This window comes from Silene latifolia, chromosome 10 (genome assembly GCF_048544455.1).
Source record: "Silene latifolia isolate original U9 population chromosome 10, ASM4854445v1, whole genome shotgun sequence".
NCBI lineage: Eukaryota > Viridiplantae > Streptophyta > Magnoliopsida > Caryophyllales > Caryophyllaceae > Silene > Silene latifolia.
In genome coordinates this window covers 157,952,565-158,022,189 of record NC_133535.1, presented here as the reverse complement: position 1 = coordinate 158,022,189, position 69,625 = coordinate 157,952,565, and the positions used below count along the sequence as shown (strand labels likewise).

General features: G+C 37.8%; 7 protein-coding genes across 13 annotated transcripts; all 7 read right to left on the bottom strand.

The window, feature by feature from the left end:
- Positions 1–12,419: 12,419 nt before the first annotated feature.
- On the bottom strand, positions 12,420–35,856 carry LOC141606577 (uncharacterized). 2 transcript variants are annotated; one of them, XM_074425760.1, is made up of 4 exons: positions 35,667–35,792; positions 35,257–35,443; positions 34,084–34,276; positions 12,420–12,603 (listed from the first exon to the last, which is right to left on the bottom strand). In XM_074425760.1, exons 1-4 carry the CDS (start codon positions 35,675–35,677, stop codon positions 12,533–12,535), a joined length of 462 nt encoding a protein of 153 aa, XP_074281861.1. In that variant the 5' UTR covers positions 35,678–35,792; the 3' UTR covers positions 12,420–12,532. The 2 variants fall into 2 exon arrangements, with proteins under 2 accessions (XP_074281861.1, XP_074281860.1); XM_074425759.1 differs by lacking the exon at positions 12,420–12,603 and adding an exon at positions 33,393–33,849 and having other exon boundaries at positions 35,667–35,856.
- A 207-nt stretch (positions 35,857–36,063) lies between these two features.
- On the bottom strand, positions 36,064–45,365 carry LOC141606576 (uncharacterized). Of its 2 annotated transcripts, none has more exons than XM_074425757.1 (5): positions 45,240–45,365; positions 44,834–45,020; positions 44,235–44,427; positions 43,687–44,000; positions 36,064–36,293 (listed from the first exon to the last, which is right to left on the bottom strand). In XM_074425757.1, exons 1-4 carry the CDS (start codon positions 45,248–45,250, stop codon positions 43,927–43,929), a joined length of 465 nt encoding a protein of 154 aa, XP_074281858.1. In that variant the 5' UTR covers positions 45,251–45,365; the 3' UTR covers positions 36,064–36,293; positions 43,687–43,926. The 2 variants fall into 2 exon arrangements, with proteins under 2 accessions (XP_074281858.1, XP_074281859.1); XM_074425758.1 differs by having other exon boundaries at positions 36,064–36,365; positions 43,758–44,000.
- Positions 36,345–38,733, bottom strand: LOC141606578 (uncharacterized). The gene is made up of 4 exons (XM_074425761.1): positions 38,641–38,733; positions 37,775–37,961; positions 37,498–37,684; positions 36,345–36,657 (listed from the first exon to the last, which is right to left on the bottom strand). The coding sequence occupies exons 1-4, from the start codon at positions 38,649–38,651 to the stop codon at positions 36,587–36,589; spliced, it is 456 nt and encodes a 151-aa protein (XP_074281862.1). The 5' UTR covers positions 38,652–38,733; the 3' UTR covers positions 36,345–36,586.
- Positions 45,366–45,942: 577 nt separating the features above from the next.
- LOC141608730 (uncharacterized) lies at positions 45,943–48,540 on the bottom strand. Its single transcript, XM_074428074.1, has 5 exons — positions 48,518–48,540; positions 47,914–48,025; positions 47,302–47,487; positions 47,016–47,202; positions 45,943–46,233 (listed from the first exon to the last, which is right to left on the bottom strand). Exons 1-5 carry the CDS (start codon positions 48,538–48,540, stop codon positions 46,163–46,165), a joined length of 579 nt encoding a protein of 192 aa, XP_074284175.1. The 3' UTR covers positions 45,943–46,162.
- An 801-nt stretch (positions 48,541–49,341) lies between these two features.
- LOC141609431 (uncharacterized) lies at positions 49,342–52,156 on the bottom strand. 3 transcript variants are annotated; one of them, XM_074428477.1, is made up of 8 exons: positions 52,072–52,156; positions 51,419–51,568; positions 51,045–51,234; positions 50,501–50,627; positions 50,355–50,399; positions 50,102–50,141; positions 49,974–50,018; positions 49,611–49,762 (listed from the first exon to the last, which is right to left on the bottom strand). In XM_074428477.1, the coding sequence occupies exons 2-8, from the start codon at positions 51,542–51,544 to the stop codon at positions 49,712–49,714; spliced, it is 624 nt and encodes a 207-aa protein (XP_074284578.1). In that variant the 5' UTR covers positions 51,545–51,568; positions 52,072–52,156; the 3' UTR covers positions 49,611–49,711. The 3 variants fall into 3 exon arrangements, with proteins under 3 accessions (XP_074284579.1, XP_074284578.1, XP_074284580.1); XM_074428479.1 differs by having other exon boundaries at positions 51,419–51,546; positions 52,072–52,155; XM_074428478.1 differs by lacking the exon at positions 52,072–52,156 and having other exon boundaries at positions 49,342–49,762; positions 51,419–51,598.
- Positions 52,157–52,695: 539 nt separating this feature from the next.
- On the bottom strand, positions 52,696–57,818 carry LOC141609432 (uncharacterized). 2 transcript variants are annotated; one of them, XM_074428480.1, is made up of 8 exons: positions 57,612–57,818; positions 57,184–57,333; positions 54,501–54,690; positions 53,925–54,051; positions 53,791–53,835; positions 53,574–53,613; positions 53,448–53,492; positions 52,696–53,205 (listed from the first exon to the last, which is right to left on the bottom strand). In XM_074428480.1, the coding sequence occupies exons 2-8, from the start codon at positions 57,307–57,309 to the stop codon at positions 53,155–53,157; spliced, it is 624 nt and encodes a 207-aa protein (XP_074284581.1). In that variant the 5' UTR covers positions 57,310–57,333; positions 57,612–57,818; the 3' UTR covers positions 52,696–53,154. The 2 variants fall into 2 exon arrangements, with proteins under 2 accessions (XP_074284581.1, XP_074284582.1); XM_074428481.1 differs by lacking the exon at positions 53,791–53,835 and having other exon boundaries at positions 52,873–53,205; positions 57,612–57,696.
- Positions 57,819–59,296: 1,478 nt separating this feature from the next.
- LOC141606575 (E3 ubiquitin protein ligase RIN2-like) lies at positions 59,297–67,255 on the bottom strand. Of its 2 annotated transcripts, none has more exons than XM_074425756.1 (13): positions 67,017–67,255; positions 66,053–66,510; positions 65,282–65,359; positions 64,377–64,463; positions 64,171–64,292; positions 63,701–63,797; positions 63,506–63,608; positions 62,647–62,804; positions 62,380–62,517; positions 62,154–62,221; positions 61,627–61,848; positions 60,544–60,919; positions 59,297–59,792 (listed from the first exon to the last, which is right to left on the bottom strand). In XM_074425756.1, exons 2-13 carry the CDS (start codon positions 66,290–66,292, stop codon positions 59,736–59,738), a joined length of 1,746 nt encoding a protein of 581 aa, XP_074281857.1. In that variant the 5' UTR covers positions 66,293–66,510; positions 67,017–67,255; the 3' UTR covers positions 59,297–59,735. The 2 variants fall into 2 exon arrangements, with proteins under 2 accessions (XP_074281857.1, XP_074281856.1); XM_074425755.1 differs by having other exon boundaries at positions 66,053–66,518; positions 67,017–67,254.
- Positions 67,256–69,625: the final 2,370 nt, after the last annotated feature.

Sequence of the window (69,625 nt, the reverse complement as noted above, 5' to 3'; positions counted from 1 at the left end):
AATTGTAATTTTTCATGATGAATTGGGGTGTTGTGAGTTAAAATGTAACTAAAACGTGGGTAAAAGTTAAGTTTAATGTTCTTGGGAAAATCGTTGTATAAACTATAGAGGACAATGAATTTTTTTTGGGACAAGTTTTTGGTATTTGTCAAGCGTCAGTGACCATGACCAGTGATCATGACCAATAAGAAGTCTATGCTCCGCAATGTACATCTCAGCATGATTAGGCTCGAGCTTTTCTGATGATTGGTTAAAAAGAAGTAAAATAATTTTATATCGTTCTGTAAAAATTTTCGGGTTTGATACTAGTATATCTAAAATAACCCGATAAAAGCTAAAAATTGACTCAACCAAACCTAATTAAAATTGTTAACCCGATAAGATCTGAAAATTGACTCGACCAATCCTAATTAAGATTGACAAACATTCATTTCCATCTACCGATCTTGAATCTATATCTTTCTGATCCAGGAATGGATTGGTACAAAGGATTAACTTTCAATCCCTCGTATACTTATGCTAATGAGGTAACCTACAATACTACAATCAATCGTGTTGAATAGGCATGAGGTGTACCTATAACTGTTCCGCCTGACGTCAAAGATCAAGGCGACAAGGGTACGTATTTTATTTTCTCGCCAATTATGTTTGTTGATTTTTATGGCCATTTTGATATAATTATGTAAAGATGCCGTTTTTTTATGTGAATATATTTATTTGGTAGTTTTTGTGAGAATGAGCAGAAATTTGTTGGGCTATGGCGCCTGACAAATTAGCAGAAACCGCGTTTCTCAAAGCCGGTAAAAAGCATAAGCGTGTTGCGCTGGAGTACCTCAAAATTTCAGGCGTTTATCTAGAATATGATTATGATTACAAAGGAGATGCGCCTGTTTATATATATGGCAGAACTCCAATTCCTCCCGAGGCGGTAAGTATAACCATTTCTCCATATGCTTAAGTTATTTCATAATGTCGATATAAGTGATTTGTAGCTTCCATTGATGGCTCCCTACTAAGCTTATTAATGTATGGCATTTGTACACGTTAGAAAAATCCTAGAAAATATAGCAATAGCAGAGGAAAAACAATAATAAACTTAACAATAATTGTTAGAAAATATAACAAATCGTGGCAAAATTTTAGTAAATTGTGACAAATATTAATATATTGTGACAATATATTGTTAATATACATACAAATATTGAAATTGGTTTCTTCATTATTTTAGAGTGTTTTACTTATAAGTTTATCAAAACAAACCGTCATTGAAAATGACACTCAACGTGTCAAATTAATATTTATCCATGATAAATATTGACAACTCTTCCATTCAATTTTTTTTCGTATGGATAATCACTTTCGAAACACGCCCATGACGTTTTATATACTGCAACTTTAATACTCCGTATTTTAGTTGGAGTACTCGGTCGAATAATTGGTTGGTACTCGGTCGAGTGTGTGTTACTCGGCCGAGTGCACTTGACCGAGTAAACCGGTTCAACAAGTTTGACGGTTTCTTTTATATTTTGACTAGGGGTTTTGTTTATAGGGCTTAGGTCATTTATAGCTCATTTTAACATCTCTAAAACCATATCTAAACCTAGAGAGGGAGAGGAAGAGGAATTGTCGAGCCTTTCATTTGATTGAAGATTTCTCATCGATTTCAACCTAATTCGATTTCCCTATTTGTAAGTCAATTTCATTCAATTTTTTATATTATTTTAAAGTCTTCGTCTTCGAAAAGTTTGAAAATAGAGTCTTGTTTATTTGAATTCTAATTTATGCATATCAAATTTCGTAGTCAGATTCTTTATGGTTTGTCCTAGATGATTTATTTATGAACATGTCGCTGAAAAGTCCGCGAATCTGATTTGGTTGTGGAAAATGATTTGAAACCCTAATTTATATGTCGATTCAGTTTTGGGCTTTTTCATAAATCATCTTTGTAGAGTCTACATGACAATAGGATTTGGAATTAACGAATAATGATGTTTTAAACTCGTTTTATGAATCAGTACTTTTTATGCGACGGATTTTGTTAGCTTTTGGAAATTAGTCTGAAAACCCTTGATAAGTTTGGAATTTGAGAAGCATACGTTAGATAATATTTTTAGCTAAGACTCATGGGGTGCCAATCCAATTGGACTTGCATCTATTCGATTTTTCTAGAATTAGTTATGCATTTTATACCGAGCCTGTCATGTGCTGGAAAATCAGGAAAAGTCATGTTTGTTCTTTAAGTTGATATTCCTATTAAGTTATGATGAGTCTAGGTTATGTGCATGATTAATCGATTGAGTATGTGGTAATTATACATAATTATATTATGTAGGTGATGGATATGTGAAGGATCATAATTGATTGCTTGTGTGTGCTTGGATTGCGAAAAGGTAGGGTTCCCTACTCGGTTTACTGTTTAATTGTTATAAGATTATTTGGTAATTGTTGTGCGATTGATTATCTGTTGATCGTTATTGGTGTGTTGGAGTTGGTGTGGTTGTTGTGATGGTTGTTGATGATGTTCACGAGGTGTATCCTCGGCTGAGTGGAGTCACTTGCGAGAGTGACTTCACGCCCTAGTTTCGCCCTTTGTGGAACCCGCCACATGAGGAGATGTGCACATTAATGAACAGGGTTATCACTCGTTGATGAGCGGGGGCTTAGGTGGGGATTGGTTGCGGTCCCCTACTAGCGTTCAGGATTATCTGTTGCGATGAGTAATCTGAAAGGGCTACACATTTTAGTGTGTAGTCAGTTACGATACGTGATTGGGAGTTGGAAGTGGATGATGATCAGCAGTTTGTCTTTCGTACTTGTCTTATTTTGATTATACACCAACTGATACGTTGTTGTTTTACAAAATCTGTGGTGATCCATTAGGGGATGGTGAGCAGATTGTGACAGGTGATGATGTTTACTAGCTATGAGGCCATCATGGGGAGTAATCACTCGAGTCTAGTTTTCGTTGTCCAGAGATTTGTCATTCAGTTTTAGTTGTTGAACATTAGTAACATTTACTTTGGATTTTGGAACATGTAACCTCGGGCAACTCGATCGTGAGAGACCGTCACCATCTCGGTTGCTCGAGGTTAGTATACCAAAGTCACCAATCCAAAACACAATTATTAAAGTATAAATCCAAAGTAAACATGTTCCAAAATCCACTCATTCAATCCACATACAAATTAAGAGGTGGTCGGTCGGGTCACGTCTGATTCGAGTCATATAAACGCATGGATCGTTATTGGATTGGGTTTAGATCGATAAATGGGTCAACTTTTAGGGCTGGTCGGATCATATTAGATAGAGGTGTCGGTTGGGTTTGCGCTGGGGTTTGGTGCGCCTTAGTCGTTGTTGGGTTGGTCATTATCACGCTTTATTTATGGATCACGTCATTATCATGCTTGATGAGTCATATTTATATACAGTTATATCACTTATATGCCTCCTCTTTCTTACTTTTGAGATGGTTTTCGTGCTAAATTACATTATTTGTATGTCATTTATATTAGAATGTCGTTACTTCCACTATTTGGTGTTTAATACAGGGATGCTGTATTTATGGAGCAAAAGAATGGAATGTAGCACCGCGGAAATTGCATGAAGGAATACACGAAGCCTGGCACGGAAATCTAGAAGGATAAAGGTAGAGAATTGAAGAAGACTAGACGAAGAAAAGAGTTAAAGTAAGGAGTACTCGATCGAGTTGCCAAGTACTCAATCGACTGGTGTGTACACGATCGAGTCCCCTTATACTCGATCGAGTATGCATCGTTCTGACGACTTTTCGCGCAAGTTTCCAAAGTCGGTTTATGTTTATTATAAATGCCAAACTCGTGCCCTATTATTGGGTTATGCTTTGTTACGCCACTTTTTACTCTAAAAACTCCTAGAAACTCTTAGGCTAGTTTTAGCTACTATTATCATTACAGATCTACGCTCTCTTATTTCGGTATTCTTCAATCTTTCTTTATTAATCGTTAATTCAAGTTCTAATTCAATAGATGCTTTTTATTCATCTTTACATGCCTTTAACTATGTTCTTCGTTCATCTTATTATTACTGATGTGTCCATTTTATATATGATTTTACCCCCTATTTTAGCTCTATTTTACATGTCGTTTGCACTAATATTAGTGTATTTGTGAGCTAATTTCGTGTTCTAGTGTGTTGCTTGTTTTCATTGTGTTTTGTAGGAAATTAACCTTTTAATGGTTTTTTTCCCGTCAAAGTAGCAAGCGCACGAGTTCACGAGGCTAACAAGACTAAGTATGACCGCGGAAAGGTGTTTTGGTAATTTCCAAGCCCGAGTAAGAAGCATGGGGGCTTTGATTGATGAATACGTGAAGAAATGGATGTCAAGCCCAAAAGATAGTCCAAAGACCAAGTCAATTTAGAGCAAGCATAGGATGCTCTTTGGATGCTAATATCACATTTAACCGAAGGATTAAAGAGGAGTTAAGATGCATACTTTGGATTCCTCATGCAATTAATCAGCGATTAAAGTGAATTAACCCGTAATTAAGCATCCCCGATCGGAGTGGCCTGTCACTGCCACCCTGATCGGGGTTGACCGTTTCGATGACTTTTACGTTTTATACTTCATTTCCTATATAAAGGGTGTGGTATTCGACGTTTAAAGGACATACTTCTTATACCTCTTTCCACACATTTTCATATATGTTTTAGTCTTACTTTTAGAATAAAATGTAGGTCATATTTCCTTTATGTTATTTACATTTCCTTTAACATTTCAATATTGTATTTCAATTTTCATTCAAGCATTTGTTCTTCAATTCCAAGTTTCATTTCCAATTATTACGGTAATTCTATTTCTTATATTGTTCTATTATCTACCTTGTCATTTCCATTATCAATTAGTTATTATGATCACTTTATCGTTTGTTACTAGTTTAGTTTACATTATGTGAGAGTAGTTTACTTTGTTAAGGGAATTAAGGGAAACCATGCATAAGTAGTTCTTGCAATTGTTGAACTAGGATGTTATAATATCGTTTTATTGTTTCTTTCATATGTTTGCATTGTATTGTTAGTCTTTGATAATTGATCACTATCTTTGATTATTTTGTTAATTCACTTTTATAAGTCGAGAGGCACGAAAATGAATTAGACTAACATGTGTTAGTAAAACGACCTAGTCGTAACGAGAGTTCCCTAGGACCCGATCTATGCATGGTTGACAATAAGGCCGAAAGGTGGTTGTCTTTAAGCCTAAACAGTTAGTGACATTGGCAACTCCTATGTTTAATTCGAGCATTTACATAATTTGCATGTGTGACCCGACCTCTCTAGACTATTCCTTTATTATTGTTTTATCACAAGTTTGCCAACCAAACCAAGCAGTCATACATTTACCGACCTTGATAGAATTCACGCCATAACAACTAATTAACAACTCCCGTCTCCTTGTGTTCGACCCCTATTACTACATTAATTTGTGTCCAGGGTATTTATCTTTGATTAGGTACACGACAATCCTATCAAATTTTGGCGGCGGCGTCGGGGAGCACGGTTTTGTTTGCTAATTAGTTGTTGAATTCTATCTTATTTTGTCTCGAGGAACACTTGTTCTTTGGGATCTTCTCACGGTTTCCTTGTAGTTTTAGTGCCTATTTTGTAGGTAATAAAGCTTGGCCTTTTATAATGAGTGACGGATTTGTCCCACAACTCAAAGATGAGCCTTTTCATGACTATCTTGCCCGGTTCTAGTATTTTTGCGATGGTCTTATCTCCCGTGGACATATCCTTGATGGGATTACATAGTTCATCTCGTGGTTGATGGCATGGATTATTTTGTCCCGAGGAACACTTGTTCCTTGGGATTTTCTCACGGTTTCCTTGTAGTTTTAGTGCCTATTTTGTAGGTAATTGGTAAGCATGTTATTCACCGTCGATCGATTTTGATTTGTGTGGATGGAAATTTTTTGGTTTTATCTTTTTGATTCGATGACGGCGACGGCGGAATGTTATGGAAGGGGTTTTTTTATTGTGTTTTTGGGATTTTTAGGTTAGGCTTTTTAAAAGAAAGTTGGATGGGCGGAGTATTATATTTTGGTGCTACATTATTATGGGCCGTATTACGTCTTTCTTGATATAGGTAGGAATAATATCACGATATATGTATTACATTTGATGTATAGTCCACATAATAGTGATTCGAGTAACATTAATAAATGAAAAATCAATCAAAAACTCCTAAAGAATATTCATATTCCGCGGGTAGCATCGGTAGCAGACAGTTTCTTGGAAGTGTTAGCTGGGAGAGGGGACTTTCGGGGTACGTAGTCTTTGTAAAAAAAAAAAAGGATCGTCGGTGACTTGTAACACGACATCATTGTCGTCCCAGGAAAATTTGACTAATTGACCCTCTTTCAGTTTTGTTTTGGTAGCATAGGCGGACCATCCGCCTTTAAGGCAACACTTTTCGTCTTAGTAGTGTAGAGAAAACACGCAAACACCATATTCATCCATATTAGTATCATGAGTACTGCCCTTAATTGAGAAACTTTCAGGATCTAGAGTCCTTGCGAGATTGTCAGGATACATTAGAGGGGAAAGGTCAAAGACATCCTTAAACATTTGAGGGGGCGGTAAAACTATCGCTAGGAAAGTGTCTAATTGGGTTAACTTAACTATATAAACTTTGGAATCTATTGGTTGAAACAACAATTTCAATTTGTAAGATTCAACCCAAGAAAACAATACCTTCCTTTCAACAACCACGTGAAAGTAAGCTCGGATGCGACTACAACCCGGAGCCTTGAAGCTATAGGATGTAGGCTCATCTCCATCGCGACTAACGACCAAACACAGATCACGCTCAACATGATCCGTCTCACCCACCTCCTCACATTCCACCTTAAATGAGATGCGACATCCCAAATCTTCACGCGCCCTCGTTTTATCACAATCATTCAATCCCGTCTCAATAAGGGGTTGTTTGGTTGCCTTTTAAAATCATATGAATTGGAAAATCATGGGAAGTGGTTAGATGGAGTCTTGTTTGGTTGCCCAATTCATGGGAAATAAAACTTCCTATGGAACTCCAATTCCTACATAATGTAGGAAGTCACTTACCTAGCCCCCCCTAGGTAAGTGGGAGTTCCCACATGAATTGAAGTTCCTACATTCAACCAAACAACATTTACACAATTCATGTGATTTTCAAGTTCACATGAATTTAATCTTCCCGGGAATTCTATCTTCTTATGGCGAACCAAACGACTCTTAAAATTCTCATAAAATTCAATGATTGTTAGAAAATATAACAAATTGTGGCAAATTTTTAGTAAATTGTGGCAAATCTTTAGTAAATTGTGGCAAATATAAATATATTGTGACAGTATATGTTTAATAACTTAATATATATACAAATAATAAAATTGGTTTCTTCTTTATTTTAGACTATTTCACTTCTACATTTATCCAAATGAACCGTCATAGAGAATTACTTCGGATAACTTCTTTTGTTGCTTGTCGCATAGCTCTGCCAGGGACGTTCTTGGCCTCTTTCTTATAGCTCGAGTGTGATTAAGTTATAGGTGAATTTGCGCCTACTATGTTGTAATAGATATTGATCCATCGCTTGTTGCGTTCTTTTCATGGTCATACTGTTTTAGTTAACTGGCATGTTTGGTCCAGAGGTTCTCCTGTTTAAAATTTGTTTTCTTAGATGATGGTGGCTACTCACTTCCAATTACCTAGCTACAACCACAGAAAGTGTAGAACAGATTTAACGTCCATTTCTTTACCTTTGTATTGTATTGATGCAACCCATCAACTTCCAATTAGCTTATGCTTTTTTAAGGTCTTATTATTAGTTATTACTTGTGATGGTTTTGTCTCACTCATGCAAAAGCTTTCAATCAAACTCGGGAGTGTTCTATAGTGTCTTATGTTAATTTTAATAATGTTTAGGTTGTTTTTCTGACTATTGATTTCTAACTGTATTATTGCATATTCAAATATGTTAATTGACGAGATAAAGGATGTCAAAGACGTGTGGGCTATTAAATGTTTAAAGAAAATGAAATGTTAGATTAGTTTATTCACTAAGACGTGTATATGATTATTTATACACTTGATGTATAATTTTGAACATCGACATTATTGTCCTGTCAGATGATATGCAAGTTCGTTGGTTGGCATTTTTTTTGTATGTATTGTTTGTTTATTTCGCTTTTTTGCTTATCAAATCAATGTCGACATTGTTGCCAAAATTTTGTAGCAAATATTCTTTTTTTAAAAAAAAAATATCTATCTATGGTGGCGGTTCTTAAGTATGAAACACCACTATTAGTTTACCTTTAACGGCATTTCTTTAACAACAACCGACGTTATATAGAGCATGTACAGTGGTGGAAAGTTATTATTGAAATACCTATGGTGGCGGTTTTCAAAAAATAACCGCCACTATAGATGAGTTACAGTGGTGTTTCTTGTCTAACAACCGTCGTATTATATAAGTTTATAATGGCGGTTTTGTATAACAACCGCCACTTTAGGAGAGATATTGCGGCGGTTCAACAACCGCCTACAACCGTCGAAAAGTTTACAACGCAACGATAAACGACGGATCCTAAATCTCTAAAAACCGCCACAAAAGGTCATTTATAACCGCCATCGTAGGAGGTTTTTCTACTAGTGAAAAGCACAAAAGACAGTAAACACATTTGGAGGTGCAATATAGCCAGTCACAATAACCCACTTTTTATGTAGTGTCAAACTGCGTGCACTTTCATCTCTTCCTTTAAGTTACCATTAAAAAAAGCATTTTTGACACCTAACTGATGAACTACAAGATCATGAATAGCAGATTAGCAGCTATAGAAATCAGAGTTCTAATGTTGGAAATTTTAGTCACGGGTGAGTAATTATCAAAATAATCAATGTCTTTCTTTTGTGTAAACCCCTCACCACAAGTCTGACCTTGAACCTTTTTATTGTGCCATCAGGTCTCATTTCTTTTTAAATATCCATTTACTACTAATGGGTTTACTACCTTTAGGCAAATCAGTCAACTCCCAAATCTGAATAGAAACAAGATAATCTAATTCATTTTTAATAACTTATTTCCAAAAATTAGCATCAATAGATGTTATAGCCTCGTCATATGATTTTGGATCATCTTCTATTAAAAAAGTAGAAATAAGTTCATCACAAGCACAATAATCAGATATTTTTTTCCGTTAAATGAGTTCTAAAAAATCACTCTCAAAGTTCTTTTCAACTCTAGGTCTTTTACTCCTTATAGGTTCAAAATCATGTTCAACATAAATACTACTACTAGCATGCATAGAACTATCAGCAGGATTAACAGGCAAAACACGAACATTAGTTAATGATACAACGTCTTTCTTTAAAGGAAAAACATGCTCAAAAAAATCGGCGTCTCTAGCCTCAGAAATAGAACAGTCACTCAATGACATGAATCTATGGAGCAGAACTGTTTTGAGCATAACGAATGAAAATCCAATCATAAGCCTACTTTAGCCAAACACCCCCACACTCTAAGAAAACTCAAGTTGGGAGCATAACCTTTCCATATCTCGTAGGGTGTCTTATCTAGTTTCGTATGAGGTACCCTGTTAAGAATGTGACAAGCCGAAAGCACAGATCCCCCCACATATCATCAGGAAGGCCAGAACTTAAAAGCATACCATTCATCATTTCTTTCAAAATTCTATTTTTGCGTTCAGCTACTCTATTTGATTGAGTTAAGTAAGGTGGACTCTTTTCATGATGAATTAAACCATTTTTCTCACAAAGATCTCTAAATAGTTTGAACCATACTCACCACCTTGATCGGACCTGACTCTTTTAATATTTCTATCAAGTTGATTTTCTACCTCAATTTTGAACTTTATAAATATGTCTCCAGCTTCACTTTTATTTCTAAGCAAGTACACTTTAGTGTATCTAGAACAATCGTCAATAAAAGTGACATAATTTACCTCCTCTGCTCATAGTGTTTTTAAAGTTAGCTAGGTCGGTGTGAATTAACTTAAGAAGATTTGTATGTCTAGTTTTAACAGGTTTACTAGGTTTCTTAACAAATTTAGCCTCGACACAACTAGGACATTTTTCAAAACTTCTGTAGTTAACGATGGAATAAGCGACAAAGATTTAAGCTTTTTAATCGAATCAACATTCATGTGACCTAGTCTACCATGCCAAATATTGATAGACTTAGCAATATAAGTAAAAATAGAAGCATTTATTAATGATATATAGGAGAATCAACGTTTAAAACAAATAACCCCCCACAGAGATAACCCTTGCCCACAAAATCCCCTTTACGCGACATTACAACCTTGTCGGCCTCAAAAACCCACTCCAGCTTTGTTTAGTAAGGCATCAGACACGAGATTTCGACGCAAGGTAGGAACATATAAAACATTGTTAAGGGTAAGAGTTTTCCCCGAAGTCAGTTTGAGAAATATCTTGCCTTTATCTGTGATCACAGCAGAAGAAGAGTTACCCATGTAGACACATTCACCGTCAGCTACATCTTTAAACTTAACAAAGAGCTCCTTATTAGCACAAAGATGCCTAAAAGTAGAATCTAACCACTAGCATTTACGAACATATTAGCCTCAACCACCACAAGAGCAATGATGTCATCTTTCTCAGCAAGATTACCTTCAACAACTTTCTTTTGAGGACACTGGTAAGCTTTGTGACCCGATTTTTCGCAGATATTGTACACAAATATTTTAAAGAGACGGTCTCTCAATAGGATTATTGAGAGACCTCTCACATGATGAAAGAAGTTACTTAATTTCTATTTTTCATGTGTATGTCTTCCACTAATCCTTTTTATTTCGTTTATTATATTAGGATGTAAAATTACTCTTTAGATGAATACTTAATTGTATATATAAACTAATAAAGTTTAAATTAATAACTTTTATGTGTTCTTATTTCTATAATAATATTAATATAAAGTTAATTTTTTTGTTGAAATTTTAATGAAAAATTAAAAAAAAAATTAGGTTGAATTTCTCCTTTTTATTAAAGTTAAGGGGGTTAATTACCATTTTCGCATTTTTTACTCGTAGATGATAAGGGAGCATCTAGGAAAGGAAATATAAAAGGTAAACAAATGATCAAGACAAATGTCGACGTTTTTTTCTAAAAAAAAAAAGACGCTCACTACCCTTACCCTCTCTCTTTCACTCTAAATCTCTCTTATAACGAATTGTCGACGTTTTTTTTCTTAAAAAAAAGACGCTCACTACCCTTACCCTCTCTCTTTCACTCTAAATCTCTCTTACCCACCATCACCGGACCACCACCTACACCACCATTGCCACACCTGCAACAACACTTCCACGGCCACACTTTGTAGTAACCATTCTCGTTTTGCAAATCAGTTTTCCTTCTTTATTCTCAAGTAAGTCGGGTTTTTCTTTTGAATTAGTTTAGATTGTATAATTTTATTTTAATTAGGTTAGTAATGGTCACATTGTTGTTTAATTGTTATTTTGTATTCCGTTGTTGGTGCAATCGGTTAAGGGCTATCTTGTCGTATGCAATAATTGTTGTTGTCGTGTTATTATCGTATTATCGATTCAGTTATTGTTCTTATTGTGTTTGTTGGTGGTGGTTGTTGTTGTGAGGGATGTTGCGGACGTTGAATTCAACGTGGTAGAGAAACGAGATGATGAATGTTGTCATCGTTTAGGGTGAGGGACGATGTGGATTCATTGTCAAGTATGGAAGGACACGTTGAGTTCCATAGTCTGCCATGGATGAGACGATGAATCTCAACATATGGGCCATAACATACAATGAATGCCCACACCTGGGCCCACTATGGATGAATGAATTCGTTGTCCAGCCCACCCAAGAGCAAGACTCATTGTCCAACTCCAATAAAGAGGAGCAGAATCAACGTCCATGGCCCATTAGACGTGGATATTCATCGTCTTAGCCCATGGTAGACATTGGGTTTTGTCGTCCATGTCCATTATGAACGTTGAATATCGCCGTTTAAGTCCATTCTGGACGTTGATTTTCATTATCCCATAGCAAAAAAAATTAAAATTCTAATGTCCACTTTCATAAGGTAAGACGGTTATAATTCGATTCATACTAGTCCACATTCATAAGATAATTCGACTATAATTCAGTTCATACTAATTCCAGCTTCTCTGACTCGTGATTTGCTCCCTTCATGGTTAAATTGACAAATTAATATTGAAAATCACTCCTAAAAACATAAAAAACATATTCTCCCTTTGTCTCAACTCTCAGGTCATTTGTTTACCTTTTATATTCTTTGTGAGTGATATTTTATTCAAAGGTAAAGAAATGATTGGGGACGGAAGATAGAATAACGCTGACATTCAAGTAAATCACATACACCAAAATGCAGAAGGCCCGGGTATGAAATTTGCCAGAAACGATTCTGTTTATCTGTCTTCAAAAAATCGAAAGACGGGAAAGTAACCTAGAATCGAATTCGGAATTAGTCATCGGAAGTGGTAAGCTTAGCCCCATGAAAACATCAAGTCCCTTCTTCCCCCGTCTTCTTGGTAGATACCGTCTTCTCAGTCTCCGAACTTTTTGATTTCATCTCTACAAGCAACAAATATCGAAGGCATCAAAACAAACACACTTAAGTGCTTAACCATAGCCTTTACGTCCGCCCTTTAGGAAGTTAGTAATTGGGAAAAGTAAATTAAAAATAACTCCTTTTTTAAATTCAGTTTTCAAAAATTACTCCCTTGTATCTAAAGCAACATAAAATCATCAAATGTACCATGTTTCCAACTAGTTCCACCTTACAAGATCGCCATACTCGAAGTTATCCGTTCCTTCAAACTTAAAAATTTGAAGCTAAGACTGTTCATACATTACCAAAATCATCCTTGCATATTTGTGTTTGTAGTTGATGAGAAATACGAAGTATAATGCTAGGGCCTAGGGGAAAAATAAACAGTATAGTCTAACTAAGATACCAAAGCCTCTAAGGTACCGTCATTAAAAAAAATAAAACCCGAAATGGGGATCCTAAATTCGATTGATAAGATTGTTGTTGAAGACGACGAAGAACAGGGGGGAAGAGATAAAGCGTGGATTTTTTTAATTTAATGATGATTAGATTTTGGGGAATTAGAAAGCAAAAGTAAGATTTTGTTGTTCCTGATGAAAGTAACGTTGTACCTAGGGATGTCATTGGGGCGGTGCGGTGGTGGATATAGGCTCTCCCGTACCCGTACCCACCAAGAAAAACTCGGACCCATTCCCGCCCCATCACCCGTGGCGGTAGGGGTGTAATCGAGCTGAGCCGAGCTCGAGCTTACCTATGATTGAGCTCCGCTCATATTGTAAAAGTCGAGTTCGAGCCCGAACCCGAGCTCTTGAAATCAAGGCTCGGGATCGGCTCATATAATATTTTACGAGCCCGGACCCGAGCCCGAGCTTTGTTTGCGTACTATTTTTTCGAGCTTTTTTTTAATTATAAAGTAATTTTTTATTTAAAAATTCAAATTCAAATGAGAATATTATTTTTTTGTTAGCTTATAATAACAGTTATTATGTAATTTTATCTTATAAACTAATATTTTAATTTATTTATTTTAAAATTGATACAATTTAAGTAAATATATTGAAAAACATTAAGTAATTTTAAAAATAACGAGCTCAAACGAGCTCCCGAGCCGAGCCTTAGTGTGCTCAAGCTCGGCTCGGTTTGGGCTCAGCTTAGTTCGAGCCCGAGCTCGAGCTCAGTTTGACCGATCTCGAGCCGAGCTTTGACCGAGCCGATCCCGAGGGCTTGTCGAGCAGGCTCAGTTCATTTACAGCCCTACGTGGCGGGTACAAGTTTCCAAAACCACCCCGCCTTAACGGGTGAAAATATAAAACCGTACCCGCCCCGCTTACTCATTAACCCGCTACACCATAATTTTATTCGATAATTTTTTTTGTAAAAGTTGGTTTAATCATATTAATTTCCATTTTTTTTAAAAATTTATCTTTTTAATTTTATTTTTTCACCAAATAAGTTAGTATTAACATTATGTCTTAATTATAACTAAATAAAATTTATAAAATTATCATAATCTTACTAGTTTTTTTTAATGATTTGCGGGTAGGCGGGTATTAGGTGGGTAAGATGCAAAATCCATCCACGCCCCATGACCCATGGCGGGTACAGTTTTCGTACCCGCACCCACCCCACCACCCACCAAAGCTCTACCCATCCCCGCCCCAACTGGGGCGGGTGCGGGGCGGTACCCACTTGTACCCGCCCCGCTGATATCCCTAGTTGTACCTTCCTTCCTTGCTCTATTGACACATACATTTGTGATTATCAATTTATCATGGCCTTCATGGGTTGTCAAGAATTGAAAGTAAAACGGATTCGGGTCGGGTTGTATTTGGTTTGGGTTGGTTCGAGTCGAGTTAACCTGGGTCACGGTCCGTGAAGCTTAGCAAAGGTTTACCTTTGCCTGGTCTCTTTGGCGGCTTGGGCGAGTTGGTTGACTGATCGTGGTGATCTGGTGGCTTGGACCTGATGGGCGAGTAGAGACGAGTCAGATAAAAATAACCCACATGGTTGACAAATCTAGTTGTATGATTCTGTTAGATTTAATTTCAGTTCATTTTAATTTGGTTCTGCTTTGTTAAATTCGGTTTAGTTAAACTTTAAAAGACTAGTGTTGAATATGAAGTAAGGCCCTGTTCTTTCTGGCTTTTTAGAGCCGAACCGAGCCGAATCGAATCGAATTGAGCTTAATCGAATCGAATGGAGCCGAGTGAATCGAATCGAGTGAATTGAATCTGAATGGAGTTGAATCGAATCGAATCGAATCGAATCGAATGGATGTGAGTGAATCGAACTAAGTGATTGAGTGAATTGAATTGAAATAGTATTAATATTAATATTAATATTAATGCTAAATATAATAATAATAGTAATAATTATTATTATTATTTGAAGAAGAAGAAGAAGAATTATTTGAAGAAGAAGAAGAAGAAGAAGGACATTATTAATAATAATAATAATAATAATAACAATAATACTTGTAATTATACTAATTTGAGTGATTAACTAGGTAGCCACCATGAACCACGGTTCACCATCAATCTAATTAGGTGAAATAATGGAGCACCGATTTGCTAGATTTATGTTCAAAGTCTAGCCGTTTATCATCCTAATTTGACTGATTAGGTAGCCACCACGAAGCACCAACAATCCTAATTTAATTAATTAGATAAATAAAAATTGACAGATCCTAATTCCATCTTTAACAAATAAATAAAATTTGGTTGATTAATTAAAACTCAACAAATAATATTAATAATTGATAACAGGTAAATTAATTTATTATTTGATAAATTAGAATCCATCTTGTAAGTTTTAAGTCATTTGAGCAATTAAATTAAGTTTTAGGGAAAAATATTGATTTAAGAGTTCACTTCGTTCAGTTTTAGGTGAAAAAGGTACAAAATAGAACGTTATGAAAAAGTGTATGTGAAGAGTAAAGTTCGCATATGAAAAAATAATTAGGTATTAATAATAGTAATATTAAAATTAAAAATGTTATTAACAATATTATTAATAATTAATATTCATATTCATATTCATAATAATATTAGTAATAGTATTAATTATATTAATATAAATATTATTGATTTTAATAACCATAATATTCATAATAATAACAATAATGAGGATGATTAATTAATTAATAAATTAATAATAATAATAATAAATATATAATATTAATAATATTAATAAAAACTATTAAGTTTAAGATTTGCAAAATTGAAATTGGCTGAATTTAGTGGAGCTAAGTTAAGTGAAGTGAGTGATGAACTGAATGGAGCCTGAATCGAATCGAATAGAGTGAAATGAATCGAATCGAATCGATTCGATCTGAATAGAGCTGAGCTAAATTGAACTGAGCTGAACTAAACTGAATAGAGCTAAGCTGAACTGAAATAAGCTGAAAATAAGCCAGAAAGAACATGGCCTAAATGACAAACTTTTGGCCGATCTAATTATATAAAATCGTGTTTATCCGTATTACTTGAGACGGATATAACCGACCGTTTAAAGAGGCGTGAGAAAAAAAAGCTCCTCCTTCAATCAAAACCCTGACTCAACCGTGAGAAACCCTAAATCATCAAAACATTCATCATATCTCCCCCCCCCCCCCGCCCCCTTCTCTCTCTCTATGGCTTTCAGGGAGTCTTACAGGGTCAATCTGACCAACCGTAATTCCAATGAAACGCGACTCGTTTTACCCGAAAACTTCTATTGGCAATTTTTACAAGCGAGAGTGTCTACGGAGGATGCGATTCTGCCGTTCCAGGGAGGACTCGAACTCAATATGCGAGTTGCATATGAGGAGGAAGGAGTCACGACGCATTGGGTTTTGCTTTTTATCGCTAGAGGCAGTAAACACGACTTAGTATGTACTTTCTCCGGCCACTATTGGAGTAATCTCCGAAAAAATCATCACCTGGTAAGTCCGAAGGAACTGATATTTTGTTGGTCTTCGAGTGATATTAATTCTTTTGATTTAACTATTCGACCCGTACCTGTGTATGTCCCTCCACACCCACAACCAATCCCTTCACAATCTGAACAACTCTTAAATCTGGTACCTCCTCCTGAGTACTGGGAAAAGAAATTTTCATCCTCTGATCTTGAAACAAAACCAAGGAGGAGGAAAGGATTTAAAGTTCCCATTTTAATGGCGGAAAAGTTTCTCAACCCCCGATTAAATAGCTCCCAAATTTCGGATGCCAAAACCCCTGAAGGTGCGAGTCTCCCATCCGTTGATTTAGTCGAGGGAAATGTTTACAACCTCAATTATACCATTTCGTGAAAGTAAGCTCGGATGCGACTTCAACAACCACGTGAAAGTAAGCTCGGATGCGACTACAACCCGGACCCTTAAAGCTATAGGATGTAGGCTCATTTCCATCGCGATTAACGACCAAACCCAGATCACGCTCAACATGATCCGTCTCACCCACCTCCTGACATTCCACCTTAAATGAGATGCGACACCCCAAATCTTCACGCACTCTCGTTTTATCACCATCATTCAATTCCGGCTCGATAAAATTCTCATAAAAGTCATCCAATGGTTGTTAGAAAATATAACAAATTGTGGCAAATCTTTAGTAAATTGTGGCAAATGTAAATATATTGTGCGAGTATATTGTTAAAATATAACAAATTGTGGCAAATCTTTAGTAAATTGTGGCAAACGTAAATATATTGTGCGAGTATATTGTTAATAACTTATTATACATACAAATAATAAAATTGGTTTCTTCTTTATTTTAGACTATTTCACTTCTATGTTTATCCAAATGAACCGTCATAGAGAATGACACTCAACGTATCAAATTAATATCTATCCATGGTAAATATAGACAACTCTTCCCTTTAATTTTTTAAGAAACAAAAAGGGTAATCAAGACACTAATGGGAAAGAATTTTAATTAAAAAGAAATAAATGAAATTGATAAGAATTATGACATAATGTTTTACTTGACTGCCCTCCCACTTAAGTTTTCAACAAATTGGTTGAAAAATTAACCCAAGTCGGCAACTAAATGAATAGGTGAATATGTGATTCTACTCGACAATCCTTTATTTACTAAATGAATAGGTGATTCTACGTTTTTTTCCTGCCTAATTATATTAACTTTTAATTGGGCTTTTAATTTTAGCATTCTACTATGAGCCAAATCTAACGTAAAAAATGATACTCATTAATTCATCACATCCCCTATATACTAAAAGATTAAAAAAACTATAAATTTTCCCGCTCAAATTTCTCTCCTAAATATTCACCATTTAATAGTGACCCCCATTCATTCAACATTAGTTGATTTCATCATCCTCTTTTTATTATATGCCATAAATAATAAAATCATCTTCTTAAGATTTTATTTACTAATAAGTAGTCTCAGATATTAGTACAAACTCTTTAAATTCTCATTCAGAAATTTATTTGCTTAAAATAAATTTATTGTCTATTAATTTGCCTATAAATAATTTTCTTACAATTCTTCTTATTCGTTGTATTTTCCAGTTTTTATTATAAAACACCACCAATAGTATATTTTATCATTAAATTTAAGGAGTTAAATTAACGTATTCTAATTGTTACAAATTCTAACATCCTTACCTAAAAAACCGTGCATTTGGACAGGAACTACACTAGTATCTACTAAAACTCAAATTTTCCGTCCAAAAACATCGTTTTAAATAAGGAAACTATTAATAATTTGTATTCACTAAATAAGAAAATTAATAATTATAATGTACTTCATTATATAATTCTTTTCATTAAAATTAATCTTTTCATCAAACTATATAATTTTAACTAAATACTAAATTACAATATATTAATAAAAATATAAATAATATAATATTATAAACTATTACATCTTTTATTGATATTATTATTTGAGAATGACTTGACTCATACATACTATGTATAAATACCGCACATTCACTACGCGAGATCTAAACTAGTGTTTGCATTAAATCAACAACAAATGATTTGCATTAAGAAATCAAATGTTTTTCAAGGTAAAAAATTGTGAAACAAATAACCTCTGAACATGAACCCTTCTCTGGTAATTCTCTTAATTACTCTCTAATTATTTTTTTTAATTATCTAGTGAATAACTGAAACCATCATTTTAGGAATTAAATACATGAATGATCTTAGAGGGCGTTTGGTTCGGAAAAGAGCAAGAGAATAAAAAAAAAAAGGGACAAAAGGGGTAAAAAATGGGATTACCCTATTCTTTTCTACTTGTTTGGTTCATTCATAAAAGGGAATGAGACAAATTACAACAACCACTTAATACATCCTCAACCACTAATAGCCTTCAAAAACAGCCAAGACCATCACCCACCGCAGCAAAGACCACCACCCTCGTCAGCCCAAAACGCCGGCGACATTGCCTACAACGCCGACGACATTACTTCTATCACCCACGTCCACCCAGCCTGCCACATTTTACTCGCCCGTTCAACTTTTTCTATCGCCCTAACCTCCACAACTAACCCCTAAAAAATCTCTCCCCACCATCGAAATCCCCTTTTTCACTTCTGAGGACACCAAGGAGAGCTTTGGAAATTACATAGTTGTTCAACATGACTACGCCTCGGGCTCTAAGGTTTTCTGCTTAACGTCTCATTGTGCTGCGTGAGACGAGCCATTTTAAACGAAAGACACCCTCACCTGAACTGATCAACATATACTGAGTGTGCACGGAGTATTACTTACCCTCAATCAAACACAATTACACAAGCATGAGCAAAAGCACAAAAGACAGTAAACACATCTGGAGGTGCAATAGAGTCAGTCACAATAACCCACTTTTTATATAGTGTCAAACTGCGTGCACTTTACTCTCTTCCTTTAGGTCACCATTAAAAAAAGCAGTTTTGACACCTAACTGATGAACTACAAGATCATGAATAGTAGCTATAGGAATCAGAGTTCTAATGTTGGAAATTTTAGTCACGGGTGAGTAATTATCGAAATAATCAATGTCTTTCTTTTGTGTAAACCCCCTCACCATAAGTCTGGCCTTGAACCTTTTTATTGTGCCATCAGGTCTCATTTTCTTTTTAAATATCCATTTACTACTAATGAGTTTACTACCTTTAGGCAAATCAGTCAACTCCCAAATCTGAATAGAAACAAGATAATCTAATTCATTTTTAATAACTTATTTCCAAAAATTAGCATCAATAGATGATATAGCCTCGTCATATGTTTTTGGATCATCTTCTATTAAAAAAGCAGAAATAAGTTCATCACAAGCACAATAATCAGATATTTTTTTCCGTTAAATGAGTTCTAAAAAAATCACTCTCAAAGTTCTTTTCAACTCTAGGTCTTTTACTCCTTATAGGTTCAAAATCATGTTCAACAGAAATACTACTACTAGCATGCATAGAACTATCAGCAGGATTAACAGGCAAAACATGAACATTAGTTAATGATACAACGTCTTTTTTTAAAGGAAAAACATGCTCAAAAAAATCGGCGTCTCTAGCCTCAGAAATAGAACAGTCACTCATCAATGACATGAATCTATAAGCAGAACTGTTTTGAGCATAACGAATGAAAATCCAATCATAAGCCTACGTTAGCCAAACACCCCCACACTCTAAGAAAACTCAAGTTGGGAGCATAACCTTTCCATATCTCGTAGGGTGTCTTATCTAGTTTCGTATGAGCTACCCTGTTAAGAATGTGACAAGCCGAAAGCACAGATCCCCCCACATATCATCAAGAAGGCCAAAACTTAAAAGCATACCATTCATCATTTCTTCCAAAATTCTATTTTTGCGTTCAGCTACTCTATCTGATTGAGTTAAGTAAGGTGGACTCTTTTCATGATGAATTAAACCATTTTTCTCACAAAGATCTCTAAATAGTTCGAACCATACTCACCACCTTGATCGGACCCGACTCTTTTGATATTTTTATCAAGTTGATTTTCTACCTCAATTTTGAACTTTATAAATATGTCCCCAGCTTCACTTTTATTTCTAAGCAAGTACACTTTAGTGTATCTAGAACAATCGTCAATAAAAGTGACATAATAATGTTTACCTCCTCTGCTCATAGTGTTTTTAAAGTCAGCTAGGTCGGTGTGAATTAACTTAAGAAGATTTGTATGTCTAGTTTTAACAGGTTTACTAGGTTTCTTAGCAAATTTAGCCTCGACACAACTAGGACATTTTTCAAAACTTCTGTAGTTAACGATGGAATAAGCGACAATGATTTAAGCTTTTTAATCGAATCAACATTCACGTGACCTAGTCTACCATGCCAAACATTAATAGACTTAGCAATATAAACAAAAATAGAAGCATTTATTAATGATATATAGGAGAATCAACGTTTAAAACAAATAACCCCCACCCCCCACAGATATAACCCTTGCCCACAAAATCCCCATTACGCGACATTACAACCTTGTCGGCCTCAAAAACCCACTCCAGCTTTGTTTAGTAAGGTACCAGACACGAGGTTTCGAGGCAAGGTAGGAACATATAAAACATTGTTAAGGGCAAGAGTTTTCCCCGAAGTCAGTTTGAAAAATATCGTGCCTTTATCTGTGATCACAGCTGTTCCGGGTATAATTCCGAAGCAAGTATTGTTACCACTCGTGGCTTGTAGAATGATGCCTTTGACTGAATCCTTTTGGCCTCTCCTGAAACAATGAACAAACTGAGGGCTCGGCTTTGGCCGAGCGTACTCACTCCGACGCCCAAGTCAGTGAACTTAAAGAGATAAGTTATGTGTTACTTGGCTAAGTATATATTGTAGAGAGATAAGGAAGATATTACCAGATTATAGGGTATTTAGGTTATGATTTTGGGATCCTTTCCTCAATGAGGGTTGAGGAGTATTTATAGAGTTTCACCTTTTGTCACGTAGTGGCCAAGTGGCTAGCAGGTGGAAAGACTGATCTACCCTCGGCTGAGGGACCAATGGCAGGCCGACGGGCCCCGTTGACTCGCCGCCGAGGGGTCTTGGATATGAGTACGCGGATATGTGCCCCGGCTGGCTAGTTGCCTGGCCGGGACCCCAGTGACAGGCCGACGTAGCTGAGTCGGCTAGGCTGTCCAAGGTGTTGACTTGCTGTGGATATCTTTGACCTTGCTCAATGTGTTGACTTGGTCAGCGGGTGCAGAATATGCCCCATCAATTTGCCCCCAGCGTAGTCTATGCCATGGTATGGGCTCCGATGTATGTTGAGCGTATATTCTGCGCAAGTAAAAACTTTCTGCTCCGGCTTCTTCTATCTCGGCTTGGTTCTGCTTAGGCCGTACCATATCCCCCCCTCCACATGGATGTGTAAAGGGCATCCGCTGTGGAAAAGAAAGTGACGCTGGCCGAGACCTGGGTTGGGAGTGCCGGTTGTTTTTGATTGCCCCCGGCCGGTGCTACCTAGCTTGGTTGATCATGTGGCTGGCGGAGAACAGATACTTAGGAATTTGTTGAGGAAGATGAATAGGCAAAGAGATATGAAGGGGCGTGTTAGAGACGCTTGATTACTGTTGCGTTGATTGACGTTCAACTGTTGCAACGATTGACATTCTGTGGTTGCATGTCTGACACGTGTCCGTTCATTTGATTGGCCGACGTTTCATGGCCGTGCCCTGATTGGTCCTTCTTCATGGGCTTTCCCCTATAAATAGGGCAGTTAGTCCCTGAAATTGGCCACCAATTTCATTTCCTCTAAAATTTTCTTCTCTCTAAACTTTCAAGGGCTTCTTTCTCTTCTAGTCTTCAGAGTCGCTACTTCGGCTAGTGCTTTTCTTCAAGGTAAACAAACAAATTTTTCTCAATCTCTTATTTTGTTAAGTAATTGTTGCTACCATGTCTGCTGCTGACGCCGGGCCTAGTACTTCTGCGCCGGGGGGCTCCTCGTCGCGTCCTGATGAGGAGGGGGTATTGGCTGCCATCTCGATAAGGTCCGGGGGCCCTAGGTCTCCTTCTCATGTCGTTGATCCACAAGCTCTAGAGGATTGGGAGGATGATGATGATTTTGATGATGATGATGATGATGAGGAAAGGGCTCATCCTAATGAGGGGAGGTCGTATGTCTTGGATCATGGCGACGCCTGTAAGATCGGACCTGATCGGGCTTGGGCCAACAAGTTCGCCAGTTGTTCCGGGGAAACTTTTTTCGAGGGCCACTTTTCCTTCGGTGAGGGGTACAAAATTATTATTCCTGAGGAGGGTCAGGCGGTCTGTTGCCCTCCCAAGGGCCATATAGGCGTATACATCAGGCACTTGGAGTATGGGCTCCGGTTTCCTTTGAACCAATACGTTATGGGCATAATCAAAGCCATGAACGTCGCCGTGGCCCAACTACATCCGTTGGCCATGAGGACGATAGTTGGGTTCGTGTGGCTCTGTCTCTTCAAGGGGGAGGCCCCTACGGTTAACTTATTCCGTCGGATTCATCACCTTAAACCGTCAGTCGCTGGTCGAGTGGGGTGGTACAGCGTGCAGACGGAGCCGGGTTACGTCTCCGTTGATAAGCTTTCTTCCTGTAAGGACTGGAAAGAGCGGTGGGTGTATGTCCAGGTACCGGTGGATTATCCGCTGCCCCGGTCCTTCCAACACCGTGTCAATTTACGGTGTGAGAACGATGGGGAGCGTGAGAAATGGGTCTCCCGGAAACGCCTTAAAATGGATGCCGCCAAGGTCTATCTTAGTGCGGATGAGAAACAGGCGATGGCGCTGTTTGAGGCTGAGAAGAATGGGACGCCGAAGGGATGGATGCCCCCGACGCAGATCATTCTTCAGGATGAGCTGCTCTGCCATGTCGGCCTCATACCGGCCGTGGAACAGGGTGAGTGGGGTCGGTGTGAGGCACATCTCTGCTTTTAATGAATCTGTCTTTTTGAACTTTGATTTGTTTCTTCTACTTAACTCTTGCTTCGTTTCTTTTGCAGATCGTTTTGGCCCGGATCTGTCTGAGGATATCCTTGAGAGAATAGGGCTTGATAAGGACAAGAACGTTGTCAATTTGCACCCTACGGCCCAGGCTCGTGATAGCAGACCGGCGACCACTGACCTCATGGATCAGCAGCTGAAGGCACTGGATCCGGCGGTGGCCCAAGCACGGGTTCTCGGGGGCATGCCGAAGAGAAAACCAAAGGCAGCGTCCAGGTCGGCGACGACGTCAGTCCCAACTCCCTCTTCAACCCCAGCGGTCCAGAAGGAGCATGTGGAGGTCGTCGATATCACCGAGGAGGTGGTGACCGTTGCGAAGGGCCCTCCTCCTCCAAAGAAGAGAAAAGAGCCACTGCCGGCTTCTACCGTTGTCGGGGAAAAGAATGATTCATCCGGTCCCCCATTTAAGAAGGTCCAGACTGGTACGGATCTAACTTGTGGTTCAGACTTAGTTGGTTCATTATGCATTCCCGATGACAGACTCTCTGATGTGTCAATGCATGTTGACATGGTCACATTTGTGTGAATTTTTTGTAGATCCCGTCGCCGCCGTTCTTCGAGCAGCAATTCTGACGACTGAGAAGGCGGGTGATAGAAATGTCACCGTTGACTCCTTACTCCAGAAGGTTCCCCCCGCCGAGCTTGTGGCAGAGGGTAAGAGAATATACAAGAGGCTGGCGAAGTGGACTCAACTGGCCGGCTCCCACATTATGGAGCAAGAAAAGGCTATGGCTCAAGCTGGGCCATTGATCGAACGGCTTAAGCTTGATCTTTCCGCTGCGAAGGGGGAAGCCGGGAAGGCTAAGCTGGACCTCCTTGCTGCCCGAAAGCGTGAGGAGGAAGCTGAGAAGCTTCTCTCGGCCGAAAGGGCGAAAGTTGAGGCCGCTGATGCCGCCGTTGCCAAGCTTCTGGAGGAGCGGGACAGATATAAGGGCGGTTATGACGCCGTGGTTGCCAAGAGGGACGAATGGAAGGATCTGTACCATGCCCAGTCGGAGGCGCATAGGGGCACAAGGGCTATCCTTGCCCAAAAGGAGAAGGATATTGAGATGCTTCAAACTGAGCTCATCCCTAACATGTGCGCCCAATTCCGGGACCAGGCCGAGGAAGCGACCAGGGAGGCAATCAAGAAGCTCGTTCCTGAAGGCTCCTTCCCGTGGGAAGAATTTGACCAGCTTCTGGATGAGATGGCCGATGCTGCGGAAAAAGCGGCTGCGGAGAAGGCGGAGGCGGCGAAGGCGACTCAGATAGCTGAGGCCAAGGCGGCCTACGATGCAAAGGTGAAGGAGGCCAGAGAGGAGGCTGAGAGGCTAAAGGCACTTGAAAATGACGAGTCTTCTCCTGAGCCGGCCACCAAAGATGATGCTGCTGCTGCCGATGGAGGGCAGCAACAGGCATAGGGAGACGGGCGGTCGTCACCAGACTCCCCTGGCATCTCGGACAGCTTCAGCTGTTCGGGGGCCAATTATTAAGCCTTTCCTCCCTCCCATCTTTTGGCGCTTCAAATGATATGTCTGTAACCTTTTGCTTTTCTTTTCCTTGTTTTTTGTAAAACTTTGGTAGGTTGTGTTTAGGCTATCCCAATGGGGACGGCCGTCGTCTGTATTTTCCTTGTAACCATTTTCAATAAAGTTTGTCTTATTGGCCCTCGGCTTGGCCGGGGCTTTTTGATCACCATATTTCACTTGTCTTTTTGCGTTATTAATTGAGCGCTTTTTCGTTTTTACCTTCGGCCTGGCCGAGGCAGTTAGAATGCGTATCTCAACTGTGTTTAACGTCTTTTTAAACATGTTGGCATGTTGGTCGCTTCCTCTTTCACTCTCGGTCTGGACGAGGCGTCTGATTTGCGTTTCCCATCCGCCGTTGTGAACATGTTAGCGTATCTGTAGACATATTGATCGCTTCTTCTGCCAGGCCTTTGGTTGGCCGAGGCGGCTAGAATTGCGTCTCAACTGTACTGAGTATACGTTTCTTTCAGCGTATCGGCCGCTGTGTCCCCGTCGGGGTTAACGGCGCGACAGCGTTCGTATCTGTAGACATATTGATCGCTTCCTCTGCCAGGCCTTCGGTTGGCCGAGGCGGCTAGATTTGCGTCTCAACTGTACTGAGTATACGTGGTGTCTATTTCTTGGGGTGACTGCCTGGTGGCAACCGTCGGCGTCTACCTCGAAACGACTATGGAAAGGACAAGCACTTTGGTGGAAAACTTGGGTGATTCTTCATTTGATATAATCATGCGTTGGGGTGCCCACAATGGGTTTGGACACCTCCGCCGCTATACAAAATACTTCCTTAGGTTGTCAGTGTTCCAATGGCTCATCAAAGGCACACCCTCCATACCCGGCCTCATTTCCTCAACCACTTTGTAGGGACCTTCCCAGTTGGCCGTCATCTTTCCATGGATGTTTCCTTTGTTTGTGGCGGCGGACCTCCTTAGGACCAGATCCCCTACTTTTAGGTCCCTCTTGTGGACTCGCCGGTTGTAGGCTCTTCTCATCCGGTTTTGGTATACTGCCAAATTGAGGCGTGCCGTATCTCGGCTTTCTTCGACCAGGTCTAGGGAGGCTTTCAGGCCTTCCTCATTTTCAACCGGGTTAAAGGTAGCCGTTCTGAATGTTGGCACCGCTGCTTCAATTGGTAGGACGGCTTCAGATCCATAGACTAGGTGGAATGGACTGTACCCCGTTGCTTCTTTCTCCGTGGTACGAAGGGACCACAGAACGCCGGGTAGTTCATCGACCCATCTTCCTTTTAAGTCTTCAACCTTTTTCTTCAAACCGTTGAGTATCGTTTTGTTGGCTGCCTCCGCCTGTCCGTTGCTCTGAGGGTGGCAGACGGAGGAGTATGCAAACTTGATGCCCAACTCTTCTAACCAGTTCATTATCAGGTCACTCCAAAATTCTCGGCCGTGGTCAAACACCATGACTTGGGGTAGTCCAAAACGAGTTATAACATTCTCCCAAATCACCTTCTTCACGGCCGCCGTAGTCTTTGCAGGCACCGCGACTGCTTCGACCCATTTGGTGAAGTAGTCGACGGCGACGATGAGGAACTTCCTTCCCCCGGAGGCCGTCGGGAAGGGCCCTAGTAAATCCATCCCCCACTGTGCAAATGGAAGGGGATTGAGGACCGGTTGTAGGTCTCGGGAAGGAGCGTGTATCACCGGAGCATGCATTTGACAGTTCATACACTTCTTCGTTTTTGCCCTGGAATCTTCAAGCATGGTGGGCCAGAAATAGCCGGCTCGGAGAGCTTTGTGGGCTAGTGTTCTTGCCCCCATGTGGTGTCCACAGATGCCTTCATGGATTTCTGTCAGTATTAGCTCCGCGTCGGCTGGGCCGACACATTTCAAAAGTGGTCTTATTACGGACCTTCTGTATAGTTCTCCTTCGAACATCAAGTACCTGGCGGCGATCCTTTTTATCTTGGCCGAGAGATTGCGGTCCTCCGGAAACTCATTTGTAAGTTTGTATTTCATTATCGGAGTCATCCACGTCGTCTCGGCTTCCACGTCGCCCACCATGCCGACGGTCTCAGTGATGCTCTTCGCATTCCTGATATCTACCAGCACGGTTCGGCTGACATTCTTGATGGTTGAACTGGCAAGTTTTGAGAGAGCGTCGGCCCGGTTATTCTCAGACCTGGGGACGCATTGGATCTGGAAGGATTTCAGTTTTGCTGTGTCAGCTTTTACCCTTTCTAGGTATCTTATCATCCCGTCATCCCGAGCCTCAAACTCTCCTCTGATTTGGTTAGTAACCAACAGTGAGTCTGTCTTCAACACAATGTGTTCTGCTCCGGCAGCTCTGGCTAGCTCGACTCCAGTTATCACCGTCTCGTATTCGGATTCGTTGTTTGAGGCCGAGAAGGTAAATTTCAAGGCATACTCAAACTCGTCCCCGTTTGGGCTGATGATAAGGATGCCGGCCCCCGCGCCGTCGTGGAGGAGCCGTCGGTGTATACCTCCCATACACCTGGATTTGGCTCTTCTTGATATGTGCATTCGGCCAGGAAATCTGCAAGTGCTTGCCCCTTTATCGAAGGCCTCAGCTTGTACTGAATGCCGAAGCCAGAGAGTTCCACTGCCCATTTGATAAGCCTACCAGATTGTTCGAATTTCTCCAATGCCTTCTCCAACGGCTGGTCGGTTAAGACCGTTATGGGATGTGCGTCGAAGTAGGGTTTTAACTTCCTTGCGGCAACGACGACGGCGAAGGCTGCTTTTTCAATTAGTGGGTAGTTCCTCTCGGCGGCCAGCAGTGTATGGCTGATAAAGTAAATTGGGTGTTGCTGCTTGTTCTCTTCTCTGACAATCACGGCACTGACCGTGGCCGAGGTTACCGCTAAGTATAGATATAGCATCTCCCCCAGCATCGGCCTGGACAGGGTCGGCAGTGTCAGAAGGTGAGCTTTCAGTTGCCTGAAAGCTGTGCTCTGTTGCTCCCCCCAGCTGAAGTCTTTATTCTCTTTTAGCACTGTAAAGAATGGAGTGCTTTTGTCGGCTGACCGAGAGATGAAACGGGCAAGAGCTGCCATCCTCCCGGTCAGCGTCATTACTTCTTTTCGGTTCCTCGGCTCCGGCAGGTCTAGTATTGCTTGGACTTTCTCTGGATTGGCATCAATTCCCCTGGCACTGACAAGTACGCCGAGGAACTTGCCGGCCCGGACACCGAAGTTGCACTTCTTTGGATTTAGCTTCATCTTGTATTTTCTTAGTGAACAAAATGTCTCGTGTAAATCGGTAGGTGCTCGCTGTCAGACTTGCTCTTTACAATAGCATCGTCGACATAAGCCTCAACGTTTCTCCCTTTCTGATTTTGGAACACTTTGTCCACCAGTCTTGTGTAAGTTGTGCCGGCGTTTTTCAAACCGAACGGCATCATTTTATACATGAATGTGCAGTCTCTGGTGATGAATGCGCATTTAGGCATGTCTTCTTCGGCCATGAATACCTGATGATACCCGAGAAGGCGTCCAAAGCATGCTCAAGATAGCATAGTGTAACTGCCGTGGCGTCAATTAAACTATCTATCCGAGGCAAAGGATAACAATCTTTGGGGCATGCTTTATTAAGATTGGTAAAGTCTACACACATTCTCCATGCCCCCGATGATTTCCTCACCATTACAACGTTAGCTAACCACTCAGGATAAGTACAAGGCATGATAAAGCCCGCCGCTAGTAACTTATCTACCTCGGCTTTGATGGCTTCGTCCTTCTCGGCTGAGGAGTTCCTCATCTTCTGCTTGACAGGGCGAGCGGTGGAGAGTACGTTCAGCTTGTGAACAATCACCTCCCGGCTCACACCTGGCATCTCGGCCGCTGAGTAGGCGAAGACATCCTTATTATTCCTCAGCAGGTCCAGGAGGTCGGCTCTGAATTGTGGTTCCAGGTTGACACCGACAGTTACGGTGCGGCCTGGGTCAATCTCCACTTCCTCGGTCTCCGCTCCTTCGACCATGCCGACGGAGGTATCCATGCGTTCGCCCTCCTGTTGCAAGGATGGGCTCTTCCCCTTCTCTGATTTCTTCGCCACTTTGAAGGATTGCATGTTGCACCCTCTGGCAGATACTTGGACATTGACCACTTCGTTCTTCTCGTTCTTTGAGACGAACTTATGCGCTTCCCCCCGGTCCGAGACATACATCAATGTCAGGGCCCGGATGGACATTACAGCGTCGGCCTCACTCAAAGTGACCCGGCCTATGAGAACGTTGTAGGCAGACGAGCCGTCAATGACTACGAACTCAGACATAACATTCTTGGCCGCACTTCCCTCGCCGAACCTCACCGGCAGCCTGATTGACCCAAGGGGTATCAGGCCGGCCCCAGAAAAGCTGTACAACGGGTTGGTGCAGGGGCTCAAGTCTTAAACCTTCAGATCGAGGTTGAGAAAGCATTCTCTGTACATAATGTTTGTGTAGGCGCCTGTATCAATCAGGCACCTCTTCACCAGGTGGTTGGCTATGTCCAAGTGGACTACGAGTGGGTCGCTGTGAGGGGCGATGACTCCCTCGTAGTCCTTCTTCCCAATAGTTATATCGGGGATATTGGAAGCGGGGGTCGCTGTGTTGGGCACAAAGTTGATGGCCCGATATAGTTCATTCAGTGCCGTTTGTGCCCATGAGCAGACCCACCGTTCTCGTTGCCCCCGATGACAACATGGATTACTCCTATCCGTTCAAAGACGGATTTCTTATTTGACCCGCCGGCATCTGTTTTTTGGCCTCCGGCAACGTATTTGCCGAGGCTCCCCTTCCGGATCAACTCTTCAATGGCATTTTTCAGATGCCGGCAGTCGTTAGTTAAGTGACCGGTGTGGCCGTGGTACTCACGATCGGCTCGTGTCACCGTCACTCCTCGGCCTGGGGGGCCTTACCCACTTCTGACCCTCGTTTTTGCTCAGGGCGAAGACCTCGGCGGCCGATACGACCAGGGGGGTGTGATTATTGTACCGCTTTTGGTAGTACGGTCCCGAACTCCCCCCGGCGCCCGCCGAGTTCTGTTTCCTGGCGGACTTGTCAGACCGTGACCTATTATTGTCACGGCGTCTTTCATCCGGGTTGTCCTCCCGGTGGCCCTTCTTCTCTACGAGTGCCCGGCCTCGCCGTGGCCTACCCAGTCTTGTGATAGTCCTCTACCTTGATGGCTTGGTCGGCCATCTTCCTGGCGGCGTCTAAGCCCAGGCCTCCGTACTTGATGAGCTCGTTTTTAAGTCTCCCCTTAGGAGGCCTTTCATCATCGCAAGGCCGCCACTCGGGATTCGGCTCTCGAATCTGCTGAACCTTGGCGTCGAACCTCTTCACATAGCTTCAGAGACTCGCCCCCTCTTGTCGATAGTCGGGAGATCCGATGTCTCCACGGCCCTCCTCTTATTGCAAGAGTCTCGGGCTAAAAAGGCGTCCCTTAGGTCGGCGTAACAAAGATACCGAGCCGTCGGGGAGCCCTTGTACCAACTTTGAGCCATCCCATGCAAGGTCGTTGGGAAGACTCGGCACCAGACCTCATCGGGTTGTTCCCACACCGACATGTACGACTCAAAAGCTTCGGCGTGGTCGGTGGGGTCGTTATCCCCTTTGTATGTGAACGCCGGCAACTTTAGCTTGGTTGGCACGATGGTTTAGAGGACATAGGCACTGAGGGGCTGTCTGACCACGTGTCGAATGACACGCGGCGATCGGCTCCTCGCAGCCCTAGTCCGGCTACTCTCCCCGTGGCGGGAAGGGCTCCTTCTCCGACTCGGGCTTCTTCTCCGCTCTGCCGAGTCGGACTCTCTCGGCTCCTTTGGGGTAGGCCTCGTTGGTGCCGCGGCGACGCTGCCCTTCCATGAGTGCGGGAAGGACTTAGGTCTACCACGACCACTCTGGGCTCCCCCGGCGTCTTGACTGGGTCAGCTTCCCCTAGTGCTCCGTTCAAGTTTCTCGGAGTCACATTTTGGGCCCTGGTCTCCTGGACGGGTTCCGCCGCTCTTGTCGGTGTGACAGTGTGAGTCGGCGTACTACCAATTAGGTCCAGGAGTAGCTTCAGTTTTGTTGCGTCAACCACATGTCCCATGATGGTGACCTGGTCGGCGGGCAGCGGCGTATCTGGTATTATTGGCATCCCGTACTCCGGTTGGATTACTCGGCCGGTGGAGGGCTGCGCAACCCCAGAATTGTGGATGGTATCATCTTGGCAGAATTCGGTTTCGTCGGTCACGAATACTTCTTGTTGTTTCGACATCTTCCTAGCTTTTTGGGTGGGTTTTTGTGTGTTTCTTTTTTTTTTTGTTTGGGAATGAATGTGACTAGCTTCTAGTATCTCTCCCCACAGACGGCGCCAATTGTTCCGGGTGTAATTCCGAAGCAAGTATTGTTACCACTCGTGGCTTGTAGAATGATGCTTTTGACTGAATCCTTTTGGCCTCTCCTGAAACAATGAACAAACTGAGGGCTCGGCTTTGGCCGAGCGTACTCACTTCGACGCCCAAGTCAGTGAACTTAAAGAGATAAGTTATGTGTTAGTTGGCTAAGTATATATTGTAGAGAGATAAGGAAGATATTACCAGATTATAGGGTATTTAGGTTATGATTTTGGGATCCTTTCCTCAATGAGGGTTGAGGAGTATTTATAGAGTTTCACCTTTTGTCACGTAGTGGCCAAGTGGCCAAGTGGCTAGCAGGTGGAAAGACTGATCTACCCTCGGTCGAGAGACCAATGGCAGGCCGGCGGGCCCCGTTGACTCGCCGCCGAGGGGTCTTGGATATGAGTACGCGGATATGTGCCCCGGCTGGCTAGTTGCCTAGCCGGGACCCCAGTGACAGGCCGACGTAGCTGAGTCGGCTAGGCTGTCCAAGGTGTTGACTTGCTGTGGATATCTTTGACCTTGCTCAATGTGTTGACTTGGTCAGCGGGTGCAGAATATGCCCCATCAACAGCAGAAGAAGAGTTACCCATGTAGACACATTCACCGTCAGCTACATCTTTGAACTTAACAAAGAGCTCCTTATTAGCACAAAGATGCCTCAAAGTAGAATCCAACCACTATCATTTGCAAACAGATTAGCCTCAACCACCACAGGAGCAATGATGTCATCTTTCTCAGCAAGATTACCTTCAACAACTTTCTTTTGAGGACACTGGTAAGCTTTGTGACCCGATTTTCCGCAGATATTGTACACAAATACTTTAAAGAGACGGTCTCTCAATAGGGTTATTGAGAGACCTCTCACATGATGAAGGAAGTTACTTAATTTCTATTTTTCATGTGTATGCCTTCCACTAATCCTTTTTATTTCGTTTATTATATAAGGATGTAAAATTACTCTTTAGATGAATACTTAATTGTATATATAAATTAATAAACTTTAAATTAATAACTTTTATGTGTTCTTAGTTCTATAATAATATTAATATAAAGTTAATTTTTTTTTGTTGAAATTTTAGTGAAAAATAAAAAAATTAGGGTTGAATTTCTCTTTTTTATTAATGTTAAGGGGGTTAATTACCATTTTCGCCTTTTTTACTTGTAGATGATAAGGGAGCATCTAGGAAAGGAAATATAAAAGGTAAACAAATGATCAAGACAAAGGGAATACCGGGTTGCGAAACGTCGTCGAAGTTTTATAAAGAATTGTCGACGTTTTTTTTTTTTTAAAAAAGACGCTCACTACCCTTACCCTCTCTTTTTCACTCTAAATCTCTCTTACCCGCCATCACCGGACCACCACCTACACCACCACTGCCACACCTGCAACAAAACTTCCACCGCCACACTTTGCAGTAACCATTCTCGTTTCGCAAATCAGTTTTCCTTCTTTATTCTCAAGTAAGTCGGGTTTTTCTTTTGAATTATTTTAGATTGAATAATTTTATTTTAATTAGGTTAGTAATGGTCACATTGTTGTTTAATTGTTGTTTTGTATTCCGTTGTTGGTGCAATCGGTTATGGGCTATCTTGTCGTATGCAATAATTGTTGTTGTTGTCGTGTTATTATCGTATTATCGAATCAGTTGTTCTTCTTATCGTGTTGAGTTCTATAGTCTGCCATGGATGAGACGATGAATCTCAACATATGGGCCATAGCATACAAAGAATGCCTACGTCTGGGCCCACTATGGATGAATGAATTCATTGTCCAGCCCACCCAAGAGCAAGACTCATTGTCCAACTCCCATAAAGACGAGCAGAATCAACGTCCATGGCCCATTAGACGTGGATATTCATCGTCTTAGCCCATGGTAGACGATGAATATCCATTATGGACGTTGAATATCGCCGTTTAAGTCCATTCTGGACGTTGATTTTCATTGTCCCATAGCAAAAAAAAATTAAAATTCTAATGTCCACATTCATAAGGTAAGACGGTTATAATTCGATTCATACTAGTTCACATTCATAAGGTAATTCGACTATAATTCAATTCATATATATTAATTCCAGCTTCTCTGGCTCCTGATTTGCTTCCTTCATGGTTAAATTGACAAATCAATATTGAAAATCACTCCTAAAAACATAAAAAACTTATTCTCTCTTTGTCTCGGGTCATTTTGTTTACCTTTTATATTCTTTGTGAGTGATATTTTATTCAAAGATAAAGAAATGATTGGGGACGGAAGATAGAATAACGCTGACATTCAAGTAAATCACATACACCAAAATGCAGAAGGCCCGGGTATGAAATTTGCCAGAAACGATTCTGTTTATCTGTCTTCAAAAAATCGAAAGACGGGAAAGTAACCTAGAATCGAATTCGGAATTAGTCATCGGAAGTGGTAAGCTTAGCCCCTTGAAAACATCAAGTCCCTTCTTCCCCCATCTTCTTGGTAGATACCGTCTTCTCAGTCTCCGAACTTTTTGATTTCATCTCTACAAGCAACAAATATCAAAGGCATCAAAACAAACACGCTTAACCATAGCATTTACGTCCGCCCTTTAGGAAGTTAGTCATTTGAAAAAGTAAATTAAAAATAACTCCTTTTTAAAATTCAGTTTTCAAAAATTACTCCCTTGTATCTAAAGCAACATAAAATCATCAAACGGTCTCTCAATAGGGTTATTCAGTTTTCAAAAATTAACCGTTGTTTAAATCAAGAAACTCACCTCCTGGCACAAAAAGTTTCCTGAAATAAATAGTCTCAATACCCTGATCAGCAGGCTTCATCCAAATCTTAGCTTCGTACATAGTAGTAACCCCATCCTCGCCTTTGACACTAAGTGTCGGGTAGTAACACAAACCAGCAGCGGACCGGACAATCAGCTTAGTCATCACCACATCTTCCGCAGGAGGGCTATCCTGTTACTTAAATAAATGAAAGAGATATGCTCTCGTGTACACCTGAACTTTTTCATTTTTTTAATTTTTGACCAACAATAATGCTCTGTTACGAGTTCAGAAAACGGTAATTTTTTTTTCAAACTGATTATCTCGTCAAGGTCTTGAATTTGAAAAAAAAAAAAATTACCGCCTTTTGAACTCGTAGCCGATAGTTACGGTTGGTCAAAGGTTTTTCAACGAATAAACTTTGACCGACCATAATTCCCGACTACGAGTTGAGACGTCCGTGAATTCTTTTTCAAAGTGAAGAACGGGTCAATTCAGAAAACAAAATTAATCGTATTTTGAACCTGTAAGTCTGTAACCAAGAGTTATTCACGATCAATTTTTTTTTTTCCTCAAGAAAAGAGGGATATATTTAGAAAATGGAAAATTTGAGGAATACATGAAAGAATATCCTAAATAAAAATAGGATAATCACGAAAATCACAAGTTCGTCAAAAAAAATTAAACAAGACCTAGAAGTAGACCTGACAAACAGATCGGGTCGTGTCGGGTTCGTGTTCGTGTCACATGTAAACGGGTCACAATCCCTCCAACCCAAACCCGACCCAATTAAATCTCGTGTCGTGTTCGTGTCGACCCACTTACATAAATGGGTCATAAGGCCTCAACCCTAACCCGTTAATTTCGTGTCGGGTTCGTGTCGTGTTTTCGTGTCACGTCCATATTTTGAAAGTTTAAGCAAGTATATTTATGTGATGGAGGATCAAGAAAAATTAGGATTAATTTAGTAAACAGGTCATTCGTGTCGGGTTCGTGTTTAGAGAGGTCAAACCTAACCCAACCCAATTAAATGTCGTGTCGTGTTCGTGTCGACCCACTTACATAAATGGGTCATTAAGTCTCAACCCAAACCCGTTAATTTCGTGCCGGGTTCGTGTCGTGTTTTCGTGTCGTGTCATTATTTGCCACCTCTACCTAGAAGTAGTACATACCATCTTATCTTTATGTAAGTCGATGATCCATGGCATAAGTTTTTCTACATCTCTCCAATATCCGCCGTTGCGTACTGCAGTTGTAGGCCCTATAAACCCTAATTGTTCCTTTATTTTGATTGCGCGTTCCCTCGCTTCGGCTCGGCGTTTCTTCCAATAGGCTCGGCTTTCCTTCATTTCGACTTCCCTAGGTTCGGGTTTCCAAACATGGATGATTTCATTATAAATAAATCATCATTCTCAAATTACAAAAATCATGATAAACACAATCAATCAACCTCCGAATAAGACGACGACAGAAGCGACAATCTATCATACTCCGTATTTAACCTCCGATTTAAAAAAAAAAAAAAAAAAACAATCATAACAGAACTCCTCTCAATGATTTGAAACAAGAAGCGGTGAAATACCTGGACTCCATTTATGTTCCGGTAACGCGTAATCTTAATCCAAAGTATGGTGGTGAATGCGATGAAATATAAATAAGTGTTTTTCTATTTGGGAGTTTCAAATTTGGTTTTTTTTCTTTTTTAAGTAAATCGTCTATTTTTTATACCTTTTTAAATAAAGTTATAAAAAAATAGGGAAATTCCCACTTGTACCCCTTTGGTATAGACTAATCCTACTTGTACCCCTTCTTTTCATGGAAGCCCACTTGTACCCTAGAATTTCCTAGTTATTCTCACTTATACCCCTCAAGTATAGTTAATTTCACTTGTACCCTAGAATTTCCTACTTTATATATCTCATATCTCATGCATAGTCTATGTATGTACTGCTCTTTATAAATTAACGAAATAAATTAAACGCTTAAATCTTAATCATGGTTACCCGTATTAATTGAAATTTTGAAAGTAGACCCGTGAATTTCACGGGTTTAAAACTAGTTCGACTATAATTCAATTCATATATACTAATTTCAGCTTCTCTGGCTCCTGATTTGCTTCCTTCATGGTTAAATTGACAAATTAATATTGAAAATCACTCCTAAAAACATAAAAAACTTATTCTCCCTTTGTCTCAGGTTATTTGTTTACCTTTTATATTCTTTGTGAGTGATATTTTATTCAAAGGTAAAGAAATGATTTGGGACGGGAGATAGAATAACGCTGACATTCAAGTAAATCACATACACCAAAATGCAGAAGGCCCGGGTATGAAATTTGCCAGAAACGATTCCGTTAAAATAGAAAGCATGGTGAGGAGGGAGTACACAATATGAGGTAAAACACTATTAATCTGTCTTCAAAAAATCGAAAGACAGGAAAGTAACGTAGAATCGAATTCAGAATTAGTCATCGGAAGTGGTAAGCTTAGCCCCTTGAAAACATCAAGTCCCTTCTTCCCCCATCTTCTTGGTAGATACCGTCTTCTCAGTCTCCGAACTTTTTGATTTCATCTCTACAAGCAACAAATATCAAAGGCATCAAAACAAACACGCTTAAGTGCTTAACCATAGCCTTTACGTCCGCCCTTAAGGAAGTTAGTAATTGGAAAAAGTAAATTAAAAATAACTCCTTTTTAAAATTCAGTTTTCAAAAACTACTCCCTTATATCTAAAGCACATAAAATCATCAAATGGACCATGTTTCCAACTAGTTCCACCTTACAAGATCGCCATACTCGAAGTTATCCGTTCCTTCAAACTTAAAAATTTGAAGCTAAGTCGTTCATACATTACCAAAATCATCTTTGCATATTTGTGTTTGTAGATACCAAAGCCTCTAAGGTACCGTCATTAAAAAAAATAAAACCCGAAATGGGGATCCTCCGTCGGATTGATTCTACCCTTAGATGATTAGTTTGGCAGTCCGAAAGTTAGGCTCCGTTTGGCACGACACTTCAGGTAGTTTATTTGACTAAAGTAGCTTATTTTACCAAAATTTCAGCTATTTGATTTTTTTGTAAGTGTTTGACAAGTAGCTTATTTGGTCAAATAAGGTACTTAAAATGAAATGCTACCTAGGATAGCATTTTAGAAATCAGTACTTGAAATGACTTATTTTCCATTTTGTACCCATTTATTCTAAAATATTAAATAATTTTTATATCCTTTTACGTCATTTTACCAAAATCAGTTACCTTTTCAGCTAGTTTGCCAAACACATTGTTATATAATCAATTAGCTTATCAGCTTCTAATTTTCAGCTACCTTATCAGTTACCTTTTCAGTTTTCAGCTACCTTTTCAGATAGTTTTGTCAAACAGAGTCTTAGCCGTTGTTTAAATCAAGAAACTCACCTTCTGGCACAGAAACTTTCCTGAAATAAAAAGTCTGAGTACCCTGATCAACACCAGGCTTCCTCCAAATATTAGCCTCGTACAAAGTAGTAACCCCATCCTCGCCTTTGACACTAAGTGTCGGGTAGTAACACAAACTAGCATCATCATGGTACTGGTAAATCAGCTTCGTCATCACCACAGTTTCCTGTTAGTTAAATAAATAAATAAATGAAATTAGGAGGATAATCACAAATTCTTGGGAAACAAGACTTACAAGTAGTACACTACTACATACCATCTTATCTTTATGTAAGTCGATGAACCCTGGAATGAGTTTTTCAACAGATCTCCAATATCCGTCGTTGCGTACTGCAGTTCTAGGCCCTCCCCCCCCTAATTGTCGCATCATTTTGATTGCGCGTTCCATTGCTTCGGCTCGGCGTTTCTTCCAATAGGCTCGGCTTTCCTTCTTTTCGACTTCCCTAGGTTCGGGTTTCCAAACATGGATGATTTCATTATAAATAAATTATCAAGATCTCAAATTACAAAAATCATGATACACACAATCAACCTCCGAACAAGACCACCACAGAAGCGACAACCATATTTATTATTGGAGTATATTGACGGTATGTTGGTATTGGAATATACCGACGGAGACAAGGTATACGCGGAATGTGAAAGGAGATATTAGTTCCCCTTGAACCATTGTGTCCCTTGGTGAAAATATAACTACCCCTTGTATTATGTAGTTCTCCGTAATATAAATAGAACATCTTTGTAAACAAAGATTATGCAAATATCATGGTTTTAAATCTCGGTATCGGTGATAGTCGCGGTATCGTTATAATCGGTCCTTAATAGGTCGTTACGGACGGATTGCGGAGAATCTCGGTGATTTCTCGGTTGATATCTCGTATCGGTAGAGTGAAAATTCGATACAACTCGGCCGTGATTTTGAACCCTAATGCAATTCATTAATAATATTTGCACTTGTATAATTTACATTTGTGTAATTTATCAATATTAAAAAAAAAAAAAAAAAAAAAACAAACATATCACAACTCCTCTCAATGATTCGAAAATAGAAAAGTAGATTATAAAGACAGTACAATTATAATCAAAATTAGGTTTCAGGTTAAATAAGAGGCGGCGAAATACCTTGACTCCATTTATGTTCCGGTAACGCGTAATCCTAATCCAAGGTATGGTGGTGAATGCGATGAAATATAAATAAGTGTTTTTATATTTGGGAGTTTCAAATTTGTTTTTTCTTTTTCCTTTTTAAGTAAATCGTCTATTTTTTATTTGTTAGAGCTTCAATTTAGGTGCCCATATTTCACGGGGAGAATCTGGTGCATCTCAATAGTTTCAGAAATTCCACCACCAAATGCTCAAATTCGAGTAGCTTTGTTATCACATTAACAAAAGGATGCAAGTAGCTTTGTTGTCATAGTTAACTACCGTGAATATCATCGGTTCCATTTTTGTATCTCATTGTATGTACCATCCCACTGAACTTTTGACAAATTAAATCATTTATGGCAAAATAAAATATTACAGCAAATATATAAACTTCTCGATGTGTTAGAAGGTAAGTGATGTGATACATACAATGAGACACCAAATGGAACAGAGGATCTAATTAATTAACTACCCTCTCAACAAAATGAAGTTAGGATCCTCTGTTCAACTTGTTAGCCTCAAAAATCCACTCTAGCTTGGTTTAGTAAGGCACCAGACACGAGGTTTCGACGCAAGGTAGGAACATATAAAATATTGTTAAGGGCAAGAGTTTTCTCCGAAGTCAGTTTGAGAAATATCTTGAATTTATCTGATCATAGCAGAAGAAGAGTTACCCATGTAGATACATTCACCGTCAGCTACATCTTTGAACTCAACAAAGAGCTCCTTACTAGCACAAAGATGCCTCAAAGTAGAATCCAACCACTAGCATTTGCAAACAGATTAGCCTCAACCACTACAGGAGCAATGATGTCATCTTTCTCAGCAAGATTAGCTTCAGCAGTTTTCTTTTGAGGACACTGGTAAGTTTTGTGACCCGGTTTTCCTAAGATATTGTACACAAATACTTTAAAGAGACAGTCTCGCAATAGGGTTATTGAGAGATTTCTCACATGATGAAGGAAGTTACTTAATTTCTATTTTTTGTGGGAAAGTGCTAGGGCGACACCGGGTGTTACCGAGTTTCGGTAACACCCTAATAAAAAATAGTAAAAAAATTAATGTGTGAAAGTGGGGTTTAATTTTTGCGCCAAAGACTGATGGGTACAACCGTAATTTTAATTTGATTCTTCTACAAAAAGGGATCAATCTCATCAAATTGACGATGATGAATTTAACAAGTTTCAACAATGGCATCAAATTGAAGGACGAGAACTGGAATTGGCAGACTAAAGATTTCTTCACTCTCAACCATTGCGTTCCCTTTCGCCAAAATCGCAACTATTAAATACCAAATTATTGTCCTACAATAGAGAAAGAATACTGGATTAATCCAATAAACAAATGAACAGATTATATAAAAATCTTGATCAATAGAATATCTGAAACTATGAATCGATTTTGGAAGTTTTCAATTGATTTAGATGTATGGTGTTGAATGTTGATACTTGCAATTTCTTTTACGAAAGTACCCTTTACATTTTAAAATGTTCAAATTTCAAAAGTTTAAAAATGAACTAAAAAATGCAGCTAATTTACATAAATACCCCCGGTGTTACCGAAACTCGGTACCACCCGGTGTTACTATCTCATTTCCTTTTTTTGTGTGTATGTTTTCCACTAATCCTTTTTATTTCGTTTATTATATAAGGATATGTAAAATTACTCTTTAGATGAATACTTAATTATACATATAAATTAATAAAGTATAAATTAATAACTTTTATGTGTTCTTAGTTCTATAATAATATTAATATAAAGTGAATTTTTTATTTGAAATTTTAGTGAAAAATAAAAAAAATTCAGGGTTGAATTTCTCCTTTTTATTAAAGTTAAAGGGATTAATTATCATTTTTGCATTTTTTACTCGTAGATGATAAGGGAGCATCTAGGAAAAAAAATATAAAAGGTAAACAAATGATCAAGACAAAGGAAATACCGAGTTGCGAAACGTCGTCGACGTTTTTTTTTTTAAAAAAACGCTCACTACGCCTACCCTCTCTCTTTTACTCTAAATCCCTCTTACCCGCCATAACCGGACCACCACCACTGCCACACTGGCCTGCAGCAACATTTCCACCGCCACACTTTGCAGTAATCATTCTCGTTTTGCAAATCGGTTTTCCTTCTTTATTCTCAAGTAAGTCGGGTTTTTTTTTGAACTAGTTTAGATTGAAGAATAATTTTATTTTAATTAGGTTAGTAATGGTCACATTGTTGTTTAATTGTTATTTTGTATTCCGTTGTTGGTGCAATCGGTTAAGGGATATCCTGTCATATGCAATAATTGTTGTTGTTGTCGTGTTATTATCGTATTATCGATTCAATTGTTGTTCTTATCGTGTTTGTTGGTGGTGGTTGTTGTTGTGAGGGATGTTGCGGACGTTGAATTCAACGTGGTAGAGAAACGAGATGATGAATGTTGTCGTCGTTTAGGGTGAGGGATGATGCGGATTCATTGTCAAGTATGGAAGGAAATGTTGAGTTCCATAGTCTGCGATGGATGAGACGATGAATCTCAACATATGCCCACGTCTGGGCCCACTATGGATGAATGAATTCATTGTGCAGCCCACCCAAGAGCAAGACTCATTGTCCAACTTAGGGCTGAGAATCGGTCCAAGACCGGACCGAACCGGACCAAACCAGACCAAAGACCGACAATAAAAATTTAGTGGACCGAAGACCGGACCTAAAACTTTCGGTCTTGGACCGGACCAAACCCGAAATATTTGGTCCGGTCCGGTCTTGGACCGAAATGGACCTAAAATTAGTTTTTGCACTATTTTGTATAGGATAATTATATTTTAATTCCGCTAAAGAAAATGTATTTAAATAATTAGTCGACTCTTTTTATGAAAATCATTGAGAATACTAATTTATAATGTCTTTTAAACATAAAATATTAATTTGATTCCTAATATTTTAATGTTGCGTCATTAAAAACATGAAATTTGGTCCATTCGGTCCGGACCTAAATTAACCGGTCTTGGACCGGACCGGACCGAAGACCAAACCTTGAAAAAATGAGGACCGAGGACCGGACCAAAATAATTCGGTCCGGATTTGGTCCAGACCAAATGGTCCGGTCCGGTCCATTTTTCCGGTCCGGACCTAAATTTGCTCACCCCTAGTCCAACTCCCATAAAGACGACCAGAATCAACGTCCATGGCCCGTTAGACGTGGATATTCATCGTCTTAGCCGATGGTAGACATTGGGTTTTGTCGTCCATGTCCATTATGGACGTTGAATATCGCCGTTTAAGTCCATTCTGAACGTTGATTTTCATTGTCTCATAGCAAAAAAAATAAAAAATAAAATTCTAATGTCCACATTCATAAGGTAAGATGGTTATAATTCGATTCATACTAGTCCACATTCATAAGGTAATTCGACTATAATTCAATTCATACTAACTAGTTGAGATCCCGTGCTAAAGCACGGTATTTGAGAGCTAAAGCTGGGCATTTGTGAGCTTGTACTTATTATAAGTTGTAATTTATTGATTATAATGTCAGTGATATTTTTCAAAAAAGTGTACTATTTTAAAGACTTTTAGATTAAATTATTTTTTATTACCTTTTTTATTATTAAAAATAATGAAAGCCGACTATTATGGAATAACATAATCTAATATAGGGTCACTACTTCTAGGGGGATATGAGCATTGAGTTAAAAACGAAATATAAGTAAATCGCATATAACTTTATAACGGAAACATATATAAAAATAATATGGGATAAAGTTGTGTAATCTTTCTTGCCAAATATTTTATTTGTGGCAAAAAGATTGAGCCAATATTTTGATTTTAAATTTGATTTTATTAAAGATTTGTAAGATTTGTATGTAATGTATGAAGAGTTCATTTGGATGGAAAAATATCAGTTGGGCAGATTTGAAATTTGGGCCATTATTAGAATAAGTATATGGGCTGATTTGATACGTTGAAAAATTAGGCTCTTTAAGAAGGTGAAGACAATTGAGCGGGAAAAAACATAAGATTTCTTATTCTTTTAGTTACCTGCCTGCTAAAGGTCGTCGACAATTTACTAATTATCCTCGACAATTTTAATGAACTTCCAAAACTACCCCTCCCTTACACCCCCACCTTATATTTTTTCCGTCTTGTTTTGTTTTCGTAAAAAAATAATTAATAATTACTAATAAACCCCGTTCGGGGATAGTTCGTTTTATTTTAATTTTTTAATTTATTGAAACTTATTTTAATTAGCGATTATCGATCTACGCACCCAAAACTAATTTAAGACGGAAATTAATAATTTTTTTTTAAAAAAAAAAAAAATTGTTGAAAAAGGGCCTGGATGAAGAAATTTTTCGTCCAGACCCAGGTTCAGACGGAAAATATTTTCGTCCAGACGAAAAATATTTTCGTCCGGAAAAAAAAAAAATTTAAAAAATTTAAAATTTTTTTTTTTTTTAAAAAAAAAAAAATTCCGGACGAAAATATTTTTCGTCTGGACCTGGGTCTGGACGAAAAATATTTTTGTCTGGACGAAAATTTTCTTTGTCCGGACCTTGGTCTGGACGAAAATGTTTTTCGTCCGGATTTTTTTTTTTTTTTTTTTTTTTTTTGAAAAAAAAAATCATTTTCTGACTTAGATTAATTTTTTGGTGCGGTAATCAATAATCGCTAAGTTCTCGTTCATGTTGTTAATTACAAATCCCGCTTTTTTTTTTTTTTTTTTTTGTTTGAAAGATTTTAGTGAGACGTTAGTGAGACGGAAATTGACTTGTGTTTTAGTGAGACGAAAATTGCATTTTAGTGAGACGGAAATGGAGTTATGTTATGAAGGGCAAACTTGGAAATTTACATTAATTGTCGACGATAATTAGTAAATTGTCGACGACGTATAGCAGGACCCTTTAGTTATAGGGGGATTCCAACTTCTCTGGCTCCTGATTTGCTCCCTTCATGGTTAAATTGACAAATTAATATTGAAAATCAGTCTTAAAAACATAAAAAAACATATTCTCCCTTTGTCTCAGGTTATTTGTTTACCTTTTATATTCTTTGTGAGTGATATTTTATTCAAAGTAATAGAAATGATTGGGGATGGGAGATAGAATAACGCTGACATTCAAGTAAATCACATACACCAAAATGCAGAAGGCCCGGGTATGAAATTTGCCAGAAACGATTATGTTTATCTGTCTTCAAAAAATCGAAAGACGGGAAAGTAACCTAGAATCGAATTCGGAATTAGTCATCGGAAGTGGTAAGCTTAGCCCCTTGAAAACATCAAGTCCCTTCTTCCCCCATCTTCTTGGTAGATACCGTCTTCTCAGTCTCCTCCGAACTTTTTGATTTCATCTCTACAAGCAACAAATATCAAAGGCATCAAAACACACACGCTTAACCATAGCCTTTACGTCCGCCCTTTAGGAAGTTAGTAATGGGGAAAAGTAAATTAAAAATAACTCCTTTTTTAAATTCAGTTTTAAAAAATTACTCCCTTGTATCTAAAGCAACCTAAAATCATCAAACGGTCTCTCAATAGGGTTATTCAGTTTTTAAAAATTAACCGTTGTTTAAATCAAGAAACTCACCTCCGGGCACAAAAAGTTTCCTGAAATAAATAGTCTCAATACCCTGATCAGCAGGCTTCATCCAAATCTTAGCCTCGTACAAAGTAGTAACCCCATCCTCGCCTTTGACACTAAGTGTCGGGTAGTAACACAAACCAGCAGCGGACCGGACAATCAGCTTAGTCATCACCACATCTTCCGCAGGAGGGCTATCCTGTTACTTAAATAAATGAAAGAGATATGCTCTCGTGTACACCTGAACTTTTTCGTTTTTTTAAAGTATATCATTCGTTCTTCACAAAAAAAAAAACTTTGACCAACAATAATGCTCTGTTACGAGTTCAGAAAACGGTAATTTTTTTTTCAAACTGATTATCTCGTCAAGGTCTTGAATTTGAAAAAAAATTCAGAAAACAAAATTAATCGTATTTTGAACCTGTAAGTCTGTAACCAAGAGTTATTCACGATCAATTTTTTTTTTTCCTCAAGAAAAGAGGGATATATTTAGAAAATGGAAAATTTGAGAAATACATGAAAGAATATCCTAAATAAAAATAGGATAATCACGAAAATCACAAATTCGTCAAAAAAATTAAACAAGACCTAGAAGTAGTACATACCATCTTATCTTTATGTAAGTCGATGATCCATGGCATAAGTTTTTCTACATCTCTCCAATATCCGCCGTTGCGTACTGCAGTTGTAGGCCCTATAAACCCTAATTGTTGCTTTATTTTGATTGCGCGTTCCCTCGCTTCGGCTCGGCGTTTCTTCCAATAGGCTCGGCTTTCCTTCATTTCGACTTCCCTAGGTTCGGGTTTCCAAACATGGATGATTTCATTATAAATAAATCATCATTCTCAAATTACAAAAATCATGATAAACACAATCAATCAACCTCCGAATAAGACGACGACAGAAGCGACAATCTATCATATTTAACCTTCGATTTAAAAAAAAAAAAAAAAAAAAAACAATCATAACAGAACTCCTCTCAATGATTTGAAACAAGAAGCGGTGAAATACCTGGACTCCATTTATGTTCCGGTAACGCGTAATCTTAATCCAAAGTATGGTGGTGAATGCGATGAAATATAAATAAGTGTTTTTCTATTTGGGAGTTTCAAATTTGGTTTTTTCTCTTTTTTAAGTAAATCGTCTATTTTTTATAGTACCTTTTTAAATAAAGTTATAAAAAAATAGGGAAATTCCCACTTGTACCCCTTTGGTATAGACTAATCCTACTTGTACCCCTTCTTTTCATGGAAGCCCACTTGTACCCTAGAATTTCCTAGTTATTCTCACTTATAGCCCTCAAGTATAGTTAATTTCACTTGTACCCTAGAATTTCCTACTTTATATATCTCATATCTCATGCATAGTCTATGTATGTACTGCTTTTTATAAATTAACGAAATAAATTAAACGCTTAAATCTTAATCATGATTACCCGTATTAATTGAAATTTTGAAAGTAGACCCGTGAATTTCACGGGTTTAAAACTAGTTCGACTATAATTCAATTCATATATACTAATTTCAGCTTCTCTGGCTCCTGATTTGCTTCCTTCATGGTTAAATTGACAAATTAATATTGAAAATCACTCCTAAAAACATAAAAAACTTATTCTCCCTTTGTCTCAGGTTATTTGTTTACCTTTTATATTCTTTGTGAGTGATATTTTATTCAAAGGTAAAGAAATGATTTGGGACGGGAGATAGAATAACGCTGACATTCAAGTAAATCACATACACCAAAATGCAGAAGGCCCGGGTATGAAATTTGCCAGAAACGATTCTGTTAAAATAGAAAGCATGGTGAGGAGGGAGTACACAATATGAGGTAAAACATTATTAATCTGTCTTCAAAAAATCGAAAGACAGGAAAGTAACGTAGAATCGAATTCAGAATTAGTCATCGGAAGTGGTAAGCTTAGCCCCTTGAAAACATCAAGTCCCTTCTTCCCCCATCTTCTTGGTAGATACCGTCTTCTCAGTCTCCGAACTTTTTGATTTCATCTCTACAAGCAACAAATATCAAAGGCATCAAAACAAACACGCTTAAGTGCTTAACCATAGCCTTTACGTCCGCCCTTTAGGAAGTTAGTAATTGGGAAAAGTAAATTAAAAATAACTCCTTTTTAAAATTCAGTTTTCAAAAACTACTCCCTTGTATCTAAAGCACATAAAATCATCAAATGGACCATGTTTCCAACTAGTTCCACCTTACAAGATCGCCATACTCGAAGTTATCCGTTCCTTCAAACTTAAAAATTTGAAGCTAAGTCGTTCATACATTACCAAAATCATCCTTGCATATTTGTGTTTGTAGATACCAAAGCCTCTAAGGTACCGTCATTAAAAAAATAAAACCCGAAATGGGGATCCTCCGTCGGATTGATTCTACCATTAGATGATTAGTTTGGCAGTCCGAAAGTTAGGCTCCGTTTGGCACGACACTTCAGGCAGTTTATTTGACTAAAGTAGCTTATTTGACCAAAATTTCAGCAACCATTTGAGAAATCAGGTACCTGAAATGACTTATTTTCCATTTTGTACCCATTTATTCTAAAATATTAAATAATTTTTATATCCTTTTACGTCATTTTACTAAAATCAGCTACCTTTTCAGCTAGTTTGCCAAACACATTGTTATATAATCAGTTACCTTTATCACCTCCTAATTTTCAGCTACCTTATTAGTTACCTTTTCAGGTTTCAGTTAGTTTTTCAGTTTCCAACTACCTTTTAAGGTAGTTTTGCCAAACAGAGCCTTAGCCGTTGTTTAAATCAAGAAACTCACCTTCTGGCTCAGAAACTTTCCTGAAATAAAAAGTCTGAATACCCTGATCAACACCAGGCTTCCTCCAAATATTAGCCTCGTACAAAGTAGTAACCCCATCCTCGCCTTTGACACTAAGTGTCGGGTAGTAACACAAACTAGCATCATCAAGGTACTGGTAAATCAGCTTCGTCATCACCACAGTTTCCTGTTAGTTAAATAAATAAATAAATAAATAAATAAATGAAATTAGGAGGATAATCACAAATTCTTGGGAAACAAGACTTACAAGTAGTACACTACATACCATCTTATCTTTATGTAAGTCGATGATCCCTGGAATGAGTTTTTCTACAGATCTCCAATATCCATCGTTGCGTACTGCAGTTCTAGGCCCTCCCCCCCTAATTGTAGCATCATTTTGATTGCGCGTTCCCTCGCTTCGGCTCGGCGTTTCTTCCAATAGGCTCGGCTTTCCTTCTTTTCGACTTCCCTAGGTTCGGGTTTCCAAACATGGATGATTTCATTATAAATAAATCGTCAAGATCTCAAATTACAATAATCATGATACACACAATCAACCTCCGAACAAGACGACCACAGAAGCGACAATCATATTTATTATTGGAGTATATTGACGGTATGTTGGTATTGGAATATACCGATGGAGACAAGGTATACACGGAAGGTGAAGGGAGATATTATGTATTATATACATAGAACATTGTTGTAAACAAAGATTATGCACACTTGTATAATTACATTTGTGTAATTTATCAATATTTAACCTCTGATTAAAAAAAAAAAAAAAAAAAAAAAAACTCCTCTCAATGATTCGAAAATAGAAAAGTAGATTAAAAAGACAGTACAATTAATAATCAAAATTAGGTTTCAGGTGAAATAAGAGGCGGCGAAATACCTTGACTCCATTTATGTTCCGGTAACGCGTAATCCTAATCCAAAGTAAATGGTGAATGCGATGAAATATAAATAGGGTTTTTAATTTTGGGAGTTTCAAATTTGGTTTTTTCCTTTTTTTTTTTTTTTTTTTTTTTAGTAAATCGTCTATTTTTTATTTGTTGGGTCTCAGGTTCGATTCGCCCTCCCCTCTATTGTAATTCGACTAAATGCGCGCTTCGTTGAACCAAGTTCAAACAGAAAATCTCCAGAGAGATGGTCTCTCCTCTGACATGATAGGGTGAGAGACATACTGAATTTTTTTTTCCTTATTATAACTCTCATTAAATTAATAGAAGACGGTCTCACATAAGACATATTGATGCTCAAATTCGAGTAGCTTTGTTATCACATTAACAAAAGGATGCAAGTAGCTTTGTTGTCATACAACTAGTTAACTACGTACCAATAAGGATCTCTTGTCCCTTTTTTTTTAGTGATGACGAGGGGTTGAGTCCCCCCCGAGCTCATGCATTCCCGCATTACTACATGGATCATGTAAGCCACCTCCTTCGGGGGCTGCAGTGGCTAGGTTTAACTCAGCTACCACTGCCCACTGGACTAACATCACTTGGTTCTCCTGTCCCATTTTTGTGTATCATTGTGTGTGTCACTCCTCTCATCTTTTGACACATCACTTGTTGCAAAATAAAATATTGCAATAATTATATTAATTTGTAGATTTATTAGAAGATGATTGGAGTGGCACATACATTGGAACACCAAATGAGACAGAGGATCTCTACTCACTACATACACTAAATGGGATAGAGGATCCTCACTAAACAAAATAAAGTTCGATAACAGTTAAATAGACATAAAATTGCACAAAAGCTAATAAGATTATTGTCACAAAAAGTCCTCTTGTATGCAACGACGGGTCTACTAAGACCCTTCCGGGATACGCAGACACCGAAAACAATTTTTTTTTGTGTGTGTATTTTGTCTAATTTTCAGGGTAAAAAAATAAATTTATAACTTTTTTATTTTTATATAGATTTTAAATATTAATCTGGACACTGGAAAGAAATTTTTCTGGAGTCGCTATTGCTTGTATGATTCTTCCATCAATGCCATCTTCGATCTTTAACTTTTGCTCCAACTTAATTGTATATATAAATTAATAAAATTGAAATTAATAATTTTTGTGTGTTATTAGTTCTATAATAATATTAATATAAAGTGATTTTTTTTGTTGAAATTTTAGTGAAAAATAAAAAAAATCGTGGTTGAATTTCTCTTTTTTGTGGGAGTTGAGGGGTTTGATTGCTATAGTCGAAACCAAAGGGACCTAATTTCACCATTGAACAAAATCTACGAGGTTAGTTACCATTTTTGCGCTTTTTACTCATAGAGGATAAGGCAAGATAAATTGTTATTTATTTAGAAGACAAGAAAGAAAAACCTTAATCATCCTTAGAAGACCACACAATCAGTACAGTAAAATACGAAATCAGTAATAGAAGACTCAGCAATCAACCTCGAAAACTGTACTACTCCAACTTATTTTTCCAACGTGGAATAAAAAGAGCTTCTTTTGAAGCAACACTTGCAACCTATGGTACATCTCAATTGTTTCAGAAATTCCACCACCATAATATTACAGTTACCAAAGTCAAGAGACCAACTAAAGAACAAGCATATATATGATGACGAATGTTCAAGGGATCAAAAGATACTGCCCTACAAATGGCACATTCGTTGTAACATATGATCTACGTATGTATGATGTACCTCATGTTCAATGCATCATAACAAGACTAGTTTTTCTCCGATCTTTTAGCTGCCTCACTCAGGAATACCATCTTCTCCTGAAGACATAACATACGAGCTGAGTACAAAAAACTACGTATTTGTTTATTGATTTCGCTTTGTTATTGAATTGTTTTAGAGTTCACCATAAAAGAAAAAAACACAACAATATTTGCATTAGATAAATACATCAAAGTGCTTGCATTAAGAGATCAAGTATTTTTTAAAGGTAAGAAATTGTGAAACAAGAAGTGCACCAGAAATACTTACAGATTCCGAAAGCTCTTTCCATATAGTAGAAGCACACTTCTTCGCCTGATAGAAGATAAAAAATTAGTGATACCAGAATGAATAATTAGAAATATTGCATAAATTACTAGAATGTTAAAATTACTAACCCTGGAATAATTCCAGCTTCTCTGGCTCCTGATTTGCTCCCTTCAAGGTTAAATTGACAAAAATAATATTAAAGATCACCCCAAAAAACATGAAAAATTTATACACCCTTTATCTCGGTCATTTGTTTACCTTTTATATTCTTTGTAAGTGATATTTTATTCAAAGGTAAATAAATGATTGAGGACAAGGGGAGGTACTTCAATTTATTTGCAGAAGAGATAGAATAACACGACATTCAAGTAAATCGCATACACCAAAATGCAGAAGGCACGGGTTCGTAGTTTGCCAGAAACGATTCTGTTAAAATAGAAAGCGTGGTGAGTACATAGTATGAGGTACAACATTACTTGTACTGAGTATTAATCTTTCTTCAAAATATCGAAAGACAAGAAACTAACCTAGAATCGAATTCAGAATTAGCCATCGGAAGTGGTATGCTTAGCCCCTTGAAAACATCAAGTCCCTTCTTCCCCATCTTCTTGGTAGATACCGTCTTCACGGTCTTCGAACTTTTTGATTTCGTCTCTACAAGCAACAAATATCAAAGGCAATTAAAACAAACAAGCTTTAACAATAAATTAGTATGAAAAATGATAAATACAGCCTTTAGATACCAAAAAAAAAAAATGAAAGAAAAGCTTAAATCAAACATTAATGACATCAATTTGCGCGTAGTTGTGTCATAAATTCCTAATTTAATTCCATTTTGGGAAGTTCTTAAATACATCATTGCCCAAAAAAGTTCCACATGTCACTTATTAATTGGCTCCCTCATCTTTCATTGGTATTTATGCCAAAACCAAAGGACAAATTGAGGATAATTGCTCATCAAGTTCATTCTTAAATAAAAGGAGAATAAATAACTGAGTCTCCAAATGAGAAAGGACAACAAATGATCGGGAGTCGGGACAGAGGGAGTAAGTAATTGAGAATGAATCTCACCTGACCCGGGAACTTTGTCAAATGAGATTATCTTAAAACCCAAATTACCGACTTGAAACAAGGCTTTCGCCTCGTACGTAGCAATAAACCCATCCTCGCGCTTGATCCTGAGAGTTAGGTAGTAGTACACACCCGTAGCGGCCTGGACATTCAGCTTCGTAAGGCGTCCAGGTCCAACAGGAGGACTTTCCTGTTAGGTTGTTAGGTTAAGAAAATTAGTGGGTCCCTCGCCCCATCATGTGAAAGGTATTTCAATAACGCTATTGAGAGACTGTCTCTCGAGAGTTTTTGTGAAAGAGGTTAGACTACAAAAATCACGGAAATCACAAATTCATCAACTAAAAATAAAACCTAGAACTCATAAGGAATTATACCATCTTGCCTTTATATTTGTTGATGATCTCAGGAACTAATTCCTCTGCGTTTTTCCAGTATGCGCAAGTTCGGGAAGCGGAGAATATACGGCCCGTACCTAACAATGACCGAAAGTTTCGCAGCATTCCTAATCACCGGAATCAAAAAACCTGGCATTCAACCGTTCACACAATCAACCTCCGAACAACAAGACGGAACGAAGCGAAACGCGTATTTAACCTTTCACCATTAATAAATTAAAAACTAGGCATTCAACCTTCGATTAAAAAATAAACAATCATACGACAATTATCAGTGATTCGAAAATGCATCAAATTGACGTTATTGTATTGAGTTCAAGCAAGAAATTAAAATTAAAACCCTACCAAACATGCATGTATTAATTTATTAAGTAACCTAGACAACACAAATTCTCATTGAAGACATGACATATCCGTCACAAGCTGAAGACGGATACCATTTTACCTCACAATGTACCCACTTTTTCTCTCTCTGCAACACTATTCATGTGGTCCCCTTTCTCCACTAACCCATTTTGTTACCATTTTATCTCACAAAATATCCGTCACAAATGGTAACCCGTCACCAATTGCCTAGACAATTAAACAAGATAATTAAATAAACAATAATTGAATAAAGAAGAAGAACTTACTGAATTCTTGGTTATGAATTTGTGAAGATTTCTCGCGGAAGAGTTTTTTTTTGTTTTAGAAAGAAAAGCGGCGTTTTAATTTTTCGTTTTAGAAAGAAAAGCGGAAGAGTTTTTTTTTGTTTTAAATAAACAATAATTAAACGAGTTTTTTTCTCGCGGAGGAGTTTTTTTTGTTTTAAAATAGAGAAGTGGCGTTGGGTGCGGTTAAATAACGTCGACCCATAGATTGTGATTTCTGGCGGAAGAGTACTTTAATTATTTTTTAAAAAATTCATGTAGATCTCGCGCAAATACGCTGTATATATAGACCTTTTTATTTTTACTATAATACTTGTAGATTATGGACTTATATCTCATAAATTTTTAAAAACAAAAATTAATCTTAAAATTAATCAAGAGAATTGAGTAATTTCATAAAGATGAAAATGTTTTTTTATAAATTTTTAACGTCACGAAGTTAATAATAGGAGTAATAATTTATGTATAGATTATAGTTTTATATCAATTTTGTTTTATTTTTTGTTAAAAGATCATATTTTTAAGTTTAATGATGAAAAAGTTATTTCTAAATGAAAAATTACTTTAATAAATAAAATCTAATTTCTCTTAATATACAAGGGATAAAAAGAGTTTTTTTTGAAGCAACACTTTCAACATATGGTACATCTCAATAGTTTCAGAAACAGTCCGTTTTTCTTAAGACCATTGCTTTTGGTCTGAAATAAGACGGGTAACATGTCATCATTTTACAATAAAATGTTGTTATTTTCTGATAACATGTTACCATTATTGTTCACATCATTTTCAGGGTAAAAAATGACACCTCTAGTCATAACATTTTGTAAATTAATTGGTTACATTTTCTTGTTTCAGACGGACACTTTTGATTTTATTTGTCAGACGGATAAAATGTTGTCATTTTTTCAGAAATTCCACCACCAAATGCTCAAATATTACAGTTACCAAAGTCAAGAGATCAGCTGGCAGCTAAAGAACAAGCAACACTTTCGTTTGAGGGATAGGCACATTCGTTGTAACATATGATCTTCGTATGTACCTCGTGTTCAATGCATCATAACAAGACTAGTTTTTCTCCGATCTTTTAGCTGCCTCACTCAGAAATACCATCTTCTCCTGAAGTCATAACATACGAGCTCAGCACTAAAAACACGATTTGTCTACTGATTTCGTTTTGTTATTGAATTGTTTTAGAGCTCACCCATAAAAGAAACAAACGCGGCAATATTTGCATTAAATAAATACATCAGAGGGCTTGTGAAACAAGGTAGAAAGAGTACGCCACACATCCAAAACAGTCACTCACGAATGTTTCCGATTGTTTTAGAAGATAAAAAAAGTGCACCACAAATACTTACAGATTCGGAAAGTTCTTTCCATATAGTAGAAGCACACTTCTTCGCCTGATAGAAGATAAAAAAATTAACGGTACCAGAATAAATAAAAAATATGGCATAAATTACTTGAATGTTAACATTACTAACCCTAGAATAATTCCAGCTCCTCTGGCTCCTGATTTGCTCCCTTCATGGTTAAATTGACAAATTAATATTGTCCAAAAAACATGAAAAGTTATACTCCATTTGTCTCGGTCATTTGTTTACCTTTTATATTCTTTGTGAGTGATATTATATTCAAAGATAAACAAATGATTGGGGACGGGGAGATAGAATAACGCTGACATTCAAGTAAATCGCATACACCAAAATGCAGAAGGCACGGGTTCGAAATTTGCCAGAAACGATTCTGTTAAAATAGAAAGCATGCTGAGTACATAATATGAGGTAAAACATCATTAAACCTTTAGTCGAAAAATAGAAAGACAAGAAACTAACCCGGAATCAAATTCAGAATTAGTCATCGGAAGTGGTAAGCTTAGCCCCTTGAAAATATCAAGTCCCTTCTTCCCCATCTTCTTGGTAGATTCCGTCTTCTCAGTCTTCGAATTTTTTGATTTCGTCTCTACGAGCAACAAATATCAAAGGCAATCAAAACAAACAAGCTTAATAGTAAATTATGGAAAATGATAAATACAGCCCTTAAATACCAAAAAAAAAAATGAAAGAAAAGTTTAAATCAAACATTAGTGACATCAATTTACACGTAATTATGTCATAAATTCCTAATTTAATTCCATTTTGGGAAGTAATTTAGTTATTAATTACATCATTAGCCATACATTATAGATACAAAAAAGCCTTTAGGAAATACTTCCTCCGTCCCAATCAATTGTTATCCTTTGGTTTTGGCACAAATACCAAGGAAAGAAGGGGTGGAACAAATTGAGGGTGAATGATTAAATTGCACATCAAGTTCATTAATAAAAGGACAACAATTGACCGAGACCCAAAATAAAAAAAGACAACAAATAATCGGGACAAAGGGAGCAAGTAATTGAGAATGAATCTCACCTGACCCAGGGACTTTCTCAAAAGAAAGTATCTTAGTACCCAAATTACCGACTTGCAACAAGGCTTTTGCCTCGTACGTAGCAATAAACCCATCCTCGCGCTTGATCCTAAGAGTAAGGTAGTAGTACACACCCGTAGCGGCCTGGACATTCAGCTTCGTAAGCCGTCCAGGTCCAACCGGAGGACTTTCCTGTTAGGCAGTGTTTGGAAAAACGGAATTGATTTCATTTTCAGGATTTCAATTGTAGAAATTGAAATGTTTGAATTTAATTCCAAATCCAATTCCAAAATTGCGTTTTGAAAACCCGTGGAATTGGAATTGGAATTGAATTTGGGCGAGACGGATATGGGTCGAGACCATTGGATGTTTTATATTTGAAAAAATTAAATATTGCCTCGAAAAATATTTGGGATCGGAAAAAATATCATAAAAAAAATACGGAATTACTTTTTCACATACGGACTTTACTCTTTCACATACATTTTTTTCATAAAATTTTCAAATCATACCCTTTTCCCTAATCATAATCAAATCAACTCTTTATACACTTTTCCTAAAATTCAATCTAATTAATCTAAAAACGTGAAGAATGAAATATAATTCGACTACTGAAGTAATTTTTCATTTATATCAATAATTAATATGTCTTATTGAAATTATTAGGTCAAGTTTTTAGTGAAATTAATATGCAAACCAATTATTACTATTAATTAGGGTTTATGGGTGGTTAAAGGCACGGTGGTTAGGGTGGCTTTCGGTTTCTCTCAGCGCGGTGGCTAGGGATTGGTGACTTGTGTGTTGACGGTGGTGCGATGTGGGTGGTGCGTTGGTGAGGAAAGAGGATGGCTTGAATATGGAGTACTGCAATTGGTTTGCACCGGTCGACTAGGGGTACGGCTGAATTGCAGTGGGTGGTGCGAAAGGCGGTAGGCTAAAAGTTTGGTTTTTTTAATATAATACGCTGTATTAATAAGTGAATGTATGCTCGGACGATGCAATGATGACTGATGATGATTGATGACAATGAATGATTACACTGGTATTGATTACGAGCTTCTTAACGATGGATTGCATATAGCCATTTGAACGTACAAGTTACAACTAATGAATTTAAATTTTTTGCTTGATTATTGTTTATCCAATTTTTAATAGTTTGTTTGGAGCGACCTTTGCCGCGACTGACCAACGTAGGTGACTGGAAATGGTGAACAGAAGTGGTGCCTGGAGATGAGGGAAGAGAGGAGAAAATTAATTGGGTGAGGTGTGGGAATAAAAATGATAAGGGTAATATTGTAAAAGACGTATGTGAAAGAGTAAAATCCGTATGTGAAAAAGTACGTCCCTAAAAATATTATGACGAAATTTGCGTCACGAAATAAAACGTAGGAAGTCATGGAATTGAAATGAATCAAATGACTAAGGGGGTGTTTGGTTCACCCAATATAGGTATGAGGTATGGGTTTGGAATGAACCAAACCCATACCATGTGTTTGTTTGAAGGAAATGAAGGTTTCATACCCATACCTCAAACCCATGAGGTATGGGTTTCTCATACCCATGGAGGGGGGTGGGTATGAGATTGATACCTATGGTATCAAATTAGAAATACTCCCTCCAATTCTATGTATTCTTCCCTTTGTTTGTGGGCACGGGAATTAAGGAGAAGAATAAAATAAGAGTAAAAAGTTGGGTGGGGTTTGGTAGTAGGAGAGAGGGATGAATAATTATGAGTTAAATAAGAAATGGTGGGGCCAAAATATTAAGGAAAGTAATAAAATATGAGTAAAAGAGTTGGGTGGGGTTTGGTGATAGGAGAGAGAAATGAATAAAATAAGAGTAAAAGTTTCCAAAATAAGAAAGGGGAAGAAAACCCGAATAATCCGTTTTAGGAAATAGGGAAGAATATATAGAATAGGAGGGAGTATTAAAAAGTGATAAAAAAATTGTAAAAAAAACTTTTTATATTTTTATTTAATTAAATTTTATCTACATGATTTAATAGTATAAAAATTATTATTAAAAAAATTGTATTTTGAAGATTTTTTTAGCTTTGATTGATTTCTAACCCCATACCCCCAAAATTGAACCAAACACAAGGTATGAGGTATCAAGTTCCAACCCGATACCACCCAGGTATGATTCCCGATTCCAAACCCATACCCACGCGTGAACCAAACACCCCCTAATATATGGTAGGTATTTGAAAATCCCAAATTTTAACTAGCTTGGAATTGATAAGGAATTGTTCCAATTCCAAATTCTAGGAGTTGCCAAACACTTGAAATGTCTCAATTACGGAATTCAATTCCAATTCAAAGTTCTCAAACACACCATTAGGTTAAATCGGTTCGAGTAAAAAAAACACGAAAATCACAAAAATAAAACGGAAAATGCGCACGGTGCCCTTGAGGTTTGACTTTTTTTTTTCAAATTGATCATTGTTCACATAACTACGACTTGAAAAAAAATTGTCGAGTTTGAAATTTGTGACCAAGAGATATGGTCATTCAAAGTTTGTTCGGTCAAAAACACTTTGACATACAAAAACTCGTAGCCACGGGATCCAAATACCACATTTTTTTTAAAAAAATTATGAGTTGGGGCCTCTTAATGTTTTCTGTCGGACAAAATATCAAATGGACACCGTGTACATTTTACGAAAATAAAACCTAGAACTCATACCATGTTGTGTTTATATTTGTCGATGATCTCGGGAACTAGTTCCTCTGCGTCTTTCCAGTATTCGCAAGTTCGGGATGCGGGGAATATACGCCCCATACCTAACAATGACCGAAAGTTTCGCAGCATTCCTAATTGCCGGAATCAAAAAACCTGGCATTCAACCGTGTTCACACAATCAACCTCCGAACAACAAGACGGAACGAAGCGACGCATATTTAACCTTTCACCATTAATAAATTAAAAACATGTATTCAACCTTCGATTAAAAAAATAAACAATCATACGACAATTAACAGTGATTTGAAAATGCATCAGATTGACGTTATTGTTATGAGTTCATGCAAGAAATTAAAATTAAAACCCTACCAAACATGCATGTATTAATTTATTAAGTAACCTAGAAAATTAAATAAAGAAGAGGAACTTACTGAATTCTTGGTTATGAATTTGTGATTTGTGAAGATTTCTCGCGGAAGAGTTTTTTTGTTTTAGAAAGAAAATCTCAGAAAATAGAGAAGTGGCGCTGGTTATATGGGTGCGGTTAAATTGTGATTTCTCGAAGCGTACTTTTAATTATTTTTTTTGAAAATTGAAAAGAGGAGATGCAATCAGGGAAATTAACTATTTTCGATGTTAATTCATCAACTAATTGAGGCCAAATAGCAACCTGGCTATATATACATGTTCATAAACTTGAAGCCCAAGACCAAGCCCAAGCCCAAGCCCAAAATCCGCCAAACTGGTCCAACTGTCCAAAGGAGAAGAGTCTAATATTCGTCATGAGACTCATGACACAATTACGTCTAAGGGTAAGATTATTGATAGTCTTGAGACAAGACTTTGGTAAGCCTTGAGGCAAGACTCACTCAAGACTACCAATGGGTGAACATGTGTCCTTTCTTTTTGTTAAAAAAATAAAGTAGAGTGAAAAAGTAGAGTTTGAGGTGAGTCTGACGGATAATGTATAAAGTCTGAGGTGAGTTTGAGATGAGTTTGAACAATAAAGAAATAATAAAAGTTAGTGGAAAGCTGATGTGGCAGAGTCTTAAGACTTGGAAGAGTCTGACTGATAATCTCACTCTAATCAGGATCATCGATAAATTATACTAGTGTAGTGGGTTATACTTTCACTAAACATCTTTTTAATCTCTCTCTTTTATGTAATAAACTTCAAAATTAATCGAATTAACGAGTTAAAATGATGTGAATTAACGAAACAAAATTAATCAAGTCCAACACATTCAGTCATTTTTCAACTACCTAAGAACTTGTTGAACCTACTTTTTGAGAGCGGGTGTGGACAGATCTTGACCTTTGATGTAAAGGAAAATAGATGGCTTTGATGGATCAATATTTTTTTTTTTTTGACAATAATAGATGGATCAATTTTTAGCTAACTAAGTTTTAAAGAGATATTCTACTGTGTACCCCTGAGTTTTTGAGTTTTCTAAGTTGTACCCCTGCTTTTTTGAAATTCTATGTCATACCCCTAAACTCTATATTATAGTCTATAACATGACCTTATTAATTGTCTTTGTTAACGTAATTCGTTAGTTGATCGACTATTTCAGTCTTTCATGCACCAATCACTCCTTAACACGCCCGCTTAGTTATTAGCCCATCTAATTATCAACTAACTCGCTTAATAATCAACTAACATTTCCAAACATGCACAAAACTTTCATTTCGTTTTTTTGCTTCTTTAAATAGGTATTAAAGGTAATTTGTAATTGTTTAAAGTTAGTTTGTGATTATTATCATAAAAGAAGATGATATGATGTTAATCAATGAGATTTGAGGTTAAAGAACGATTGTTTAAGAGACAACGAGTGAAGAGAGTGTTGAAAGAGGTCATTATACGGATGAAGTAAAGAGTTCAGGGGTACACCGTGGAATATAAAAAAAGTAGGAGTATAACATGGAAAACGCAAAAATTCAAGGGTACACCATAGAATTTCCCAAGTTTTAAGTTTGTATGTTGCACGATTTTATATTAACATATGACGATTCCAACTCGTTTTACATGTCATTGTAATTGTAAAGCTAATGTTTATTTTTTATAACTATATTACGGTTTACCATAGAAAAAATTAGCTAGTCTCAGGACACCATATCGACAATTTCCCCTTTTTTCCTGATTTCGAAAGGCAACTATATGAATGACCGAATGACAAACATACAGTTTACAGGATATGAAAAAAGAACCGCGTACAACTCCCACCCCCCTCACAAAATGTAAAAACTCTCGATATCAAGAGAAAATCGTCATGTACAATGTACAATCCCACAGGTATATCTGCACCCGGAGACAACACTAAGATGGAAGTCCTGTATCAAAAGACGGGCTGGATTGTTGAATCCAACGACCTGTTTTCCGAAGTAAAAAAGTAAGGCGCCTCTCTATATACAGACTCTAGGGACCACATACGACATCCATCTCGAATGTTTATGATACTTCAACGATTGCTACTTGAGTTTTGACCTCGTTCACTGTCCCCAAGAAATGCCGGTGAGGCCTCAAAAGCTTTATTACGAGAGACGAGAATCTAGTATCACATCTGAAGAAGGTTATTAACAGTCACAGCAACAGAGTTTGTTTGCTGCAAATCCTGTCATTTTCAGAAATGATGTGTATAAGAGTCAATACAGGAAGGAGTAGTATACGGGTAGTCGAGAACAAGTACAACACCCCAAAATCACGAACATAGAGGTTAATTTTTTTTTTCACCCATAAACGGAGTCTTAGTGCCAATCTCCTATATACTAAGAGAATAAAAGGTCTCAAAAGTTTTCCCTCCAAACTCCATCTACTTATATATGGAAAGAAATAAGATTTTTTTCATTAAACTAATATTTTTTCTTTAATGTATAATTTTATCATTAAATTCTAAATTATAGTGTTTTAATCAAATAAAATAAGTGTGGTATAAAATTATAGAATATAAATTGCTAATATTTCTTAGAGAATGACTTGAGGCATAATTACACGGTATAAAACAAAAATATTATAAACAAATATTACTGTATTATCTTTGTGAAAAAAATTCATTATGAAGAGAAATTATAAGATTAAATCATTTATTCTTTAAAATACAGATTTCATGTTATACTCAATTATTTATTAGTTTTGCAGTTAAAGTATTTTCTAATATCAAAATACAATACGTGAAATATGAAAATATTAATGTATAAATTTGGAAAATAATTAAGTAATACACACTAAAAAGGTAAAAATTCTATAAAAACCGCGCATTTATTGCGGGATCTGTACTAGTTTTGATGATTATCAGGATAATACTAACTGGTATCTGCAATGTGTAAGTTTTGTAATAAACTGCTGAATTTGACAAGAAGTAATACCTGGAAAATGATTTCATCGGGGACATGAGGAAGCACCTCTCTCACAGTCTCCGCCATTGCAAGTAAGTTTGCAATGCTGTCATTCGCAGGATTAGAGGTGACCCTTCTATGTACAGTTGTTGGTGCTGGGTATCTCTGTGCAGCAGGAGGGAAAGCAGTGCCAGAAGTCGAACCCTGAGAAGTGCTTCCTGGCCAGAGATTCCATGAAGTATCTTCCAGCGCTGTCTGGGCATAGTTCTCTCCAACTGAGGCCAAGTGCCTCATCATCATCTGGACTCGGCCCAAACCAACTGATCTAATGGCTGTTGATGGGCCAGCCCCGTCTAGACCTTGACTTGGCCATGGTTGCAACCAATGGGGGTCAGATCCGGTTTCTCTACAGCACAAGTAAAGATGGGTTCAAAATGTGTAAAACGAGTTATTAGTTAAATGCAAACAAAGATAAGAACACCTTGAATTAGTGATGCTACTTTGCTACCAACAAGCAAAGTCGTCTCACTTATTCCGGACCAACTTCAAATACTGAAATAGTTAACCGACAAAAAAAGCCAGATAATTTTGAAACCCAGCCTATTCTCAATGAAATGTATGACGACCTTAACAAATATCAATATGTCATAATTAAATACTTAATTCTCACATGCCAAAACTAACACAAATTCTCATTATAGATACCCCCACTTGCCCTCCCACTTTAATTTTGTGAGAGGGCCACTATCTGTCTATAACTATAGACGAATAGTGACCGTTTATAATGAGACGGACTGCAAAACTAAATGCAATGAATGAAATTCACATATACCTATAGACGGATAGTGAACGTCTATAATGAGACGACCTTAACCAATATCAATGAATGGAACACCTTGTTCGACAGCTTGCCAACAAGAATGAAGCTATGCGCTCACTTTTTTTTTTTTTTTTTTTTAAAAAAAGGAGGAAAGTCTCACTCGTCATGCATGGAGGTAGAATGAACATTTGAAACATTAAACCCCAACAAATGTTGTAATGCATAGAGCTTTAATTGTTAAAAGCTTAGAATTACAATAGGAATTTAATCAGAACATAATTGTGGTTTCAAACCTCCAAGGACCAGGTTCTATTGAATTTGGGTTTTGACTGGGGAAAACTCCTCCAAGGCCCCGAACATTTGGCAGATCAAGTCCTGCACTGAGCTGACGAGCAAGTTGTTCATCACTTGAAACATTTGTAGTATTAGAGCTTGCCTCGCTTTCAGATTGACCAGCAAAAAGGGGTTTCCGACAGGTAGGGCAAGAATATACCTCATTGAGGCCTTGATCCAACCTGGTATGACGTAAGGCACAAGTCTCAGCATCTAATAGACAAAAACGTGTTCATGCTAAACTGTAATGTTATATATATATACATCTCACAATGTTCAAGTAAATATATAATCAAGTAATTCTGAAAATATTTTTTGTCAAATTAATATCGACCTGCTTTCAGCTTTCTCAAAACTTAGAACTTAATACAACAACAACAACATCAGAGCCTTAATCCCAAAATGATTTGGGGTCGGCTGACATGAAACTTAAAACTTAATAAATAAATAAAATGGAGAGGGTAACATAAATAACCATAACACATACCAAGATCTCAGGCAAGCAAGATGAAATAAGTGCTTACAAGGTAGCCTTTTGGCCTTTGCCATTGGTTCCTGTTCATATCCGGAAAGAACATGAGGGGGTATTTTAACAGATAAAATGGAAGTTTAGAGACCAGCTCAAGAACACAAAATATAAAAGTAGCAAAGAGGCAGTAACACCCCTGATATAGTAAAAACAAACCTGCACAAGGTGAAAGCAAAATACTTACCCTACAAATGGCACATTCGTCATCATATGCCAGTATCTCCTCTGATGAAGCATCGGGAAGAGCCTCATGAAGAGCACCTAAGGCTATCTTCAATTTGATAAATCCTTTAACACGCTTCAGTACTGCGCTCAGTAGAGCCTGCATAGAATAAATCAAAGAATTACAACTAGTTAGGTTAATTAAGTTAAAGCACTGATATTTGCAGGACATTCACAAACAAAAAGAAGATCAATACTAATTATGTAAACAACTAATTATAACACATACACGAATGTTCAGGAAAATGAGTGCATCCACCAGATGAAAAGTCATGCCATGAAGAAACCAAATAAGCACGTAATGGCCGAGTGCCATTAAAAGTGTCATCATATCGAGGAGGAAGCCCACATTTCGAACAATATTGCTTTTCCATTCCCATAGTGAACCTGCAGAAGCTCTCTATTAAAAAGATGAAGGCAAAAAAGCACACAAAAAAGTGTGCAGTGCTGTAAAGATGACCTTTATTGTTCACATAAAAGTGCACACAGAAAACATTGTTAAACCAGCGGCAAATTCAGGCCTTGTTCGAATACCAAAATAAGAGGGAAAGAAAGGGGAGGGGGATAGAAGGAAAGGAAAGGGAAGGAAGGGGAGGGGAGGGAGAACAGAGTAGGTGTGTTTAATTTTTATTAGCCTGGGAGGATGGAAAATGGATCCTTCCATTTCCCTCCTCGTTTACTAACCAAACAAGGGACTTTGTATCCCTCCCCTCGTCTTCACTCCAGATCCTCCAATCCAAAGAAGGTCTTAAACTTTCTCCAATATTACAAATACACTGAGTTATCAAATTTTGTCAATTTGAGATTTCGATACAATGATCTTCACACATCCAACTTTCCTGAAACAGAACATTTTGAATAGAAAATTGACGACAAAATTTACTCTCAAGTTTGACTTTGCTTCTATCTGTGTGGTAAATCAAGCCCTCACAAAAACATATACTTGATTGACATGGCTCTATGATATATGATCTCTGATTTATTGTAAGATTAGTTTAGTAGACTTGGGGTTAAAAGGAACTAACAACAGAGCACGTATTTATGAAGATCTAAAATAATGTTTACTGGCAAGAAGTCAGATGAAGTACCCGCAGTTGAATCCAATAGTTTTGACCTTTGGCTATCTGAAGTCTCCGCTGCAGAGTGGTGGAGCCAAATATCCATTAACTGAAATCCATGTACCACCATAGCCTGAAAAAATAATCAAAGCAATAAACACTTGTCAGTAGGAATACTGCACACATACAATGATAGTAGGTCCACTCGAATTTCAAATGTCACACCTGCAGTGTCTCAAAAGCTATACTGAGCGGCTCAAAGAACAGTAACCAATATGTCGATGAAATTAGTGGTCCAGAAACAGCCGCACAAAACCATACCCTATGGAAACACGGTGACCAAAATCTCAGAATCGCAAAACCAATTTTCTTCCAATTACTCTTAGTCTATACGGATAAAAACAAAGATCTTCCAATGCCTTACAGCCTAACTTAAAGCAACAATTGCAACACAAAATTCTCAAAATCCAATTCGATACTCCTATAACATTATGCCAGTGTTCAAACTAGAAAAAGCATAAGCCATATGTACAAAGTACGAACAACAATTCAAGATTCTCGTACTTCAATTTGATCAAAATCAGAAGCAACTGACAGCTGAACATAAATCACTCCATGAACCATGATAATAGTTATACAAGAGGATATTGACTAGTGACTATGTGCTCAATTAAACATAGAAGATAAAGGATTACCATAGAAAATCAACAGTCAGCACAAACAATAGAGCTGAATATACACGAAAATATGTCCAGGGGGTGGCAGAAGGAGATGCATTCAATCGCTCAAGACGATCTCTTGCCAATGCTTGAAACATCTGTACAAGAAACATTATCAAAGTGTCAAACACAAGTAGAAGTCAAACTTGAAAACTTAAATCAGCAGATTAGAAATGTAGTACCTTCAAGAAACAAAGAACAGTTAACCACGTCACCCATAGGCTGCCTTGAAATATCGTTGGAGGAATTACCAATGGAAGGAATGTCCCCTATTGAACACCCAAATATGACGATTAATTAGACAGACAACTGGGTCTAACAGAAAAGATATCTGGCATGTAGTGCATTGATTGCAGAAATCCTTCGGGTCCTTTGACTTTTTACTTCACCTAAACTTAGCTGATAAAAGTAGGTCCATACCACTATCAGAAAAGGTCATTCACAAACCATGGATATGTTATTTTCTAAATGGAAGGAGACACTTATTGAACTAAAGGTGACGATATCACTAATCATTGTGGTAAACAAAAAGAACATTTAGAGTACTAAACCAATTCTTCAGGAAGAAAAGAAACATATTGCTAAATGCTTTTAAACACCAAAGACGACACCACCAAAAGTATACCACTGACTTGGGAATCATCTTGGTTAGTGAATGGTTAAGTCTTTCACATTCATTGGTCTCAGTTTTCAATTTAGAGAACTGTTACACTCTCAAACAAATATCAATTAATATGTCATATAACTGTTAATTGCAGTGCAAAGGTCACATGGCGAATTTAAAGTAAATACATAAATAAAAACTCTCAGACATTTTTACTGCTGAGTGCTGACCCAAATACGAAATTTCTAGCATTTCACAAGGTTCTTACTATTCAGGTCTTCTGCTTACACAAGATACAGAGTGATACTTAATGGTAAATAAAAATCATGAAGCAACTGGATACTCAATAGTCAATACCTGCCTAATGCTCCCAAAAGAATAAGTTACAAACACAAGGAAACATGGACATTTATTTTTAAATAGAGGGAGTACAGTAGTACAAGCATGTCTACTAGCAATTTTTTAAATGACTAAAAAGCTTACCTTATAAATGATATAATTCACAAGCCGTTCCACCAATTTCCGAGTTTCAGAAGCATACAGCTCTCCGAAAAAGACAGTCTAGACCAACAAAAAAAAACGAATCAACTCCTTGTGTGTTTTAACAAAATGCACTTACGGCACCTACATGATCACATGAATATATATATCAATTTGGTAGTTCGAAATGATGACAAATACCCTATATATAAACATGTTCATGGAAGGTAGCCCTTTCTTTTATATGGAACTTTTTCTGGATATAGATTTGAAGTGGACTCATCGGATTAATCTAAAAACTAGAAGAAGCTTTCTTGCCAAAATCTCTCATTAAACGTTGACAAGGTTGTTAGCCATAGTCCAAATCGGGTCTCTTTATCTACTGACATGACACTAGCGATTTTTTTCGAAGAATTGCACAGGCATTTGTGTGCGATATATTCTTTCAAAGGGAAGCTAGAACTGTAAGTCCAAAATGGAAAGAGCTACGTTAAATTCCTATCAATTTACGTCCCGACATTGCAGCACCGCATGCTGGGTCATTCAGCATTGACATAAGTTATCCAATGGATCCTCCTACAAACTCTCGATTCACGGACACATCAGCATACGTTCACAGAAGACTAGTAAACTACGTTACCAATCTCTCTACCGTCCAATTTTAGGAAAATGCAGCAAGCAGATATAACATAACGTAAGTTTTTAAAGATCAATCCAATATGACAAATCAAAATATGGATGAACTTATAAAAACATGAATTTTAAATTAGTTACCTTAAGGCACAAAGTAACTAGAACGAACACATTGATGACGCAAACTGCCAGAAATGTAATTGTGGTATGAGACCGTAGCAGCAACTCAACAATACGATAAGCATTTTCCGAGTAAAGTGTATCCCTGTCGATGAGTCCGTCTGACTTGAAATTATCAAGTGATATCTCGGCCCAGCACTGTAGACCTATAAAGCTCACCACTGTACATACTGCTGAAATTGCTAGATAGCTCACGCCCATCGCTAGCAACAACTATACTCACTTTACCGCGCATAAACTCCCCTAATTTCATCAGAACAACATCCACATAACTCTCTAGCCCCCTATAAACAATTGCCTCGCCTTGCCTCGCCTCTTCTCTTCAAATCGACAAATTACCACATGAATTTTACGTTTTAACCCTATAAACCTCTGGTGGGCAATGATCTCAACTATTCCGTTGCAGCAAAAAGTAAAGCCTGCGTATCTAATCAAAAGTCAGGCAACTTCAATGCTCAAACTTTACAGTTTACAATCTCATCAAGTTTCGATTTTCCGACATAAATCAGTACAACCTCCTAAATTAAATAACATCAAAATCTAATCACTTCGATAGCGAACCAAACCTTAAACAATCAACATTAAAAATAACGCAAACATATCGAAATCACCTCAATTTCAACATTAGCAAAATTGCCTCAGTTTCGAGTCAACAACAGAAAAAAAAGCTCAAAAAAGCAACAAAATTCGCCAGCAAAATCAAATCAATTAAATGTAAATCGTTTCTCAAACCTAATTGTCTCAATAAGATAACCGACGAACCAAAACTTCACAAAATGAACATCACAAATCGCACAAACACAACAAAATCACCTCAATTTCAACAATTTCGAATCAAAAACACAAAAAGATCGTAATTTTACACAGAATCGGAAGAAATTAGTTTAATCAATACGAAAATCGATCTAAAGATGAGGTATAATACCTTGAATTGGATCGGATTATGAGGAATTGAAGTGCAAATCCTAAATTCGATTGATGAGATTGTTGATGAAGACGACGAAGAAGAAGGGGGAGAAGAGAGAAACCGTCGATCTTTTAAATTAAATTTAATGATTAGATTTTGGGGAATTAGAAAGCAAAAGTAAGATTTTGTTGTTCCTGATGAAAGTAACGTTGTACCTTCCTTCCTTGCTCTATTGACACATACATTTGTGATTATCATCAATCTATCATGGCATTCATGGGTTGTCAAGAATTGAAAGTAAAGTTGATTTGGGTCGGATCAGGTCAGGTCGGGTTGTATTTAGGTTGGTTTGGATTGAGTCGAGCTAACCTAGGTGACGGTCGGTGAAGCTTAGCAAAGGCTTACCTTTGCCTGGTTCCTATGGCGGCTTGGGCGAGTTGGTTGATTGATCGGGGTAATCAGGTGGCTTGGAACTGATGGCCGAGTAGAGACGAGTTAGATAGAAATAACCCATATAGTTGACAAATCTAGTTGTATGATTCTGTTAGATTTAATTTCAATTCATTTTAATTTGGTGATGTTTTGTTAAATTCGGTTTAATTAAACTTTAAAAGATTGGTGTTGAATATGAAGTGAGTGGGTAGTTGAGGGATCATAATGCAAAACACATCTAAATAAGAACCAGCACAAAAACTGGACTAAGTAGCCCAAGGTTTACATTGCACCAAGTTAGACCTATATTGCGTAGAAAGTCATCAAAACTCACAACTGAAAACATATATTTGTGTTGAAAGACTTTTCTAAGTACATTGTAAAACTCTTTTTCTACGTTCTAGTGGCGTAAGTGCACTTTGCTCACTCTCGATAGTTAAGCGGTCTCGTTGGTCTCCTGATGTTGTATATCACAGGATTCACAGCTAAGGGGATGAATGTTTGAGACACATTTTTGTGTCTTGTTGCAAATATTTCTCTGAATCTTTCTCAATTAAGATGAGTAAAGATATGCCCGATCATTTGGTCAGCTCTGATCGCCCCTTCAAGAATGTCGTGGGTGTTGAAGTTAATTTCCGTATTCAGCCACCTGTACGCCATCAACACGCTTTTGTTAGCTGCTGTAGTTACTTTGTTGTCTTAGTTTACGGTATTACTAAATAAGTGCATTTGACCAAATGAGTCAAATATCATTTGTATAAGAATTATTTTTATAGCTGCAACACAAAAAAAAGTACTCCCTCCGTCCCGGTCATTTGTTGTCTTATTCCATTTTTTTGTGTCTCAGCCAATGGTTGTCCTTTCTATTTTAGGATTGCATTTGGTGAGTAATTTGATCATTCACACTCAATTTGGTCCATTTGTCATCTTATAATTGATCCTCTCCTTATTCCTCGGTCTTTGTTCTAAAACCAAAAGGACAACAATTGACCGGAACAGAGGGAGTACATTGTAAAATTATTCTTTTAATAACTACGTCCTGATCTCCCAATAATTTAATTGTTTTACTTAATTCTTGTATAAACCCGTCTTCTCGATCAAATACAAGTATACAACTCAAACTAGAACTAGATCTGGCAAACAGACCAACCGAGTCAGGTTCGGCTCGTGTCATTTTCCCAAATTCGAGTCCGATCGGGTCAGGTCTTTGAGTTTAAGCAATTCTCAAGTCGGTTATTATCAAATTATTTAGAAATAACTGTCGATTTCTAACAATTAAAGTCGGGTTTGGTCACTTTAGATTCAAGTCCTCAATAAAGATGTCAGGTCGTAGGTCGTGTTCCAATCGGATTTTTTAGGTCGGGTCGGGATTAATTTTGTCAGGTCTAACTTAACACCACCAAATCTCATTGAAGACGGCACGTATCCGTCACTTTGGAGTAACGGATACCATTTCCTCTCACAAATGACCCAAATAGAGGAGAGAGAGAAGCACATGGGGGTGCCCCACCTTGTTCCACCTATTTATTTTGTGAATAACATTACCCGTCACTTGCTCCGACCCGTCTTCAGCAAGACTAACTGCTAACTTAAACCCTTTTGACATCATCTTCAACATTCGCGAAGGTCTCCCCGAAGAACGCCAACACCACCAAAATCCCCAGAATCCCAGAAAGAAGGCAATTAAAGACGAAAACTCAATTGTATCTCAAAATTAAACATGAGTTTGGTGAAAAGCGGTTTCAAATTCATGGTGGGTACAGTATTTGGTATATATATTGCTCAGAATTACAGAGTTCCTGATGTTCAAAAGCTTGCTTCTACTGTTTACTTCATTGGTAGTCTTATTGAGCAAAATTATCGCAAACCCAATAAGCCTGAGGATCATTAATCTTATGTATTTTCGTATATGATTGCAAAGTTTGAATCTTTGATTTATTGGATTATCCTAATTTAACAAGTTTTAATTTTTTGTTAATTTAATTGTTAGTTGTGGGATTTGTTATATTGTTTTTGTGATTTTGGTTGGTATTAGTTGTGATTATTGATGATTGAGTTAGTTTTACCTTCTTAAGCTTCTGACATACTCCCTCCGTCTCAATCATTAGTTTACCTTTGATTAAAATACTCCTCGCAAAATTATATAGTACTGTTTTGTGATTTTGGTAGGTTCTAGTTGTGATTATTGATGATTG

Coding starts and splice junctions, on each gene's coding strand:
- LOC141609432 (XM_074428480.1), bottom strand. CDS start 57,309: ATGCTGCGAAACTTTCGGTCATTGTTAGGTATGGGGCGTATATTCCCC. Junction 54,691..57,183: donor ACAAATATAAACACAACATG/GTATGAGTTCTA, acceptor ACTGCCTAACAG/GAAAGTCCTCCGGTTGGACC. Junction 53,206..53,447: donor GGAAAGAACTTTCCGAATCT/GTAAGTATTTGT, acceptor TTATGACTTCAG/GAGAAGATGGTATTTCTGAG.
- LOC141606575 (XM_074425756.1), bottom strand. CDS start 66,292: ATGGGCGTGAGCTATCTAGCAATTTCAGCAGTATGTACAGTGGTGAGC. Junction 64,293..64,376: donor CTGTTCTTTGTTTCTTGAAG/GTACTACATTTC, acceptor TTTCTTGTACAG/ATGTTTCAAGCATTGGCAAG. Junction 62,518..62,646: donor TCATTTTCCTGAACATTCGT/GTATGTGTTATA, acceptor TATTCTATGCAG/GCTCTACTGAGCGCAGTACT.
- LOC141606577 (XM_074425759.1), bottom strand. Junction 34,277..35,256: donor ACTTACATAAAGATAAGATG/GTATGTACTACT, acceptor TTTAAGTAACAG/GATAGCCCTCCTGCGGAAGA. Junction 33,850..34,083: donor GAAACTTTTTGTGCCAGGAG/GTGAGTTTCTTG, acceptor TGTTGCTTGTAG/AGATGAAATCAAAAAGTTCG.
- LOC141606578 (XM_074425761.1), bottom strand. Junction 37,685..37,774: donor ACTTACATAAAGATAAGATG/GTATGTAGTAGT, acceptor TTTAACTAACAG/GAAACTGTGGTGATGACGAA. Junction 36,658..37,497: donor GAAAGTTTCTGTGCCAGAAG/GTGAGTTTCTTG, acceptor TGTTGCTTGTAG/AGATGAAATCAAAAAGTTCG.
- LOC141608730 (XM_074428074.1), bottom strand. CDS start 48,540: ATGGGACAGGAGAACCAAGTGAT. Junction 47,488..47,913: donor GGAACATAAATGGAGTCAAG/GTATTTCGCCGC, acceptor ACCCGAACCTAG/GGAAGTCGAAAAGAAGGAAA. Junction 47,203..47,301: donor ACTTACATAAAGATAAGATG/GTATGTAGTGTA, acceptor TTTAACTAACAG/GAAACTGTGGTGATGACGAA.
- LOC141609431 (XM_074428477.1), bottom strand. CDS start 51,544: ATGCTGCGAAACTTTCGGTCATTGTTAGGTACGGGCCGTATATTCTCC. Junction 51,235..51,418: donor ACAAATATAAAGGCAAGATG/GTATAATTCCTT, acceptor ACAACCTAACAG/GAAAGTCCTCCTGTTGGACC. Junction 50,628..51,044: donor TGACAAAGTTCCCGGGTCAG/GTGAGATTCATT, acceptor TGTTGCTTGTAG/AGACGAAATCAAAAAGTTCG.
- LOC141606576 (XM_074425757.1), bottom strand. Junction 44,428..44,833: donor ACTTACATAAAGATAAGATG/GTATGTACTACT, acceptor TTTAAGTAACAG/GATAGCCCTCCTGCGGAAGA. Junction 44,001..44,234: donor GAAACTTTTTGTGCCCGGAG/GTGAGTTTCTTG, acceptor TGTTGCTTGTAG/AGATGAAATCAAAAAGTTCG.